The following is a 60,948-nucleotide window of genomic DNA, read 5'->3' as shown; positions in this document are numbered from 1 at the left end:
GAAATCTGACTGGGGTTGACATCTTTTAGTCTGAAAGTATGACACGAACAAGATCTTCATCATGCCAGTTCCAGTTCTGCTTTATGCTCATTCAATTCATTCTCCAAGTCTCAGTTGAAACATTGAAACAATAATGTTCAGGACCATTTCCTTACTCATAATCCAACAAAATCCACACTCAAATGTAGTCTGAGTTCCATTTCCCAAAATATTAAGCGAATTTCCAAAGAATTACCCATTAAATATTATTATTTGAGTGAATATATCAGGTCTGTATTGATCAAATAGCCACGTCTTGGCTTCACGGCTTCTTAACTCAAAACCCCCCAAAAATCCACACTTTTATGGATATACCAGAACAAATTATTACAACGTCCACATTCAGATGGGAAATCTTCATTTGTACTCCTCTCAATATCCAAATCTCTACCAGTTCCTCAAATTAAATGACTTAAAAAACCACATTTGCATATTTTATATATATATAAAATATTAGAGCTGTCAAACGATTAAAAATTTTAATCGCGATTAATCTCAGAATTTCATATAGTTAATCGCGATTAATCGCATAAAAAAAGTCTGTGTAAATTTTTAAGTGAAATGTTACCATTAAAATGGTGAACACATTTTATGCTAAATGTACTGATGTTAAAAACTGCTGGGACAAGAGAAAACTGTAAGGGAGTTTTATTCACTCACATACTAGGCAGTAATACTATCCAGCAGAGACCCTTGACTTCATATATATGTCAGATTGTAGGTTAAAATTTCTCCATCAGCAAACATTGTAGATCAGCGGTGCTTTAGGTGGGATAAGGCATAGTTATTGTAACAGACTTTTCTGCGGTTGTATCGTGACAATGGTTTGATGGACGTTTCTACATGAAGTGAGTGTGTTTTGACCCTTTGGGGCTTCCATAGTTCATGGAATAGCATGCTTGGCTAACGCGATGACTAGCTGTCCGCTATTCGGTACCGTAAGTAATAAAAGTGTTAAATGCCGTGTTAAAAGTGTTAAATAAAAGTGTTAAATACCGTGTATTTATTTCTTTATTAAGCAAGTGCATCACTACGACGCTCGGTTACATTTGAGAAACGCTGTCTTAATGAGAGATGCCGTGCACGGTCAAGTCTCAACATGAACTACGGATGACTCGCAGAGCCAAATAGAATTTGCTTTAACGGCACTTTTTTAAAATCGCGTTAAATTGAGATTGCGTTAATGCGTTATTATCGCGTTAACTTCGACAGCCCTAATATATATATATATATATATATATATATATATATATATATATATATATATATATATATAATATGCAAATATGGATTTTTAAGTCATTTAATTCGATATATATATATATATATAGTTTATGCATTTTCTCCCCCTTTTCTCCCGACTTTTAGCGCATCCAATTCCCCGATTGTGTCACGCTTCCTCTCCACTAATGCCGACCCTGCTCTGATCTGAGGAGAATGAAGCTAACCCACGCCCCCTCCGACACGTGGGCAGCAGCCGTATGCATTTTGTCCCCTACACTAGACGAGATCAGCTGCGGACCAGCTCTGTGTACGGAGAGACACACCCTGATCCGCACTCTCCCCCCGTCTCTGTGCAGGCGCCATCAACCAGCCAGCAGAGCAGAGGTAGTAGTTGCATCAGTTATGAGAGAGTCTCTATCCGGGTAATACCACACCCCTATATGAACAACAGACCAATCGTTGTTCATGTGGCTGCTCAGCACAGCCGATACGATGTATTCGAGATCCCAGCTCTGGTGTGCTAGCGTGTGTGTTTTTACCGCTGCGCCACCTGAGCGGCGTCAAATGTTTTTATTAACGTGACGTTACGTGATTTACGTTACGTTTTTTCATTATATTTAGACTTAAGTACAGTTTGAATCAAATACTTTAATTTGCATGCGTGTCCTAAATAATTTTTGCAAAAATACACAGTCATTGGTTAACCTCCCAATCTAGTCGTGTCACATTTCCCAACTGTACCTTCCTCCGGTGCTGCAGACCCCCACCCTGACCGAGAAGAGCATGCGCTGCTGCAAACCGCTTCTTTTCACCCGCTAGAGATGGTGAAAAACACAGAGTCACAAACTACTACCCGGGAATCAGTAATCCCTCATACAGCTGCTGCTACTGCTACCCACCAGCAGAGAACGCGAATGTGGAACCCGTTCGACCTTTTCTTCCCTCAGACACGGCCAATCCTTTTTGTGTGGACACCCGGACTGTAATTTCATTTTATTGAAATGAAACTGAAATGTTCATGTTTAGGTAAATGACTTACACATCCTCCAGATGTTTCCATGATATAGGATCTTAGGTTGTACCAAGAAAATGGTCAAATTAAATGAATTTTCAAAGTCATAAAACTTTAAAATCCATAAATAAGTATATTTATCAGGTCAAATATCAGATTTAAGGAAACATTGTAGCCATATTACTTAAATATTATCATTTATGGAAAATGCATCCCCCAGCTATCAATAACAACCTAGTTTTACCAAATAATAACCCTCAAACATAAAAGTCTATGCACAGACTCCTCTCCAATGAATCCACCCGGACAGCAGGTCAGACGCTTAGCTCATGCCATATCCTTCATTCTTTTTATTTATGTACTGCTGCACACCTCTCGAGCTAAGCAAAACCATAATCCACTCTTAATCCAGTCAGTCAGTCAGTCAGACTGAGAGACGTAGCCTGGATCTGCATGCTGATTGGCTGTCCTGGGTACACAGAGTGGGAGAGTTTGCAAAGGAAGTGCAGAACCGTGACAGTAGGTGTAGAAAGTCTTTGTAGGGTGCTAGCTGCCCCCCTGAGTCTCTGCTTGGTAAACTGGGGTGACAGTCTGTGTACTGCACATGGTCGACGACACAACCACAGTCTCTACGCCCATTTTGACTCCCATCATGCCACCTGCCTTCCGTGAGCACGCCGAACAGATGTAGTCCTCGTTCTCGGCCATCTCGCACGATACGCCGACACACACCTGATGAAACCACTCGTCACATCCACCGTCACACTGCACCCAGTCCACCTGAGAGAGACAGAGAGAGAGAGAGAGAGAGAGATTTTTAGGATAATCAGGCTGTTAAATTTACAATGACTGGCGCTTGGGTGGTGCAGTGCTGAAACACACTAGCACACCAGAGCTGACATCCGAAACTCATGAGTTAGAATCTCAGCTCTGCTACCGCTAAATTGAGCGCCTATACGGCTATACAATGACTGTCTCAAATGATGGGAATGCTGACGGGAACTCCTCATAACTGCTACAATTACAACCTCAGGGGGATAATGGACAACAGCGCATGACTCTCCATGAGCGATCTGGATCTCCATATGAATTCGCCTCATGCAGGTGAAAAATGAAGTTGTCAGCTACTGCACACATGGCAGAGGTGGTGTGTGTTAGGCATGGCCCTCCTCGGTCAGGAGTAGAGGTCAGCAGCAGGAGAGGAAGCGAAATGCAATCAGGTAATTAGATGCAAACAGATTGTGAGGAAAATTGGGAAATAATATAAAAAAAATACAATGAATGTTCACATACTAAATATAATTCTAACTAAAGGGATTTAGGTACTGCTGGACACCCCTCAAGCTGTGCAAAACCATGATTCACTCTTAATTCATTCAGTCAGTCAAACTAAGAGACAGAGCCTGGATCTGCATGCTGATTGACTGCCCTGGGTACACAGAGTGGGAACATTTGCAAAGAATTTGCAGTGCAGAAAGTCTTTGTGAGGTGCTAGCTGCCCCACTGAGTCTCTGCTTGGTAAACTGGGGTGAGAGTCTATGTGTTGCACATGGTTGACGACACAACCACAGTCTCTACGCCCATTTTAACTCAAACCCGCACAAATCCACCGAAGTATGGGCAAATAAGAGAGGGTTGGTGGACTGTGCATGTCTCAGGCAAATATACCCTCTCTGGACGTGATTGGGGTCCCCAGCAGTGGAAGACTAATTGGCTATGTTAAATTGGGAGAAAGAAGGAAGAAAATTAATGTATTTATTTATTTGGATTTTAATGCTATGTTTAACACATATGTGTCATTTTATGGCAAGATAACTTATGTTTCTGTCTGCTTATTTTATCTTGTCTTTATAATTTGTGCTATTTTCATTTTTATTTGTATGGCTGCAAAATAAGTTAAGAAGAATTTCATTTATGGGTTTAGGCATATGTACTTGTTGTCTTTCCTGGGTGTATTTGGGGCATTCTACTGTATAAGAATGTGTTGTAGGGTTGGGTGATATTGCCGATTTTCTTATCGTCATACCGTCTTCAGAAAATACCGCGGTATAGAGTATTACCGTGCGCGGTATAGAGTATTACCGTGCACTTTACAGTGTAATCACAGTATTCAAATGTTTTATTACAAAACAACGTCAAACATTGCTTATCCTATCTGATCTATAATAAATATTTTACGCATAAGTGTAAATGCGTCTCTGGGAGCCGTTATATATATTTGTATTTTTATTTCTGCGCAGTTCTTATCGGCTGTAATCCACCCGTTCAGCTTCGCATCAGTAGAGGGAATCAATCAGTTGTTATAAGAGCTGTTTATTGTCGAAATTCAAATCCGAAAACACTTTTAGTATCGCGGAGAGAGCGAGCGAGAGACACAGAGAGAGAGAGAGAGAGCGCCATAACCGAGCTACAGAGAGAACATGCAGAAAATGAGCAGTGCTAGTACTATAAGGACACATAATTGAGAAATAAACTTGTTTAATTATGTTAAATATGTTAAAATATGTTTTAAAGCACAAACACACACAGTCAGGCACATCTCTGTACAAGTGAGGATTTTTCTGAAACTTAATGCAATGTAACCACAGTATGTCTCTTCCCTGTAGTTTTTTTTCCTTTTGAAATAAATCTTTTTTTCTCATGTAAGTGTTGTTTGAGTTATGCCTACATTTAAGGCAAAATGTGCATGATTGTTCATCATTGATATTAATATCGGGGCTGTCTTATAGTTTACCCAGTAGCGCCTCCCAAAGAACGAAGAGCCATTTTTTTTGAACGGCTCTTTAAAAGGAACGGAGCCAAAAGATCCGGCTCCCTTCAAGGAGCCATAATTCCCATCACTACAACCAATCAGTGAGCTCCAACCGCCCACCACTCCCACCTAGGGCTGTCGCGCTAACCACAATTTTGAAATACCGCGGTATAGACCAGCCAACCGCAGGGCATGTGAAGCAACCGCAACCGCGATGTTCACGTTTTTTCTTTCTTTTTTCTTCTTTTTGCAGGGTCCATCTTCTTTTTCGCTTACATTCGGGCGTAATAAATGTTAAATAAATTCATAATGAAAATGAGCTAAGAGCGTCATTTTCCTGCCAACTGTTCGCATCCGTCGCTGCTGAGTGTCAGGCTTTGTGTTTTAGGATGGAGGTGCAGGTGCAGTACATGTGTATTAGTGCAACGAGCACCATCAGAGAGAGTTTTAGTGCCGTCGGGAACATCGCTACCCCACTCAGATCCTCTCTCAAACCACATCAGGTGAACATGTTGGTTTTTCTAGCGCGCATGATAACGCAGGTTTAAGGTCTTACAGACTTTATTCTTTATTCTAAACGAAAGCTTTCGTTTTATTTTTATTTTATTTTTTTTTACCATGTTTTGATTAGATGTGCATTTAGAATATTTAGCCTAAACAGTTTGCTTTTTTTTCATTTCACAGTGTATATCTAGCCTAGGCTAGAAAGCTTAATTTAAACCTTTTTTTTAATAGAGAAAAGACGTGCATTCTTATTGCGCATCCCTGCTCTGTTCTGTATTTAACAATAAACACGCATTTGATTTTTCGTAAAGCTGTCTCACAATGACTGGCGCTTGGGTGGTGCAGTGCTGAAACACGCTAGCACACCAGAGCTGACATCCAAAACTCATGAGTTCGAATCTCAGCTCTGCTACCACTAAATTGAGCGCCTATACGGCTATACAATGACTGTCTCAAATGATGGGAATGCTGACGGGAACTCCTCATAACTGCTACAATTACAACCTCAGGGGGATAATGGACAACAGCGCATGACTCTCCATGAGCGATCTGGATCTCCATATGAATTCGCCTCATGCAGGTGAAAAATGAAGTTGTCAGCTACTGCACACATGGCAGAGGTGGTGTGTGTTAGGCATGGCCCTCCTCGGTCAGGAGTAGAGGTCAGCAGCAGCAGAGGAAGCGAAATGCAATCAGGTAATTAGATGCAAACAGATTGTGAGGAAAATTGGGAAATAATATAAAAAAAATACAATGAATGTTCACATACTAAATATAATTCTAACTAAAGGGATTTAGGTACTGCTGGACACCCCTCAAGCTGTGCAAAACCATGATTCACTCTTAATTCATTCAGTCAGTCAAACTAAGAGACGGAGCCTGGATCTGCATGCTGATTGACTGCCCTGGGTACACAGAGTGGGAACATTTGCAAAGAATTTGCAGTGCAGAAAGTCTTTGTGAGGTGCTAGCTGCCCCACTGAGTCTCTGCTTGGTAAACTGGGGTGAGAGTCTATGTGTTGCACATGGTTGACGACACAACCACAGTCTCTACGCCCATTTTAACTCAAACCCGCACAAATCCACCGAAGTATGGGCAAATAAGAGAGGGTTGGTGGACTGTGCATGTCTCAGGCAAATATACCCTCTCTGGACGTGATTGGGGTCCCCAGCAGTGGAAGACTAATTGGCTATGTTAAATTGGGAGAAAGAAGGAAGAAAATTAATGTATTTATTTATTTGGATTTTAATGCTATGTTTAACACATATGTGTCATTTTATGGCAAGATAACTTATGTTTCTGTCTGCTTATTTTATCTTGTCTTTATAATTTGTGCTATTTTCATTTTTATTTGTATGGCTGCAAAATAAGTTAAGAAGAATTTCATTTATGGGTTTAGGCATATGTACTTGTTGTCTTTCCTGGGTGTATTTGGGGCATTCTACTGTATAAGAATGTGTTGTAGGGTTGGGTGATATTGCCGATTTTCTTATCGTCATACCGTCTTCAGAAAATACCGCGGTATAGAGTATTACCGTGCGCGGTATAGAGTATTACCGTGCACTTTACAGTGTAATCACAGTATTCAAATGTTTTATTACAAAACAACGTCAAACATTGCTTATCCTATCTGATCTATAATAAATATTTTACGCATAAGTGTAAATGCGTCTCTGGGAGCCGTTATATATATTTGTATTTTTATTTCTGCGCAGTTCTTATCGGCTGTAATCCACCCGTTCAGCTTCGCATCAGTAGAGGGAATCAATCAGTTGTTATAAGAGCTGTTTATTGTCGAAATTCAAATCCGAAAACACTTTTAGTATCGCGGAGAGAGCGAGCGAGAGACACAGAGAGAGAGAGAGCGCCATAACCGAGCTACAGAGAGAACATGCAGAAAATGAGCAGTGCTAGTACTATAAGGACACATAATTGAGAAATAAACTTGTTTAATTATGTTAAATATGTTAAAATATGTTTTAAAGCACAAACACACACAGTCAGGCACATCTCTGTACAAGTGAGGATTTTTCTGAAACTTAATGCAATGTAACCACAGTATGTCTCTTCCCTGTAGTTTTTTTTCCTTTTGAAATAAATCTTTTTTTCTCATGTAAGTGTTGTTTGAGTTATGCCTACATTTAAGGCAAAATGTGCATGATTGTTCATCATTGATATTAATATCGGGGCTGTCTTATAGTTTACCCAGTAGCGCCTCCCAAAGAACGAAGAGCCATTTTTTTTGAACGGCTCTTTAAAAGGAACCGAGCCAAAAGATCCGGCTCCCTTCAAGGAGCCATAATTCCCATCACTACAACCAATCAGTGAGCTCCAACCGCCCACCACTCCCACCTAGGGCTGTCGCGCTAACCACAATTTTGAAATACCGCGGTATAGACCAGCCAACCGCAGGGCATGTGAAGCAACCGCAACCGCGATGTTCACGTTTTTTCTTTCTTTTTTCTTCTTTTTGCAGGGTCCATCTTCTTTTTCGCTTACATTCGGGCGTAATAAATGTTAAATAAATTCATAATGAAAATGAGCTAAGAGCGTCATTTTCCTGCCAACTGTTCGCATCCGTCGCTGCTGAGTGTCAGGCTTTGTGTTTTAGGATGGAGGTGCAGGTGCAGTACATGTGTATTAGTGCAACGAGCACCATCAGAGAGAGTTTTAGTGCCGTCGGGAACATCGCTACCCCACTCAGATCCTCTCTCAAACCACATCAGGTGAACATGTTGGTTTTTCTAGCGCGCATGATAACGCAGGTTTAAGGTCTTACAGACTTTATTCTTTATTCTAAACGAAAGCTTTCGTTTTATTTTTATTTTATTTTTTTTTACCATGTTTTGATTAGATGTGCATTTAGAATATTTAGCCTAAACAGTTTGCTTTTTTTTCATTTCACAGTGTATATCTAGCCTAGGCTAGAAAGCTTAATTTAAACCTTTTTTTTAATAGAGAAAAGACGTGCATTCTTATTGCGCATCCCTGCTCTGTTCTGTATTTAACAATAAACACGCATTTGATTTTTCGTAAAGCTGTCTCACAATGACTGGCGCTTGGGTGGTGCAGTGCTGAAACACGCTAGCACACCAGAGCTGACATCCAAAACTCATGAGTTCGAATCTCAGCTCTGCTACCACTAAATTGAGCGCCTATACGGCTATACAATGACTGTCTCAAATGATGGGAATGCTGACGGGAACTCCTCATAACTGCTACAATTACAACCTCAGGGGGATAATGGACAACAGCGCATGACTCTCCATGAGCGATCTGGATCTCCATATGAATTCGCCTCATGCAGGTGAAAAATGAAGTTGTCAGCTACTGCACACATGGCAGAGGTGGTGTGTGTTAGGCATGGCCCTCCTCGGTCAGGAGTAGAGGTCAGCAGCAGCAGAGGAAGCGAAATGCAATCAGGTAATTAGATGCAAACAGATTGTGAGGAAAATTGGGAAATAATATAAAAAAAATACAATGAATGTTCACATACTAAATATAATTCTAACTAAAGGGATTTAGGTACTGCTGGACACCCCTCAAGCTGTGCAAAACCATGATTCACTCTTAATTCATTCAGTCAGTCAAACTAAGAGACGGAGCCTGGATCTGCATGCTGATTGACTGCCCTGGGTACACAGAGTGGGAACATTTGCAAAGAATTTGCAGTGCAGAAAGTCTTTGTGAGGTGCTAGCTGCCCCACTGAGTCTCTGCTTGGTAAACTGGGGTGAGAGTCTATGTGTTGCACATGGTTGACGACACAACCACAGTCTCTACGCCCATTTTAACTCAAACCCGCACAAATCCACCGAAGTATGGGCAAATAAGAGAGGGTTGGTGGACTGTGCATGTCTCAGGCAAATATACCCTCTCTGGACGTGATTGGGGTCCCCAGCAGTGGAAGACTAATTGGCTATGTTAAATTGGGAGAAAGAAGGAAGAAAATTAATGTATTTATTTATTTGGATTTTAATGCTATGTTTAACACATATGTGTCATTTTATGGCAAGATAACTTATGTTTCTGTCTGCTTATTTTATCTTGTCTTTATAATTTGTGCTATTTTCATTTTTATTTGTATGGCTGCAAAATAAGTTAAGAAGAATTTCATTTATGGGTTTAGGCATATGTACTTGTTGTCTTTCCTGGGTGTATTTGGGGCATTCTACTGTATAAGAATGTGTTGTAGGGTTGGGTGATATTGCCGATTTTCTTATCGTCATACCGTCTTCAGAAAATACCGCGGTATAGAGTATTACCGTGCACTTTACAGTGTAATCACAGTATTCAAATGTTTTATTACAAAACAACGTCAAACATTGCTTATCCTATCTGATCTATAATAAATATTTTACGCATAAGTGTAAATGCGTCTCTGGGAGCCGTTATATATATTTGTATTTTTATTTCTGCGCAGTTCTTATCGGCTGTAATCCACCCGTTCAGCTTCGCATCAGTAGAGGGAATCAATCAGTTGTTATAAGAGCTGTTTATTGTCGAAATTCAAATCCGAAAACACTTTTAGTATCGCGGAGAGAGCGAGCGAGAGACACAGAGAGAGAGAGAGCGCCATAACCGAGCTACAGAGAGAACATGCAGAAAATGAGCAGTGCTAGTACTATAAGGACACATAATTGAGAAATAAACTTGTTTAATTATGTTAAATATGTTAAAATATGTTTTAAAGCACAAACACACACAGTCAGGCACATCTCTGTACAAGTGAGGATTTTTCTGAAACTTAATGCAATGTAACCACAGTATGTCTCTTCCCTGTAGTTTTTTTTCCTTTTGAAATAAATCTTTTTTTCTCATGTAAGTGTTGTTTGAGTTATGCCTACATTTAAGGCAAAATGTGCATGATTGTTCATCATTGATATTAATATCGGGGCTGTCTTATAGTTTACCCAGTAGCGCCTCCCAAAGAACGAAGAGCCATTTTTTTTGAACGGCTCTTTAAAAGGAACCGAGCCAAAAGATCCGGCTCCCTTCAAGGAGCCATAATTCCCATCACTACAACCAATCAGTGAGCTCCAACCGCCCACCACTCCCACCTAGGGCTGTCGCGCTAACCACAATTTTGAAATACCGCGGTATAGACCAGCCAACCGCAGGGCATGTGAAGCAACCGCAACCGCGATGTTCACGTTTTTTCTTTCTTTTTTCTTCTTTTTGCAGGGTCCATCTTGTTTTTCGCTTACATTCGGGCGTAATAAATGTTAAATAAATTCATAATGAAAATGAGCGTCATTTTCCTGCCAACTGTTCGCATCCGTCGCTGCTGAGTGTCAGGCTTTGTGTTTTAGGATGGAGGTGCAGGTGCAGTACATGTGTATTAGTGCAACGAGCACCATCAGAGAGAGTTTTAGTGCCGTCGGGAACATCGCTACCCCACTCAGATCCTCTCTCAAACCACATCAGGTGAACATGTTGGTTTTTCTAGCGCGCATGATAACGCAGGTTTAAGGTCTTACAGACTTTATTCTTTATTCTAAACGAAAGCTTTCGTTTTATTTATTTATTTATTTATTTTTTACCATGTTTTGATTAGATGTGCATTTAAAATATTTTGCCTAAACAGTTTGCTTTTTTTTCATTTCACAGTGTATATCTAGCCTTGGCTAGAAGCTTAATTTAAACCTTTTTTTTAATAGAGAAAAGACGTGCATTCTTATTGCGCATCCCTGCTCTGTTCTGTATTTAACAATAAACACGCATTTGATTTTTCGTAAAGCTGTCTCATCTTTGTCATTATAAAGCAATAATATACCAAATCATAGCCTAACAATAAAGCTTGTTTATATAGCTCTAAAATCCAGATCAATTAAGTAATTTTCAAAAAAAAAAAAAAAAAAAAGGCGATATTATCGCATACCGCGGTGTTGAACCACACTAAATACCGCAAGGGGAAATTCTTTCACCGCGACAGCCCTACTCCCACCCCTCCCTTACTGTGGATGCGCGAATGTCTTAAAGTCTCAGTTTTCAAGGTAGACCTAAGGCAGAAATTTGGCGCTTCACATTTTTAAAATACCGTCAACATTTTTAAATACTGCGGAATACCGCAATATCGTCATACCGCCCAACCCTAATGTGTTGCATAAATAAAAAAAAATAAAAAAAAGATTGCGGGGCTCTAATGTTGAGTCTAATGTGTGTGGGTTTCCTTAACTGTATGACGTAAGGAATGTCATTAAACATTTGGTCTACCATGGCTTGAGATTTTGGCTATGGCAATCACTTTCCCTGAGCAACAAATAACCAATCTCCAATACTACTACTTGGGATATTGCACTGACCTTATCTTTGCAGGGTCTCTGGCAGTTCTTTGCAGCACAGACTGCATTCTCATCGTTGGAGTCCTCAGCACCAGACCAGTCATATTTGGAGGGAATATCCAGCACCTTCCTTTCCTTCTTCTTCTCCAGTCCTTCCTTGGCGAACTCTGCTTTGGCGGCTGCTTTCTCTTTTCTCTTCCTCTCCTTCTCTTCCTTGGCGAGGCGCTTGGCTAACTGCTTCAGTTCGCGGGATTTCTCCGGGCTGAGCTTGAGCTTCTTCTTTTTGGGCTTGCCACCGACCTCTAGTACCCTCTTCATGCATTTAGGCCGGCCCTCCACACCGGAGGAGGCCAAAAGCAACTGCTGCTCTGCCTTTTCCAGTTTCCTTCTCCTCTTCTTTTCTATGTCCTTCACCTTCAGCTTCATCGGCTTCTCCAGCAGACCATCGTCTGACTGCAGAGAGGGTGAAACAATGAGGTGAATGAGTCATTTTCATCAGTCGGTTTAAGCACAGTTAAATAAGGTACTACTCAAACCCCCACAAATATTAAAACAAGTCATGTTTTACACACTTTGGTTACATTCATGACAGGACAGTAACTACTCGTTACAGAAGATTCATTATTTCAAGTCTTTAATGTCAAAAACAGTCATGGACAATTTTGTATCTCCAATTCACCTCACTTGCATGTCTTTGGACTGTGGGAGGAAACCGGAGCTCCGGGAGGAAACCCCACACAGACATAGGTAGAACATGCAAACTCCACACAGAAAGGACCTGGACCGCTCCACCTGGGAATCGAACTCAGGACCTTCTTGCTGTGAGGCGACAGTGCTACCCACTGAGCCACTCTGCCACCCCCCAAGGCTTCTATGAGACCGAATAATTGTTTGCTTGTCAGATAATCAAACTAGCCAACTATATAAAAAGTGTAAGGGAAACAATGAGGACAGACAACATATGTGCGCTCATGCAGCAATGGTTTCTTACCTCCATGACCTGCAGGAAGCGCTCCTCTGAGGGTGGGTGTGTAGCCTGCAGGATTCTCCAGATGTGCTGAGTCTCATCCAGTGACACCTCGAGCAGGTCACCCTCCATCATTAGGGACTCCAGCTGGCCCTTGGCAGAAGAGGACAGCTCTAGAACAGGAGGTTCTAGACTCCGTGGAACCAGGGGCGTCTTCCTGGGCTGTTTACGAGGAGTAGTTGGGTCTGGAAAAAAAAGAAAGACATGTGACCTGGTTAATCTTCTGCTTCAATTGCCCATCATGCACTTAATCTCTTTGCCAAAACTGAGCAGTGTCACACATAAGACAGTGGGTACTTATGCAACAGCAGCTGCATTCACATTGAAAGTTTAAATTATTTATTAGGATTTTACCATCATGTTTTACACTTTGGTTACATTCATGACAGAAACGGTAGTTACTGGTTACACAAGATTCATCGGTTCAAATCTTTAACGTCAAACACAGTCATGGACAATTTTGAATCTCCGATTAACCTGACTGCATGTCTTTGGACTGTGGACAGAAACCGGAGCTGCCGGAGGAAACCAACACAGACACGGGGAGAACATGCAAACTTTACACAAAAACGACCCAGACCGCTCCACCTGGGAATTAAACCCAGGACCTTCTTGCTGTGAAGTTATTATTAATAACACTAAAGAAATACAGAGAGCTGCCGCTCAGGTGGCGCAGCGGTAAAATACGCTAGCACACCAGAGCTGGGTTTTCGAATATATCGTATCGAATCTCAGCTCGGTCATCCGGCTGGGCTGGGAGGCTTAATGAACAACGTTTGGCTGTTGTTCATACAGGGTTAGGGAGCTGGATAGGGACCAATTATGACCACTGCTGGCTATTTGATAGGGTCTGCACACAGTAGAGGAATAATGCTGATCAGGGTGTGGCTCTCCGTGCACAGGGTTGACTTGCATATGAACTCGGCCGGTGCAGGTGAAAAGATGCAGTCGGCTACTGCACACGTGTCGGAGGGGGCATGATCTCCTCAATCAGGGGCGGGGGTCAGCACCAGTAGAGAGGAAGCATAATGCAATTGGGTAAAAATTGGACGCTTAAAAATCGGGAGAAAAAGGGACAAAATGCAAAAAAAAAAAAAGAAAGAGAAAAAAAGAGAAAGAAATACAGAGTGTAGTCTGTTTGTAGGTGTCGCACTGGCCAGCAGCTCTCATCTGGCATCGTGATTTTCTTTATTAGACATGATTAAATTGTGACATAAGGGCAGCAAGTAATGACATAAAGGTACATACTACAGCATAATGAATAAATAAATGTTACATTTCTGCCGAGTCATGTCGATACAACTGATGCTTACCGCATGCCACAGGTGTGTGATATCTGCAAGACCACAAATTTAATTATGAACAGTTATTTTTCATTCACAAAGTGATCTGAGATGTACTTACTCTGTGGGCAGGACTTGGATGCTGAGGAGTAGGCATGTTCAGCACAGAAAGAGGGCGTGGCCGGCCACATGTGACTGACGATCTCCTCTGACTTCACTGGAATCTCCTCATCACAAAACAAGTAAGGCTTCACTTCACCAGAGTCCTGGAGACGAAGACAGATTACAGATGTACTGTGTGATCTAATGTAGGACTGACTGAACTGACAATAAATAAAGCACATGCATTTGGATCTAAACCATAAACATATTGTAAAGAAGCAGATAGATGATGATAGCTGGGATTTATTGCCACGTCAGCACGATTACGGCTATATACGTGGCATGTCAAGTGTCTGTTTCATATAAAGTTGATCAAGTTTTTAGAGGGCGGGGTGTGGCTTGGTACTCCCATCATTTCTTTTATTACATAAAGTGTACTAATTTAAGAAGTTAGATAGAAGTATGAGCTACTTTTATGTCATGGCTTCGTAAAACTACCTTGGAGTCGTAGCCGTAGGTCTCGCGGATGTCAACGTCTGAATCCGTCTCCTCGTCGTCGTAGTCTAACGCTTGCCGTGGTGAGGTGTTGCGGTTAAATCCAGCCTGCTGGAATGTCTGAATATGTCCCTAAGGATGGAGGAGTTAAAGAATGGGGTGAAATTAGATAAAACAGCAATGATGACAGTTTAACAAGGCTAATCCAAACACAACAAATATTCTGTTAGCACATATCATGACAGACGTCTTGGTCTGAATACTTCTGAAACTAAGGAGATATCAGTTTTGCTTTTTAATAATTAGATAGATAAATAGATACTTTGTTTATCCTAAAGGAAATTATTGGCTTCCAGTAGCTCAACAAGAACAAAGGAAAAAAGAAGAACTAATACAAATGTACAATGTGCATGTATACAACAAACAATATGCAAATAAATGCAAAATATGTGCAATTGTGCGTCTGACACTATGGCTTGAAATACAACCAAAAATAGCAGCAGTAGTATATATAAACATTCTCATTATCAATATATACAAATATATGTAGTATACATACACATTATGATAATCAAGATCTAAGGCTATTTGACTATTAAGGCTGGTCAAATTTATTTGTATAGCACTTTTTTTACAATGGACAGTGTCTCCAATCAGCTTTATAGATTCCAGGACCAAAAAGCTCTGATGAGCACACCAAGGGCAACAGTGCTAATCACCACTAGGTGGGAGCAGCGTCTCGTTGCATCAAAAAAAGCTTAGGATATTCACTGATTTTCCATTCTATAGTTATTCTACTTTAAATCCTACCTCCCCCACTGGGCCATGAAATTATATCTTATATGAAACCGGTCCGTGCTGCAAAAAAGGTTGGGGACCGCTGACCTAGAGGATATTTTTTAAATTTATTATTATTTTTATAAATTTTTACCCCTTTTTCTCCCCTTTTTAGCGCATCCAATTGTTCAATTAGCATCGTGCTTCCTCTCTGTCTATGCCGAACCCTGCCCTGACGGAGGTGATTGAAGCTAACCCGTATCCCCTCCGAAACACGAGCAGCAGCCAGATGCATCTTTGCCACTCACACATTGACGAGTTTGGCGCCACCTAGCGTTGCATGCGGAGAGACACACCCTAAGAGAACGCAATCGCATTCTGACAGAGAGAGACCCACATCCGGTTCTTTGTCCCACCCCCCACATGAGCAACCGGCCAATCGTTGCTCATATAGCCACTCAGCTTCGAACCGGTAAAGCAAGGCTGGATTCGATACCACGCTTCTCAGAATCCAGCCCTGGTTGCAGCGCGTTTCTTTTTACCGCTGCGCCACCTGAGCGGCCCTAGAGGATATTTTAATTCATTAGAATTGAATGAAGTGCAGATTGATGGGTAAAAATGGCAAATATATCAATTTCAAACCAAATTCACAACACACAGTCATGGGTCTGAATACTTTCTGACTCCACTCTAATTATATCTTCTGTTGTCTAAATGATGCATGTAGTAACTTACATTTAGGGGGCGTTTACATGCAAAGCGACGAAACTGCTCTTGCGCCGTCTGTGCCTTTGTTTCTTATGGAGTGTGGCGGTGCTGCTTAGTTTGCCGCTGCACTTCCCTTCCCTGCACTTTTGCCGCGTTGGGCTTGCGACTGTTGTGATTGCCGTAGCACTCAATGTTCACCTGATTGAACTTTGACCTAGTTTGCTGCTGACCTTTTCAAAGTGACTCCAATAAGACGAACTGTTTGATATGACGTGGTAAAAGCGACTCGTACAGTACAAACAACTCTTAACGTGACATTGCATTAAATCAATGACCGCGGAGTATCATTAGTGGAGAGAACTTATGAGCAATAATAATTAAGAGAGGTTTAGTGTTCCTATGTCGTTCTTTTAGTACATTAAGCCACGTTAAGCCTTTTTAATGATAAGCGTTTTAGACTCGCTTGGGAAAAGCTGATTCTCACAATTTCTCAGCACCTCGAGCTATAACACAAGATTAAAAGTGGAACAGGTGAAAAACACAGATACATGTGGGCGCTTTCAGAGTGGATTTGACGGTTATTCCACACAAATGAATATTCGTCTCATATTTGCACTTTGACATTTTACCGCACTGCTCAAGCCAGGCGCTCTGCAAAGCGGCAGTTTGCGTAGAGGCTCGCGGTGAAAGGGAATGTAAATGCGATGAGTGGCTCAGTGTTGAATCAACAAATGAACTACATCTGTTTTGCCATGCCAAGGTCTTTACCTGCAGGTCCGGGTTGGCAGCGGCTTTCTGCAGCTCCGCGTTGATGATCTTTTCTGTCTTCTCACGTGCTGCTAGCTCCACCATGCGCTGGCTGAGCACGGACAGCTTGGCTAGAGCAGAAGAGAGCTCCTCAGTGGCCAGAGACTGTCTGGCCCGGTCCTGCCAGCTCATGGCACGTTCCGTCAGGCACTGCAGCGCCTCACCCTCCGGCAGCTTCACTGGCAGCTTTTGCAGGGACACTAGCAGTGAGAGGATGGTCTCTAACCGGGGTCGCCTCGAGCGCTGGCACAGCGGGCACAGGAACTTGGACTCCTTGGCGGCAGCCTGCCAGCTGGCACCTGTTGCCATCTTCTTTTGAATGCCTGATTTGGGCAAGGGCACACAGGCACTGTGGAACCAGTCCTTGCACAGCTCACACTGAAGCATGACGCCGGCGGCTGTTTTGCGGCAGAGACAGAACCTGACCTCGTCAATGCGTTCTGCCATGGTCATCTTGGCCAAGTTGGCAGCACGCAGCGAGTGCATGGCGTCCGTCTCCTGCTGCTCCTGGGCTTTAAAAGCAGCCACTACAGCCGAGGGGGAGCGTTGCTCCTCCATGCCCTCATCCAATTCGCTTATGTTCTCCAGCTCCACAGCACGCTCCTTCTCAAGAAGCTCCTTGGCTCGTCTGCGCTTGCTTCTGCTGCTGCCGTACACACCGATGTCAGACCGAGGACTCAGCACCTGAACAGTAGAGAGCATAGATAAAGATATCAGAGGAACGATGGTCAGTATGCACAACTCTCTCACAAGATCATGCCGCACTGCACTCTGGGACGGGCCATAAAGAAATTAGTAGATCATGTTTTGCTATACTGACTGGCAACCATATAGAGCTGATGTCAACATTTTATATACCCTTGAAAGGGACATGCACACTTGTCTATATTTTTGCAGCACTTTTTCTGGGCATGTGTCTGTATGAATTTGTCCCAATTAGTCAAAGGAGCATTTGTAAGGCTAAGCTCAGAAACGTCTGGCTCATAATTGATGTTCCAATTCATCTTAAAAGGTTTTTAATGGGAATGGGGTCTGGGCTTTGTGCAGGCCATCGGACTCATCAAAGCATGTCTTTATGAACCTTGTTGTGTACACAGGAGCACAGTCATGCATGAACAGGATAAGGCCTTCCCTAAACTGCCAGCCCATAGTAATAGTATTTCATATACATAATTGATGCTATACACTAGGGTTGGGCGATATTGCCGATTTTCATACCGTCATACCGTCTTCAGGAAATACCGCGGTATACGGTATTACCGCGGGGGTGGGGGGTGTCGCGGACAAACTTTACAGTGTACACACTTGAGTGTAATTACAATATTTCAATGTTTTATTATAAAAAGATTTAACAATCTGAACGTCAAACATTGCTTATCTTATCTGATCTATAATAAATACGCATAAGTATAAATGCACGTGTATCAATTACACTTTAACACAAACATTAACACATAACATTTTGGCATTGTAATCTCTCTCTGCCCACACAAAACAGAATAACAGCAGGCTACACACTTCAATATCTTTCAAAAGTTAACTGCTTAGTTTATAGTTACAGATATTTCTTAAAAGTGTATGAACGTGTACGATTAGTTATGCCTGTAATCCAGAATTAAGTTCTACACCGTAACAAAAAATATGAATGTAAATGTTCAAGTTGCGATGACGGCGATGTAAAATAATGTTAAAATAATTCAAAGTCCAAACATTTGAGTGGTTAACGAGAACGCTACTTTACATGTCACACAAGCTCAGTGCAAAACACGAGCACGGAAACGGTACAAATCCGATCTATTCCCTACACACTCGCTCCCTACGCCCTATAGTGCGCTTAACATTCTCAACACTTGTGCTCGATTTACACTGAATATATATTTAGTAAATAAGTACATGTCCGCGCATGCACGCGCTTGTGTTAATTTCCGGTTGAACTGATAAAAATGTTGATTTTGAAAAATTAAAAGACGAGCCGTTTTTCAGTTTCTGCTTGTTAGCTCACAGCTAACGCTAGCCAGTGTGGCTCTTCACTCGTCTCTCTGTTATCACCAGTGAGCACCCCACAGCCAATCAGCGAGCTCCAACCGCCTACCCCTCCCACCCCTCCCTTACTGTGGATGCGCGCATGTCCTAAAGTCTCAGTTTTCAAGGTAAACCTGAAGCAGAAATTTGGCGCTTCACATTTAAAAAATACCGTCACCATTTTTGAATACCGTCACCATTTTTAAATACCGCGGTATACGGTAATATCGTCATACCGCCCAACCCTAGTATACACTTGTAATACATTTAAAAATATGGTTAAGTAGTTTATGTCCTTTAACTTGGTGGCACCAGCTATAGAAGAAAGAAGATCTCAAACCAGTCAGGACGTTAAATCTTAGAATCCAAAATTAGAATTTTGGATTGGTCTTTTCCACATCCTGAGCCAAACACTGTAGAAATGTTGTGGACTGCACTGTAAAAGTCAGTACAAGAAAACAAACTGGGTTTGATTTCTACAAATTCTACCATGGCAAAGCGATTAAAGATCCCACTGATGTTGTGCCTGATGCTTGCTAATAGTTTAAAAAAAAAAAACATAATTAAGTGTATATGTGCCAATCAATCAGTTACAGAAAAAAAACTGTTAAATAATAAATTAGATTCTTTATTTAGATCAACATTCTCACCAAACTAAAGAGTAGCCATCTATATAACGACCACAGTTTGGTTCATTATTGACTTAAATTAGATGTCAATGATTACCTGATTAATCAATATCTAACAAATAACTCATCGTTTATTTAATGCTGTGGGTTAAAAATGTCAGGTAAATTCATTTCTAACAGCTGACACTTGATTCATCTGAGAACGCAGTTACAGTCTGTACAGATTGAAAATGACAATTTAAACCACATCCTGACCCACTCTTAGTGCACGTGTCAGCACTGGTTTATTACGCACTTGTATCATTTAAGTCATGAATGACGAAACTATATCACATTAAAGTCACAAACGTTAAAGCTGTTTTGCATCACTATGTATAAGGGATGTAACGATACACTCTACTAGGGCTGGGCGATATGGATCAAAAATTATATCTCGATATATTTTAGCTGAATGGCGATATACGACATATATCTCAATATTTTTTTATCCCATAAGGTAATAACAACAAGACACTTCTGAGACAAAGCTACATGTTCCAAATACTAAATACCAAAAATTTTTACAGGCACTTTTATTAATATTCATGCTGGGGAAGCTTCACACAGGAACTATTTTTCCTTTAAAAAAAAAAAGAAAAAAAGAAAAAAAAAAGCTATTCTAAGAAAAAGTTTGTTGTTTTCTAACGTCTCGCCTGTTGTGTAATGTGAAATACAAATATATTGTCTGGCCCTTTAAGAATGTTAAGTGCACTATAGGGCGCAGGGAGCGAGTGTGTAGGGAAGGTGTCAGAATTTATCTGATCACGACCATGTACAACATCCAGTACAGAAGTCACTCCCCATAATGTTTGATTTTTACAGATAGAGCAAATATATGCACATCACATAAACAAACACACAAGTCAGAACAACAGGAGACGCATCGATACGTTATTATTACTTTCTCAACACGTGCATACACTGTTTATATATAAAGTAAACACGTGCATGTCAGCGCGTGCATGCGCTTGTATTGGTTTTTAAAACAAATAACGACTCGTTTTCTTGTTTTTCAACTTGGGGATTTGAAGTGAAAAACGAATGACCAAAGGTACACGGAGCTGGAACCTTTTGTCTGGACTTGTTTTCGGCGTTCTCTACAGAATACATTATTCCGCTGCTCATCTGATACTTTGAATCCGAACCATCTCCAAATAACTGAGCCATTATTATTCTTTTTACTAAGCAGCTCCTCCACCGTCTCCATGCTATCATGGGAGTTTTACTTACAGAAATGTGTTCTGACGGCAGAAAGAATTGGCGGTGGGGGAGGGGCGAGTTGTGTTCAGTGAGGGAGAGAGGCGGGACAGGTGAACATGTGCAGAGACAAACTGGGAGAAGAGAAAGACGAACTGTCGGATCTAATTGGAACGCAACATCTATATCGATATAAGCGATATTGTCTTATCTTATATCGCGTATGAAAATATATCGATATTTTATAAAATCTCGATATATCGCCCAGCCCTACACTCTACCCACGATGTGATGCGATTCACGATACTGGGTTCACGATGCGATTTTTACCCGATTTTTTTAAACTGAAATTGAAGACAAATTATGAAAAGTTTTCCTTTATTATTTCTCTTAAAAAAATAAAATAAAATACTGTATTTGTGCTTATCTTTTATTTATCTAAATAATGAATGCCCTTTTATGACAAACTATAAACAATTTTGAATTAAGCCCAATTTGGCTGAAAAACCCTGAATCTGGCAACAAGGCGTATAGCGCCAGTGCCCTCTGCTGTTTAAAGTGAATTGATTTTACATGTCAAATTGATTTAAATCGTGGAATTTTTGAATCGGTTATTAACCGTCTTCTGGTGCATCGTTACATCCCTACTATGTATATTTACTGGATGTTTTTTTAAAATTATTATTTCTTTAAATGGTGCAGATATTGTGCATCACGTCCCTGTATACAGGTAAAAATAATTTCATGAAAAATCATTTAATCAGAAAGAGGTTTAATATACTGACTCCATCTCTATTTATTTTGAGTAGCATGTTTGATTAGCGTTGTAATGAACTGTTCTGCATTACTGTCATGTTCCATGTTCTATCTTTTGTGCCGTGTGTTTGATAGGATGCTATAAGCTTGACGATTATTGATTAACCATCGACCTAAGCGGTAGTGGTAGTTTAACGATTATGGTACTGGACTTGTAAACAAAAGGTCACTGGTTTGAACCCCAGCACTACCACCACCAAGACCACACCTTTTTCATTTATTCAGTTGTTAGGATTTTAATGTCACTTTTTACACACTTTGGTTACATTCATGACAGAAACGGTAGTTACTGGTTACACAAGATTCATCAGTTCACAAGTTGATGTCATGGACAATTTTCTATCTCCAATTAACCCGACTGCATGTCTTTGGACTATGGGAAGAGCACCCGGAGGAAACCCACGCAGACATGGGGAGAACATGCAAACTTCACACAGAAAGGACCCTGACCTCTCCACTTGGGAATCAAACCCAGGACCTTCTTGCTGTGAGGCGACAGTGCTGACTCTCCCTTAACTCTCAACTACTTGGATTGTATTCAGTCATAATTGTATGTTGCTTTGTATAAAAGCTTCTGCTAAATACCATAAATGTAATTTTAATATAATATAAATGACTAATGCCTTAAAAATGAAGAACTTAAAAATCATCCTTGAGCATGCAGGATAGACCTGACGTTTTATCTTGAAAGAAAACCAATACATCTACGAAGTTCGAGCAACATTATTTTTTTCTATGATTAAGCTCTCACCTGTAGCAATGTATAGGTGGAGTTCTTTTTGAGGAAGGTGCGAGCTGTCCTCTCTCTCCAGGCTCGTGCCGATGCCACCTGTGATTCGACCTGCGGCAGAGCATCCAGACGTACAGGAATGGAACGGCCTCTCGCCAACAAAGCCTCCAGCTGATCCAGGTATACGGAGCTCATGCCATTCTAAGCCAAAGTAAAAAAAGGTTAATTTCTTGTGTCCAGATTTCCACTAGTTCTGATGTTAGTGTTAATGCAAGCACAGTGTTGGTAGAAAGGTACCTGGATGTCATCCACCCGGGCCGTCCACTCTTTGGCTTTCTGGAGTGCTTCTCGTAGGGCCAGAACATTAGGCAGGTAAGCAGGGATGTTCCTGCACTCTACAACAATGCTTTCCAGGGTGGTAATACTGTGGCGAGGTCTGGGAGAAATAAGTCGTATTTTTGAGCATGAAAATTTAGCAGTAAGTCCTAATGAAATTAAGAGCTTTATTTAAATCAGGCTGGTTTATCAAGATAATATTTAGTTTTATTAGCTAGTATAAATATGTGACAAGATTAATTGTTCCCTTTTTTTATTTAATGATTGGAGTTCTAATAAAGGGGACCTTTAACAAACAAAGCCTTCATGTAATGTTAGCCCTGAGGTTTTTGGTGATACCTGGCATGCAGACAGGCGCGGGCCTTGTCCTCCCAGCGCTCGGACACAGTAAGGATCTCCTGCAGCTCAGCCATGGCTTTCTCCACGGCGTGGTGCGGTGCCAGACCCACTCCTGAATCGATGAGACGCTTCATGAGCTCCAGTGTGACTCGCTGAGGCTCGTGCAGGGTGAGGCGCACCTCATCCAGCCAGCGAGCCTGCTGCAGCTCCTGCTTCAATCGCGCCAGCTCGGGAAGCTCCACCTCCAGCCCCGAGCCCAACTCCACCAGGACCTGCAGCTTAGCTGAGTCCGGGGTCTCGTCCGCCATGGCTAACTGCGCCCGTTCATGGAAATCCTCCACGTTCTCTAACAGCTCCTGAGGGGCACAAGGGCAAAAAAGGGAGACGGGTAAGAGAGTCTAAACTGGAAAGGAGGCGTATGACTGTAAAAAGTGTGGATACAACAACATAAAATAAATCAATATTGAGATTAAATAGCTTTAAATAGGATGTTTTAGCTGCAGAGGTAAAAGAATGAAGATCTATTTTAAGTTTTCACAGGTGTCCCCAAGTTTGGCCCATCCACCAGGTCAGACCTCAGACAAACTGCCCCAAGTTGGGCGCCAAATTGTCGTGATTGTTTGTTTGGGTTTATTGCCATATTAGCAACACATTGGCTATTTTATAAATTGTGGTAAAAAAAAACAAACCCTAATGATATACCTCAGAGACTGGATTATGAGTAAAAAAAAAGAGTTTTTATCTTGTCTGCAGAGAAGGACCACACTGGCAAAGTCTCACATGGAGACTCTGTGAATGTGATAACACGAAAATAAAATAATCACCCTTTATTAGGGCTGGGTACAGGGCTCTAGCACATGCGACCTAATTTCTCAATGGTGCGACTAAAAAAAATCTCAGGTCGCACCGGTGCGACCAGGCGTCCGAGGGAAAAAAACAACAACAGATACACATTAGGCCAATATCATGGTCTAAACCAATCAGAGATAGTGAAGGGCGGGACAATATTGTAGCGGCGATATGTGAGCGACATTCAGCTCAGCCAATCAGAATGCAGCACCAGGTTGTGCGTTCGGATGTTCTGCAGTAAGTTTAGTTTTGTATATGAGACTCGCCGGATGTTCCAGAATGGAAGTTCGGGTTCTGGAGCTCGGCGGTGTAAAGTGTTGTAACGCTCACTTAAGTCCTGACTAAACAGTTAAAGTGACTCGACCCTGCCGTGTGCCTTTATTCCCACACCTCCACCACCGCACAACAAAAGACCCGCAGCATCCCCACCGGACAGCGGCTAGGTGAGCCGACCCTCTACAGTAGCAAGGGGCTAATGCTAGCGGTAAAGTGTGGCGATAGTGAAAGTAATAACACGACAATATTTTCGTTAAGTAAAATATAAAAATAACTAAAAGACCAAAATATATTACAATACATGTAGTCAAAATACGCAGTGAGTGCACCGCAAGCGATTTTGGGAATCTGTGTAAAAGATTCAGTAAAGCCGATAATATAATGCCCTGCATTTAAGATTACACTCTAACACACACACAAACATATACATATAATTTTAAATATACACACACATATAAATAGATATACACACATACATACACATTTACTCTATTATTTTTATAATTTTTATAAGTGTGCTATAATTAGTCTGTAATACTATAATTAACTGTAAAGAAGACAGTGGCCGGCAATAGTATATTTGTGACTGGTTCTAATACATTTCGAATTGAAAGGCTGAAAAAGCCCAATGCATCTATAAAACACATTACATGCCTCGATAAATGCACTGCCCAAGTGTCCCCCTCTCCCCACTGCCCTTCATTGTCAGGCAGCAGCAAACATCATCAGACGAGGCCATGTTGACCAGATTGTTAGTTATTTCCAAATCAATATTGCCTGTATGGACAGTGATTTAAAAAAAAAAAAAAAGTGAACCTGTAAAACTGCTGTAAAAATTTGGGTGCACCTAACTTTTGTGCTGGTGCACCTAAGAAAAAAAGTTAGGTGCACCAGTGCAACCAGTGCAAAACATTAGTCTAGAGCCCTGGCTGGGTATCACCACTAATTTCCTGGATCGATTCGATTCCGATTCACAAGGTCCCGATTCGATTCGATCTTCGATTTTCGATTCAATTTCGATTCAACACATTTAGGCATATTTGAGTTACATTAACAGGTTTTGTTTAAATATGTACAGATGTTCAGAGAACGAATGTGATAATTGTACAAAGAACACTCATTATTAAAAATATTTGTGTATTTTGTTTACATAAATAATTAATCCAAAACAGAAACATTAATTTTTTATTATTATTTTATATGTCTGACACGCTACAACATTGTAAATGTAATGTAAACATACACCTGGCTGTTGAACAGCTTATGCCAAGTTTACACTACACGACACTCTGATTAACACCGGGTCGCTGTAATGTTCACACTACACGACTGATCGGCGATGGGGGGTTTTACACTACACCATCCATCACCAGGGGGAATCACAGGCGAGCTTCTCTGGTCTCCAAAACTACGTTTCGTCACGAAAACACACGTGAGAAGTGATGAAAGGTTTAATGATACCACGTCCAAACATGCACATCAACAAGTAGCCAGAGATCAAAGTTTGTGCGCTGATGAAATAAATGAATCTGAGTGGATTTGGCAACACGAGCAGCATGGCTTGTTCTGTAGTGACTTGGAGGTTAATAAATATTTTGTTTTGTAGAGAACGATCAGGTCAGAAATACTGTAAAACTCACGTGTGCTGATGTATTCTGATAGAAACTATATTATCCCCCTGTACCACCTGTTTCCAACCTCTCCCCTGTGTTTCCCCTCGCTGTTTCACACATCGAGTTTTGATCGCAGAGCGAACACCGAGTTCCTCCCGAATCCAGCACCGACCCGTCGCCGAGCGAAAATCAGTGCAGAAAGTTGTGTAGTGGTCATAACTTGAGCTTCTGCCATGCTAAACTGATGTGCAGGTCAGATCTCGTTGCATGAAAAAACAGTGGCTGGTCACGCGAAATTAAAGGGGGTAACAGATTTCCGTGTGCACCGTAAAAAGGGGCGTATTTAAAAGATCGATCTCGCGTTTATATGAATCGATATCGGATCGTTCAAATAAAGATCGATTCGAATCGAAAAATCGATTTTATAAACCCACCCCTACCCTTTACACACCCAAAAATGACCTTGTAGGACAGTGAAAGAGTTCGAAGCTAGAACATAGGAAGTGGTCTAAACCAGCTAGAGCTGGGTTTTGGAGGTCATACAATGCAACTTCTTGTCACATACACCACACACACATCCAGTAACATTCCAGTAGTATTCCTAGAATATTGGAATATGACTGCTGGCAATCATGCCCTAAATATATCAACACATAGTCCAGTCATCCCGACCTAGCATAAAAGTGTCTGCCGGTGGCAATGCCAGGTTTTGAACCATGTAGTTCAGAATCTTGGCGCTGGTGTGCTAGCGGAATATCCCGCTGCGCCACCTGGGCGCATCTACATGTTTTAAGTATCAATAATACTTAAATGGTTGATTTGAGAGTTTCAGAAATGAGCAGGTGTACAGAGGTGGCTGATAAACTGGCCGGTCTAGTATATAAGACAGAAGGAGTTGAAAAGAAAAGCTGCTTACTCACCTGGACCTGCCGTGCCTGGCTGATGATGCAGGGCAGACGGAAGAGATGCTCAGCAAATGCTTTCAGCTCCTCCACCGTCAGCTTTGTGCGCAGACGACTGTTCTCCGTGCGCTCCCTTCTTGAACAATAAAGAATCAATGCATAAGACAAGCATCAAGCGTATCAGACACAACAAATACATCGAATGCTTCTAACTTTGGAACAAGATTATGAAAGGCCTTTTGCTGATCTGGTATGACTGTACCGCTTTGCCTAAAGCAAGGTCCATTACGGTATAATTAAATGTGTTTGGTGTGGAGAATTTCAAGTGGCCCACACCAATTCCTCACCTCAAGCCCTTAACCTAAGGACTGTTAGCTAAGCTTTCTCTTTCTCTCGTGTTGGGTCTTTTGACTAAGGGCATTTATATGTCTATAAAATGTGTGCTCTGGTCTGAATTAATTAATGACTTCATAAGTGTTTACTCTTAAACAGAGAAAAACTGAAGCCACCAAAATGCATCACAACGAACCAGGTAAGAACGTTAACTCTGCTTATCAGTCAGATCTGTCCAAAAGTGAAATACAGATAAAGTAAAATAAGTATCTTAGAATATAAATAAAGGAAAAAGGTCTGGTGTTTGGACTAGTGCATATTTCTGCGCAAATACACATGGAGCAACAGCAGAGGAATGTGGTATTAGTCACAGAGAAAAAACAATTAACACCCTGTTTCTGCCATCACATATGCTACGACAGCCACAGACTATCACACAGCCTGACAGAAAGGCGGGCATTCACCGGGCCACTTCTTTTTACTTGCCAGAGGCTGAGTCTCTCAGAGAGCCATACCACTCCCGTGCAGGCGACTTCAACCGGCCAGCATAGGGCCGCAATCGCAGTGGCAATGAGGAGTCCCATTGACCTCCATCCCTCAAACACAGCCAATTGTACCTGTCAGATGCCTAGCCAGGTCTATACGGCCCATTACAAACTTAATTAAGGTATCATGCTTAACTGTAATAAACAATGCTGTATCTATGGAGAATGTACATTTGTATGTAAACAATAACTATGTCTGTAGCACCGTTTAGCTGTTGGCTGTTAGATTTACACTTAGAAGCTGAGTTTGATGTGTGTGCTAAATTACTTGTGTTTTTGTTTCTGGTTGAGCAGCAGCTGAGCAACAGATGAACACGTCTCTGCCTCCTTCACCATCTCTCTCAGGGTCTGAAAGAGATTGTTCTCAGGATACTTTCTGTCCTCTGCGTCCTCCAGCAGCACTCTCAGCTCAATCATATCTGAGACATAATACAGAAAATAAGGTCATTTTCACACTCAGTTTTAACACTCTGGTCTAATGCTCTTCCTTTTGGACTTTGCAGCATTGTGTTCTTACAGTATCCAAACTTAGCCTTCAATTCACAGATTTGTACATCATGTCTAATATATTGCAAATTTACCTGGTGCTTCTTTACATTGCTTGCATTTTTTACATCCCAGAGGAGACTCAGAGTGAGAGCCTTAAAGACTCAGACCAACCGTCACCTCCCCAGCTTCTTTCCACAGGCCATCACCATACTTTTAACAAGGACTATTCCCACATTCCTCCGCTTTAACAATTGCACATGGACTTCAACAAACATGCTGCACATCACACTGCCAGATTTCAAGTGTAAAAGATTGTGCAGTGTACTGTACTATACATCTGTATTGCACACTTTATCGGATGCTATACTGTTGTTATTGCTGCTATATTTTTTATTCTATGTTTATATATAGTACAACTTTCTATTATTTAATTAGATGTTTATGTTGACACCTGCATCAAAAGAAATTCCTTGTACACCTGGTACTTGCCCTTTGTCAAGAAATTTGCACCCTTAAACTCAACGTTTCCCTTAAACTCAACGTGTTCAGTTTGTTTTTTAAAAATGTATTTATTTAATTTCAAATGAACAATGAACAGTCGCTTTGTTCAGCACTCGATCATCAAAGTGTGCATATGAGACGAAACTGCATTTGTGTGGAATAACTCTGAAAGCTCCACATGTATCTGTGTTTATCTGGATTTTCCTCCTGTTTCACTTTTAAACTTGTGTTACAGATCGGGGTTCTGAGAAATTGTAAGAATCAGCTTCTTATTTCAGTGTTTTTATATTATATTTGTGTTATTTTCAGTGTATAAGTGTCAAAAACAACCTCATTAAAATACCTTGAAACTCAACGCCACTCCCAGGACCAATTGACGTTGAGTGTCAAGGTACCACTGCATGCTTATTTGTTTGTCCATCAGTGTCCTATTCCCCTCTGGTGTAAAAATTAAAACATTACGATGCTCACCTTTCTTGTTCTTCTGATCTGCCGACAGGGCCTCACTGACTCTCTTGGACCATGTTTCATAGGACTGGGCACGAGACTTTACGCCAAACAGCATGGCTGGAAATTCCTCCAGATCATACCGGTACCTGGAACATACACATGCCATTAAATAATGCCATGCAGATTTAAAAACTCTCAAAATTCAAAAAACAAGGTGAAGTGCAGGCTTTTTAGTTGCTGCAAAGGCGATATTAATGATTAACCAATAACCGACAAAGAGATCAAGCGCTTAGTTAAAATGTTATTTACATTCATTTCCAGAGAGCGGAGCTATAAAGCTTTCTTTCTCACAGGATGAGACTCTCTGCGCATGTGCTGTTTTATTGTACAATAGTGGTGTGCAATACTGCAAAATTTGGTATCGATCTGATACCAAGTAAATACAGGGCCAGTATCGCAGATACTTTTTACTTATAAAGCAGCTTATTTACTTTTATGTAGGGGAAGAGCAGTGTGTCATGATTTATGAGGTGAATGTATCATCAATATGCTTTGACGACCAAATGATTGCGTGTTGATTAGTTAATCATGTGCATGTGAAAACCCACTACAGTTTTTAGGCGAATAAAAAGTAATTTTATTAATGTAATAAACTTTAATGAAGTTTGAGGTTTTTGTTCAGAAACAATTATATAATAACAAAACAGAATTCCCCCTCTTATTATACTCTCTGGCTTTTTGTAAAATAAAGTACACAAAAATATTAAAGAACGTCAATTCTTTTTTCAGTGAAAGGTTTTTGTTCATAAACAATAATATAATAAAACTAAATGTATTCCTTTTACTGCACTTCTTCTCTGGCTTAAAACAAAGTACAGTACAACATTATAACTAAAGAACAAATGTTTTAAACTTTAAAACTTTTTTTAAATTTCATTTAAAAACCTCCCCTCCACTTTTTCTCTTTGCCTTTCACTTACTGCTATATGTATTTTCTCTCAGTGTCGCTTAGTCACGTGAAGGCACGACAATAAAACACAGTGGAGCAGGGAGGAGCAAAGTGTGCATGTTAGATGTAAAAGAGCGGTATTTGCACTTTGCACACACGTCTACTTTTTGATAAAACGGGAGGAACGTACTGAATGTAGCGGAAAAAAAACTGAAACTGAAGTATCGATCCCATCACGATATTATCGATCTGATTCCAATACCAACGTTGGTAACAATACTATCGATATTTGGATCGATCCGCCCACCACTAGTCTACAACCGCGAAGGGCACTACTGTTTTAAACCCAACCAAAATCTACATTCTGAAAGCTGAACTGGTTCCGTTTATGTCTTAGGTTCATGTTACTGTTCTACATTGGTTCCACTTTCACAATATTAACACTGGTATTTATTAGCACTGTCGCCTCACAGCAAGAAGGTCCTGGGTTCAATCCCCAGACGGGGCGGTCCGGGTTCTTTCTGTGCGGAGTTTGCGTGTTCTCCCCGTGTCTGCGTGGGTTTCCTCCCACAGTCCAAAAACATGCAGTCAGGTTAACTGGAGACACTGAATTGCCCTGTAGGTGAATGGGCGTGTGTATTGGTTGAGCACATAGCCACTGATGCACCACTGCTTTCACATCATCATCACATGAAAATCTTTCCCTTAAAGCTTATTTGAGCGTTCAAAAAGGTGGAAATCAGATGGTGCTAAATCCGGACTATAAGCTCTCTCTCAGAAACGACCAATTACTCCTCCCACCCTCACTGTTTCCAACCAAAATAAAAAAGTGTGGAAACTTTTTGAAGATCCCTCACATATTTGCTTATTAAAATCCAAACATCGACTTTTTTGACCATGCAGAATACACGGTACTAACAAGCATGTGTACACTCGTGATCAACTGTATTGAAATAAAATATTATATTACTAGATTTTATAAATAAATACTAGGATTCTTCAGCACGTCTGTTCATGTAAAACATGTTATTAATACATAGATGAAGACCCAACCAACAAAAGTGTGATGAATTGTGTGCGCCAACCTGAGACACTTGTTTGCGAGAGGGCAGTTGCAGAGATCGGCGGCATGGTACAAACACACCAGACGCTCTGGGCTGCACGAGCACGTCAACGCAGAAAGAAAGCAGGTGGTTTTACATTTGTAACACTGCCGCTCGTCATCTGGGAGCAGCTCAAACGCCTCCTGCTCTAAGCACTGCACCCCCTGTGGACAGAAAGGAAACATACAATAGAATTTACACTCACTAGCAAAATTATACAAACGCACATATGTAAATAAATTCTACGCAGCACCCCAACATGCATTCATGAGTTCCTAAAACTTATGCAGCGCGGCAGTCTAATACAGCAACTCGAAAGAGCTGCAGCATCGACTCCTGTCTAGCCAAGGTGCTTACGTGAGAAGCTCCACTGAGTTTTACAGAAACCAGAGATAAAGCACTTTGTGTGCAAGAGATGTAGCTGGCAAGAGGTCATCATGAGCCAAAACATTGGAACCACCCACCTAATATCTTTTCAAAACAGCTCTGACCCACAACAACAGGTCTAGGAGACATTTGAAGTCCTTTAAAGTCCTGTGGTATGTGGTACCAGGACATTACGAGCAGGTCCTTTAAACCAGCGTTTCCCAAACTTTTTTGCACCACGGACCGGTTTCATATAAGATACAATTTCACAAACCGGTGGGGAAGCTTTTTTCGCTGCAACAAGATGCTGCTCCCACCTAGGGGTGACAATAATACCCGAAATAGAAGCAGTGAAAACTGGCCCAGTAATAAATAGCCCACGGACCGGTACTGGTCTGCAGACCGGTGGCTGAGGACCACTGCTCTGAATTGATCCACACGATTCTGGAAAAAACTAGATTGTTTGCATCAGTCAACCTTCTTCCATTGCTACTCTAAATCAGCCGACAGAGGTCGTAATCGCATTCTGACAGAGAGAGACCCACATCCGGTTCTTTGTCCCGCCCCCCAACTGAGCAACCAGCCAATCGTTGCTCATACAGCCGCCCAGCTTCGAACCGGGGAAGCAGAGCTGGATTCGATACCACGTATCAGGAATTCAGCTCTGGTTGCATCGTGTGTTTTTACCGCTGCGCCACCTGGGCGGCTTCCATTGATACTTTTTCCAGTTTTTTTTCTTTTTTCCTTTTTTCCCCAATTTTCTCCCCTATTCTAGTCGTGTCCAATTACCCTGAATGCATCCTCTATACTGATTCGACCCTTCACCGCTGAATGAGGATGCCTCTCAACTGACATGCGCCCCCTCCGCCATGCACAGTCAGTACAGATAGTGCATTTTTCACCCGCACGAGTCGAGTTCATATACCTTACATGCACTGTGCACGGAGGGCCACACCCCCATCAGCATTATTCCTCAGCCCTGTGCAGGCACCATCAGTCAGCCAGCACGGGCCACAGTCGCACCAGTTATGAGGACCTGTGATCCGACTTTCTTACCCCTAAGAACAACAGCCAATCGTTGTTCATACAGCCGCCCAGCCTAGTCGGAGAGGCAGAGCTGAGGTTCGATACGATGTATTTGAAACCCCAACCCTGGTGAGCTAGCGTACTTTACCGCTGTGCCACCTGAGCGGCATCTACTTTTTCCAGTTTTGATGCCTGCGTGCCCATTGTAGGTGCTTTAAAATGTGGACAGGAGTTATCATGGGCACTCTAAAACACCAGTATTAAAATCAGCTGCAATCTGAGGCAGAGCGGCTCTTATTTTGGTCCGTACTAGACGCAACAGCCTTTGTGTCCTCTGGCATCAGCGAGTCTTGGGCGCCCAACAGTGGTTTTTGGCTGGCCCTTTCTTGAACCACTGTCAGTGGGTGCTCACCATGACTGCCTCTTAACAACACTTGCTGATTCTGAGACACTTCAACTTAGTATTGGCTCTTATTAAAGTCACTTATGTCTTACCTGCTGCATTCAACACACAAGTAACAAGAATCCTCCTGACAGCTAAACATGTTAAGAGAAATGCAGCTGTACTAGTATAATGGAAAGCAAAATACAGACTGTAATTTAATTAAAAAATATGAAATTAATTAAGAGTAAGATACATTGAAAGATGAAAAAAGGACAAACACACAGGAAAACAACATAATCCAATCCAAACATAAAACGACTCTGTAAACTTACCATGTCTTGTACGGCCTGTCGCAGTTGACTCTCCTCCTGTACCACATCTGCCAGCTGTTTGCACACACCAGCTGCAAGCTCCACGTTCAGACTCTCTGGATCTGCTGCCATCTTACACAGCAGCTCTTCATGAGAGAAAACGCAGTAGCGCTGCAGTCGGCGGTAATGCGCTACACACTGACGGCCCACTGGCAGCTACATAACGTAACACAGACGAGCAAAGTTATTCCACTAAGTGAAAGGACGGTGGTATTTCTAATTAATGCTTCAAAATCTGATTATAATGTTTATAAATCAATCACATGTACAGTAAATTTAATAGGCATGGAACTAAAATAGGACACTCGAGTATTGAGACATCCCTTCTAATTTTTGAATTCATGTGTTTTTGCCACAACAACCGCCAACAAGTGTAATACATCAATTATATAAATAATCCAAATAATCCAAAACAATTATATACACCCATCAGCCATAACATTAAAACCACCTCCTTGTTTCTACACACACTGTCCATTTTATCAGCTCTACTTACCATATAGGAGCACTTTGTAGTTCTACAATTACTGACTGTAGTCCATCTGTTTCTCTACATACTTTTTTAGCCTGCTTTCACCCTGTTCTTCAATGGTCAGGACCCCCCACAGAGTAGGTATTATTTAGGTGGTGGATGATACTCAGCACTGCAGTGACACTGACATGGTGGTGGTGTGTTAGCGTGTGTTGTGCTGGTATGAGTGGAGTGAGTTTTTAAAACACCTCACTGTCACTGCTGGACTGAGAATATTCCACCAACCAAAAATATATCCAGCCAACAGCGCCCCGTGGGCAGCACCTGTGACCACTGATGAAGGTCTAGAAGATGACCAACTCAAACAGCAGCAACAGATGAGCGATCGTCTCTGACTTTACATCTACAAGGTGGACCGACTAGGTAGGAGTGTCTAATAGAGTGCACAGTGAGTGGAGACAGTATTTAAAAACTCCAGCAGCACTGCTGTGTCTGATCCACTCATACCAGCACAACACACACGAACACACCACCACCATGTCAGTGTCACTGCAGTGCTGAGAATGATTCACCACCTAAATAATACCTGCTCTGTGGTGGTCTTGTGGGGGTCCTGACCATTGAAGAACAGGGTGAAAGCAGCTAAAAAGGTATGTAAAGAAACAGATGGACTACAGTCAGTAATTGTAGAACTTTAAAGTGCTTCTATATGATCTATCGGTTGCCATGGTGATGGTGACGCTGGCGCATTTGGCTGCCGCTACCGTTACCGTATTTTACCGTATTTTATTGTATTTTTATCGTTTTTCGTTTTCATCTTTTTACACACCTTGTGGATCTATTTCTTTTATGTTACTTTTGATACTTTTATTTGTTTTTTTGATACTTTTTGTTCTTTCTACTGTACATCGCGTCTGCGGCCGGTGGTGAACGGTGGATGAGTTTTCCTGGGATCGGCACGATGTTGAACTATTCCGTTGACCAGCTGAGGAAGTTCAACAATTACACTACTCCATCGTGTATTTCAGTCATCAAACAGCTTGGACTCTTTCGCCGGCCTCGTTATATTCACAGGGGCTCCCGGAGAAAGCTTGTTTATTTTCGAACTGTCGCTCCGCAAACACGTCATCAGAGCGCTGCTGCCTTGCACACCAGTAGCGGTGTAGTCCACGACATGACAACGCTGTCCACGGAGTGGGATGGAAAACGCGGAGTGGACTTTGCAAATCTCCGTTCTCTTCCTCGTTCCTCACAGCCAACTACACAACAATACCACTTGAAAATGGCATTGCTTAATGTTCGTTCACTCAACACAAAAAGTACTGTACTCAGTGAATTTATATCTGACAGTGAACTAGACTTTTTCTGTCTCACTGAAACTTGGCATAAACCCTTGGATTATTTTACGTTAAATCAGACCACGCCAATGGGATACTCGTATATTGATGAACCTCGTATGGAAGGGCGAGGTGGTGGTGTTGCTGCAGTCTATAGGGATGATATTAAAATAACCACTTTGTCTTTTTCTGCTGCTCTTTCTTTTGAACACCTGGCTTTCAAGTTGTCAGGGCCTACTCCTCTGGTCACTGCTGTAGTTTATCGTCCGCCAAAGCCAAACGCTTCCTTTCTCTCTGATTTTTCAGATTTTTTAACCCAGCTTAGTGCCCTTTCATCCTCTGTACTGCTTATGGGTGATTTTAACATCCATATTGATGACAACAACTGTAAATTTGCCAGGGAATTTTTGGAATTGTTACAGTGTTTTAATTTCACACAACATATAAATTTTCCAACTCATAAAAAAGGTCATACTCTTGACCTTGTCTGCTCTACTGGTGTCCTAGTTCATCAGCCGTCCAGCCATGACCTTACTGTCTCTGATCATTTGACAATCATCATGGACATTGAGGTCACTAAGCCCATCACTAGAGCTAAACGTAAAATATCCTTCAGGAATCTTCAATATATCTCTCCCTCTGCTTTCTCAGATTCTCTTGTTAAAAAGATGTCTGTCTGTCCTGTACTGTCTAGTAATTCATCTGACCTTGTCGATTACTATAATGACATACTCGCCTCATGTCTTGATGAGCTGGCTCCTTTGAGAACCAAATTTGTTTCATTTAGTCATTCTGCACCATGGTACACAATTGAGCTTCACCAAATGAAATCCCGTAAACGCCAGCTTGAAAGACTTTATAAGAAAACCGGTCTAACAGTACATTATCAGATTTATTCTGATTATCTTCAACATTACAAAGACGCTCTTACGGCAGCCCGATCCACTTACTATTCCGAACTCATACATGCTGGATCAACAAATCCTAAGACTCTCTTTTCCACAATAAATAAACTTCTCAAACCAGTTGACAATACTACCAATTCCTTTACAGTTGACAAGTGTAACTCTTACCTCTCATTTTTTCAAACAAAAGTTGAGAATATCCACAATTTTCCCTGTCATCTCTGTTTCTCCGCCTATCTCACCTCAATTTATTACCCAGCCTCTGTCTCAGTTCTCACCTGTGTCTCATTTGGACCTATCTGAGATCTTAACAGGGATGCGAAGCTCCACTTGTGTTTTGGATCCTGCTCCATCAAAACTTGTTAAGGGTTGTTTTCCAGTTATCTCATCACTTATCACAGAGATAATCAATTCCTCTCTTAGTTCTGGCTCAGTCCCTCAATCACTCAAATTGGCTGCTGTTACTCCCATACTTAAAAAACCTGGACTTGACTCTAACATTATGAGTAACTTTCGGCCCATTTCCAATCTTCCATTTCTGTCGAAAATACTGGAACGTGTTGTTGCCTCACAGCTCAAAGATCACCTAAATTCCAATAATCTATTTGAATCATTTCAGTCTGGTTTCCGCCCCCAGCACAGCACTGAGTCAGCCCTCCTCAAAGTCACAAATGACCTTCTTCTTTCCTCAGACTCTGGACAAATTAATATTCTCGTCCTCCTTGATCTTACTGCAGCTTTTGACACCATTAATCACTCCATTCTTCTGTCCCGCCTTGAATCCTCTGTCAACATCACTGGTACTGCCCTTTTGTGGTTAAGGTCATATCTCGTAAACAGACAACAGTTTGTTAATATCAACAATTGTAGTTCTGCCATTGCTCCACTGTCCCAAGGCGTTCCCCAAGGCTCAGTGTTAGGTCCCCTTTTGTTTATTCTTTATATGCTCCCCCTTGGTGACATCATACGTCGGCATGGTTTACATTTCCACTGCTATGCTGATGATATTCAGCTTTACATCTCCTCCAAATCCATTAATACTGAACTTCACTCCACTCTGACAAATTGCATCACTGAAATGAAATTGTGGATGAAAGCTAATTTCCTCAAATTAAACTGTGAAAAATCTGATATGATCATCGTAGGTCCTACAACCCTGGCAAAAACCACAAAAAATTTTCTAATTACCATTGATAATGACACTTTGTCTCCGTCTTCTAACATCCGAAATCTTGGTGTAATTTTTGATAGCAACCTCTCTTTTGACCGCCATGTAAATCACATCACCAAAACTGCTTTCTTTCATCTAAAAAACATAGCACGTCTACGTCCATCACTCTCCTTTTCTGCCGCCGAAATCTTGATTCATGCTTTTATTACATCCAGAATTGATTATTGCAATAGCATCCTTTATGGTACATCTAACAAAATCCTAAAAAAACTTCAGTATATCCAGAATTCAGCTGCTCGCCTCCTTACTCATACTCACTCCCGTGATCATATTACACCTGTTCTCCAAAAACTTCATTGGCTTCCCGTTGCTCAACGCATTCAATTCAAAATTCTTCTATTCACTCACAAAGCTCTCCATAATCAGGCCCCATCCTACCTCACCGACCTGCTCCATCAGCACATTCCCTCCCGTAGCCTTCGCTCTTCTGAGGCTAACCTACTGTCCATACCCTCTAGGACCAAGCACCGGACCTGGGGTGACAGGGCCTTTTCCATAGCTGCTCCATCTTTATGGAATGCTCTCCCCAAACACCTACGAGATTGTCCTGACCTGTCCAAATTCAAGTCACTTCTCAAAACTCATCTATTCAAAATGGCATTTAACTTGTAACAACACGAATTAAATGCTTTTATTTTTGCTATTCTTTTTAATAGTTTTTATACTAGATCCTAAAACTTGTAAAGTTTTCAGTTTCCTGATTGCATGTGAATCTGTCCTGTTTCTGTCTAATTTTAAGAAATTGTTCTATATTTGTTGTTCTCTCTCATAATTTAGCTAATTTTTTATGAACTGTCTTATGCTGCTCTCTTTGTTTTTATCTTAATTATTCTTGATGTTGATGTACTATTTTGATTTTGTACTATGATTTGTATGGTGTATGTACGTATTTGTTTTGATTATTTGTCTTATGTAAAGCGTCTTTGAGTATCTTGAAAAGCGCTATATAAATAAAATGTATTATTATTATTATTATTATTATATGGTAAGTGGAGCTGATAAAGTGGACAGTGAGTGTAGAAATAAGAAGGTGGTTTTAATGTTAGTGTATTAAACCTCAGCCCCATTGAACAGCTTTGGAATTAATCCGGAACATCAAAAGGACCAACCATACAAATGCTCTTTTTACTGAATGGGCACAAATTCCCACAGACATGCTTCCTATTCTTGCGAGAAGACTTCTCAGAAGAGTTGCTTTTGTTATAGCTGAAAGGATCACATAAATGACACTCTTAATTTAGATAAGTTATAGTTACCCAGTCTGCAGTACAGAAGTTGACCGCTTCAGCAAAATTGTACCCCTGGTTAAAGCCGCTGTGATAGGCTCTTGGGAACGTAATCACAAACTCTCCGGCACACTGATTGGTCCGATACACCTATAAGAAAACGAAATCAAGTAAACACCACTAAAAAGGCTTTTTTTCTATTTTATTTATGCATTTTCTCCCAATTTAGTGTAGTCAATTTGTCTTCCGCTGCTGGGGGGATACCCGATTGCAGTCGAGGTGTATATATAGCTGCTCACGCCTCCTCCGACCTGTGTGCAGCCCTTTGCGGAACCCTTTTTCATCTATGCATTCTGCACAGGCCCCTCTCTATCTGCCAATCAGAGTCCTTCCACAGCGTTTTAAGACCCCACCCACATAGTCCGGTATCCCGCCCTAGCAGAACCATGTCTGCTGCAGGCATTGCCAATTATGCCCGCTAGATGGCCCCCGCTAGATGGCAACGGTGAGTTTCAAGCCGAGGAGTTCAGAATCTTGGCGCTGGTGAGCTAGCAGAATATCCCGCTGCGCCACCTGGGCGCCTACTAAAAGGGCTTTTGGGTGGGACATTAGTCGAACATGTTCACTCATGAGTCATTTTATGAAGACACAATCATATGAGGTACACAGGACACAGTATGAGGTACTAATACCGTATACTGAACTCTTCTTTTACAGGCTAGGGAATTAATGAATTATTTATGTTCTTCTACCAGCAGATCATTCGTCTCTATGTTTCCCTGTCCTGAACATCTTCCTCTGTCTCACCAACCACCTGCATGTCCTCCCTCCTCCTTAGCACCCTTCTCTCATCCCTCCACTGCACATGTCCAAACCATCTTAATCCCTCCTCCCTAACTCTATCTCAAAATCATCCTACAATAAATTGCTGATTAAATTTACAGATTAGAACCTGAGAGATCTCAGCAGTGGTGGGCTAGCATGTTTAACCACTGCACCACCCGAGCACCTACTCATCCTAGTTTCAGACCACAGTGCGCCATCTAGGAGAAGTTTGCCAGTCAAATTTTTTTGCAAACGAGTAGTGCTACCAACTAGCATCTCAGTGACACCATTGTGCTCAGCTCAGTGTTAGTCCTATGCTTTAGTTCAGTTTCACATTTTGCTTTAGTTCAGTTTCACATTTTGTCCATGATTTTTACTGCATCAAAACAAAACACATATTCCACTAGCACACCTGCGTCGAGATTCTGAACACCCCGTTTCAAATCTCGGCTCTGCTACCGGTCGGCTGGGCATCATCCAGCGGGCATAATTGGCAGACACAAAGGCCACCATGTCTGCTAGGTAGAGGAAATGACCGGACTAAGTGGGTGGGGTCTTTAAACACTGTGCAAGGACCCTGGTTAGCGGATAGAGGCGTCTGTGCAGTAGTACAGGCGTAAAGAAGGAGTCCACTAGGACTGCGCATGCAACGGAGGGCACGTGAGCAGCAAATATACCCTCCTCAGGAGCAATCAGGGATCCACAGCAGCAGAAGACAAATTGACTACACTAAATCGGGGGGAGAAAAAAAAAAAAAAAACAACAACACACATTAATACGAAATATACTTCATTAAACAAATTGTGGCAATCTGGTCCTACTGTGGTTTACAAAATGTAAAGTAAAGCACTCACAAGGGGTGCAAGTTCTTTTCAAGTTTGTGTGCTGTTAAAATTTTAAAAGTTATTATTTTTCTCTGCGGCCCTCTTTTTGGCTCGCGACCCTTAGCTTTAGTAAGTTCCATTGATGTACTGATGAGGGTGCTAGTGTCTTAACATAGTAAGATTCTATATGGTATATATGCCCATGAATGTGGGCACAAATTGGCATCTCAGTTTAGTGCTTGTAAGTAGCCAGACATACACAGATACAGACACAGAGAACGTAAACCCACCGGAACCCCGTGCTCCATGAGGACGTTTGGGTTCATGATGGTGACCAGCTGGTGTAACAGATCGGGCTGAGAATCGAACAGTTCCGGAGCCAGTTTTTTCATCACCGATTCCAGCTGCTCTGCTGCGTGAGCCGGGACTCCGTACCAGGTCTTAGGTTCACCCCTAAATCAACACAGTATTAAAAAAAGCTTTTAGCACTATAAAAGTCTCTGTAATACAAATGATTTACAGTTAAAAGTGTAAAGCAGAGTAACGATTACAATGTACAGATTAGATCTAACTGGGGCTGGCTCGATACCACTTTTTTATGTCCGATACAGATACTGCAAGTTGAGTATCTGCCGATACCGATACCAATCCGATACCATCATTTCTCCTCTCAAACAACTAAGCAGTAATAATACATGTCTCAATGCACCATGGTTAATCTAGCTATCTAAATAACAATGCTCAGAGTGTGAAACTAATATTCTAAAGGAATAAATACAGAACCTACAACATCACACTTCTGCAAAACTGCTGTTTTTATTTTCACTTTTACACACAGAACATTTAGCAGCATTTTTGGCTTGTTTAACAAAAGTGTCTACAACTGGAAGATGTGGATGTCAATCAAACACGATGGACCAATTAGAATTGACGCGGAGTTGAGATTTTCCGTTAAAGTTCTGTCACGTTTTTAGATGATTAAATCCTGCTGGATTTTGAAGAGGAAAATGGGAAACAGTGTAGTTTGTTTTATTTCATAACACTAATGGATTAATCATTGAGGATGTGAGAGATCTCCAAGCCGGGAGATCATTATCATTTATAAAGCGATTTTTATTGTGTTTAAAAAGTGTTTTTAGATGCGGCAGTAGTAGATGATTTTTTTAAATGCTAAAAGTTGAGGTAGATCAGTGTGTTTTAATTTTTGAATAGATGTTGTGGATGAGTTGTAGATCAATGGCACATGTTAATGATGTCATCAAGAGTGAGTGGCGATAAACAGCACTCTGGTGGAACGTATCTGTGTGTTATTTGCTTTACACACAAACAATGGCCTTATTTACATTAAGTGTTATTTACATTAAGCAACAGTATCGGATTACACGGTTTGTTTTTTTCTTCCGAAAATTTTATATCAAACCAATACCAATACAGAGTATCTGATCGCTGCCAGCCCTAGATGTAACATCAGAAAAGTTTATACTAAAACCTGTTTGCATAACTGTTTTATTTCCAGGGTTTTCCAACTGTGTCATGATCAATATAACCAATAAATTTTTATAAGCAGTAAAAAAGAAAATACATGCGCTCCAATGCACACCAGTGCAAAGCGTTTGAACTTGTGAGTTTGTATCTTAGCACAGCTATCGACCTGGCTGGGCATCCACACAACCACAACTTGCCGTGTTTAAGGGAGGGAAGGTCATACAGGGTCTGTTCCCACTGCCCCTGTTCTATGCAATCTCTGGGATTGGTTCGGGCTCCAGCGCTAATGGGCGGGGAGTCAAATAGATGACTCCCGTGGCTCTAGGTGTATGTGATACAGCTCTGTGTGGGAACATGTCACTGGAAGGTGACAAGAAGTGGCCTCTGATTGGATGTACACATGTTGGAGGAGGTGTGTGGTGATCCACCTCTCCTTCATCAGACTGGGGGTTGTGCAAGCAGCAGTGGATTCACAGTTGGGAATTGGAAATGACCAAATCTGGAGATAAAAAAAAGTCATTGTGAAGTCTTTGAGACGTCTTTGGTAGGAATAATTTACTTTTTGCAGCACTGTGGTTCAATTTTGACCCACATCTATTAGCAAATTATATTTAAGTTTTCTCTAAATGACCTCTCCATTCATTTTTATTTAATTTAGGTCCTCAGATTGGCTAAGCCATGCAAATACCGCTCCACAGGTGACATCACCTCTACCAGTTCGGTCATGTGAGCTATTGGTTAATCACTGAATAACACCAGGATGATAAAACCCATTGATATTAAAGGTAACTCATTATTAACTTAGTTTTGTGCGTGTGAACGGCTTTCACATCTCTAATGACTCAATGTTTAAAGACTATTACCAGTGCAGATAGTTAATAGAGTAGCTCCAGTGGTCCTCAATGTGCCAGCAAAAAGACGAGAAGCACATGCCCACATATAGCCAGGGCACCTTCATGCCCGAGATGTCTGCATTAATGTGGGACAGTACGGACTGCTCCAGCACTGGCAGATTATTCAGGTTCCAGCCGGAGTTGGCGTAGTCCTGTTGAAGAGGGAAACATGGTTTAAAAGATGCTCCAGTAGTGTAAAGTAGCATCATTATGATTTAGAGATTAGACTACATTTACATGTCATTGTGACATGATTGAACAGCATTAGTTTACATTTACTGCATTTAGAGGATGCTTTGAATTGCAATTCCAGTTACATGATCTCTTGTGTTGCACTACTTAACTGCCCGCTGCTGGTGCATTTAAATCATCCCTGCACATCACAAGCAGCAGCAGTTATGTCAGGTCTTTACATTTACATTTATGCCAAATAGCAAATGCTTCTATCCAACTTACAACTGTGACCATATATAATACAAGCAATTGAGTCTTAAGAGCCTAACAGTGGCAACATGGCAGTTGTGTGCATAACATTATGACCACCTTCCTAATATTGTCTTGGTCCCCCTTTTGCTGCCCCACAACAAACTGTGATGCACTGTGTATTCTGACACCTTTCTATCAGAACCAGCATTAACTTCTTCAGTAATCTGAGCTACAGTAGCTCGTCTGTTGGATTAGACCACACGGGCCAGCCTTCCTCACGTGCATCAATGAGCCTTGGCCGCCCATGACCCTGTCGCTGGTTTACCACTGTTCCTTCCTTGGACCACTTTTGATAGATACTGACCACTGCAGACGGGGAACACCCCACACCCACAAGAGCTGCAGTTTTGGAGATGCTTTGACCCAGTCGTCTAGCCATCTTGTCCCTCGTCAAACTCACTCAAGTCCTTACGCTTGCCCATTTTTCCTGCTTCTAACATCAACTTTGAGGATAAAATGTTCACTTGCTGCCCAATATATCCCACCCACTAAGAGGTGCCGTGATAAAGAGATAATCAGTGCTATTCACGTCACCTGTCCGTGGTCATAATGTCATGCCTGGTCGGTGTATACTGACCTCTTCATCACCCAAAAATCTTCTTTTTCCGTCTCGGACAGGAAATCCACTGCCCACGTCTTTTGAGCTGATATCTGCTCCATACTCGACTATTACGTCCTCCTCTATGCTGCTCACAAGCCTCCAGAACTCTTTCTCAACCAACTCTGTGGGGACCATCTGAGAACAGTGTATGTGGCCGTGTATGTTATTTTTAAATTAAACTGCTATGAGCGTACAGATGTACGTATTATTTATGATTATTTTGGGAGATTCGATGATGCTTTAATCCTAGCTCTATGTTTCTTCAACAGAATCAACAGTTTGTAGTGGGAAAGCATGGCTCTTACGTGAACAGGCATGTTAAAGTAGTCTGATTTGAAGTTGTCGGCCATCTCCCCAAAACTCTGGAGAGTGTATTCCCGCACGCCCTGCTCGAACCCAAACGCCTCTCGAGGCTTACTGCATTCCTAGAGGAAAAAGAAAATGATGATCAATGGTGTAACTTTGCTGCCTTCAAGTCATCAGTAAACCTTCTTATCTGGCAGAAATAAAGTCAATAATTAGGACAGGTATACTCTATATCAGTGTTTCTCAACGTTTTTTCAGTCAAGGCACCCTTTAAAAGTATTCAAAATCTCAAGTCACCCCAGTCTAACATGTATTAAAAAACTTACACTCTGCATCCCTCGGACTGCTAACGCACAAAAACACTACAGGGATGAGACGTACTGTGGTTGCATTGCATTAAGTTTCAGAAAAATCCTCTCGTGCAGAGATGTGCCTGTGTTTGTTTCTGCTTTAAAACATACGCGCCATGAACCAATCAGATTTAACATCATTAAAGAAGTTTATAGTTTATTTCTCAATTATTTGTCATTATACCACTAGCACTGCTCATTGTCTGCATGGTTTTTCTGTAGCTCGGTTACGGCTATCAAACTTAAACTCAAAAGAAACTTTATTGGCATGACAAATAAGGACATTCGTATTGCCAAAGCAAGTTAGAAAGAAATAATAAAAATAACAATAGAAAACAACAAATATATACAAAACAGTTACATGTGCAAAAATATAAAATAGAATAAAATATTAATAAAAAAAATGCAAAATAATTACAATAAAAATTATAATATTTACATTAATGAGGTAATGACCGCTCTCTCTCTCTCTCTCTCTCTCTCTCTGTGTGTGTGTGTGTCGCTTGCTCTCTCCGTGATACTGAAAGTGATTTGAATATCGATAATAAACAGCTCTTATTATGACTGATTAATTCCCTCTACTGGTGGAAGCGGAATGGTTGAATTACAGCCGATAGGAACTGCACAGAAATATAAATATATATTATAACGGCTCCCAGAGGCCCGACTCGGTTCCTTTTGTTCATTTTAAAGAGCCGTTCAATAGAATCAGATCGTTCGCGAACGACTCATCACTATAGGCAACGCACGCAACCCGCGTTGACATTGTAGCATGGGGAAAGGGGCGTGTGAGACCAATTTTGATGTTTGAGGCGGCTAATGGTCTACATTTTCATGATAAGTTGACTTTTTTGTATTTTAAATTTATTTCATTTTCAATATCAGTAACGTCAGAATATTTTTGACGGCACCCCTGACGAAGCCAGACGGCACCCCGGTTGAGAAAGGCTGCTCTATATGGCCAAAGTTTGTAAACATCTAACCATAAGATAGTTAGACACCCCGGTGCAAAACTATTTGGATCAAGACACAGGGAAAACATGCAAACTCCACACAGAAGGGACCCGGACCGCTTCACCTGGGGATTGAAGCCAGAACCTTCTTGCTGTGAGGCGACAGTGCTAGCCACCAGCCGGAAATCACCAGCTCCAAATCAAACCAAATAACATCCGGCTGCTTTGTTACATCACATTGCTACATACCTCTGCCACACACTTAGGACAGCGCCAGTCACCCTTGGGCACATCTTGAAGGGGAGGGATCAGGCAAAAAGTGTGGTAGCTATCATCACAGCCATCACACAAGAGAAGGCGATCCTCCTCGTCTCCACGTCCACATGCCATGCACATGTACATCTCGATCTGATAGGTGGGAATAAAATGTGTTAAGTGTGAGTGTTTCTTACTTTTGTCTGGCATTAGACAGGAAAAATCTGAGCAAAATCAGATACGAATATAGAAAGTACTTACAAAATTGACCTCTAGAGTCTCTTTGCGTGGATGCATCTGAATGGCGAATGCTTGAGCCTTTAGATGTTTCTGTTTCTTCGCAAACGTGTCATCTGTTTTACATAAAGCCAGAAATCACTAAGCTTTATTTCTAAAATCTCATTTTTTCCCAACTTTTATATTTTCCAACCATGTTGATGTTTTCACATACCTATGAGTCTGCTCATGCAAAGACTAAAGTCAATTCACTTTTAAATTCTATTTAATTTAATTATTTATTAGGATTTTAATGTCATATTTTACACACTTCGGTTACATTCATGACAGGTAGTTACTGGTTACACAAGATTCATTAGTTCAGGTTTTAATGTCAAACACAGTCATGGACAAATTTGTATCTCCAATTCACCTCACTTGCACATCTTTGGACTGTGGGAGGAAACGGGAGCTCCCAGAGGAAACCCACACAAACCTGGGGAGAACATGCCATTTTTTACACAGAAAGGACCCCAACCACCCCACCTGAGAATCAACCTTGCTGTGAGGCGACAGTGCCACCCACTGAGCCACCGTGCCTGTCAGTATAGGAATGTAAATGCATCTTACCAGCTGGAACGATCTCCATTTCCACCACTTTGGGACTGCTGCTGAAGAGCTGAAGGGCTTTCGGCTCTTTGTTTTCTCTCTGGAGGGACACAAATCAAATGAAGTTCAATCTAATTGAACTAAAATATAGTTTTGAGTGCAGTGATGAGCGTTAAATGTGTGTAATGGCAACCACGACGCAACCAGTGCAAAAGCGGTTTTGCAGTCTATAGTGGGAACAGTGCGCCACCTAGCTTGGATGCAAGTCCTAGTTTTTATTTCTTCATGAGCAATTACTTCTGCAACCACAATCCTGCCAACATGAAGTGCAGATGAATGAAAGAATGTATGCGGTTATGTGTTCTACCACTAATGCTTCTACATGGTCACAGTCATAACATAAATAAAATGCGGACAAAGGCCGCTGTGATCCAGGGTTTAGCATCACCAGTGGTGCTTTCGGACAGTCGGGCGCCTACATACAGACATGATTGGCTATATCGGTTGGTTAGCCTAGGCCCTGCGCTGAATCAGCATCCTGTCCCGGGTGTGTAACTGCATTGCGGCTACTGATTCCAGGGAAAATGGACTCACCATTAGCCACATGTTTTGAGTTTTTGTAGCAATGAATGTCTCTAGCCTCGAGTTTAGCATGTTTTATACTGCACCCAACACGTATTGATTAGTACACAACACTTATGGCAGGGAAAAACTGTCTAATTATTATAAATAAAAATTTTACACCAAGAGATTAATTTATGTTCCTGTTGCATTTGAACAAATGCAATACATACACTGATCAGCCATAACATTAAAACCACCTCCTTGTTTCTACACTCACTGTCCATTTTATCACTTACCATATAGAAGCACTTTGTAGTTCTACAATTACTGACTGTAGTCCATCAGTTCTCTGCTAAACATAGCCTGCTTTTACCCTGTTCTTCAATGGTCAGGACCACCACAGGACCACCACAGAGCAGGTATTATTTGCGTGGTGGATCATTCTCAGCACTGCAGTGACACTGACATGGTGGTGGTGTGTTAGTGTGTGTTGTGCTGGTATGAGTGGATCAGACACAGCAGCGCTGCTTGAGTTTTTAAACACCGTGTTCACTCACTGTCCACTATTAGACACTCCTACCTAGTTGGTCCACCTTGTAGATGTAAAGTCAGAGACGATCGCTCATCTATTGCTGCTGTTTGAGTTGGTCATCTTCTAGACCTTCATCAGTGGTCACAGGACGCTGCCCACGGGCGCTGTTGGCTGGATATTTTTGGTTGGTGGACTATTCTCAGTCCAGCAGTGACATTGAGGGGTTTAAAAACTCCATCAGCGCTGCTGTGTCTGATCCACTCATACCAGCACAACACACACTAACACACCACCACCATGTCAGTGTCACTGCAGTGCCGAGAATGATCCACCACCCAAATAATACCTGCTCTGTAGTGGTCCTGGGAGAGTCCTGACCATTGAAGAACAGCATGAAAGGGTGCTAACAAAGCATGCAGAGTAACAGATGGACTACAGTCAGTAATTGTGGAACCCCAAAGTGCTGCTATATGGTAAGTGGAGCTGATAAAATGGACAGTGAGTGTAGAAACAAGTAGCTGGCTGATCAGTGTATTTACACTATATGGCAAAAAGTATGTGAGCACCCCTACTAATGACATTCTACAGCCATTGCTAACAGGTGTTTACAAAATTATATAAGGTAAAATATATGCTTCTAACACTGTGGCAACAGCTTTGAGAATCCTCTTACATAATGATTATGCCCCTGAGCACAAACACATAGTTTGACTAGTTATGTGCAATAGCTGCCTACACAGAACCCTGGTCTCAACCCATCTTTGGATGCTCTGAACCTGGTCTGTGAGCCAGGACTTTTCTTTCAACATCAGTGTCTGACCTCACTGACTCAATATCACCACAGCTAAAAAACCAAATCTAGAACTAACCTCAGACTTTAGACGGCGTGAGCGTCTCTCTGGAAGAGAATGCTCCTTATTCTGGGATTTGTCGCTCTGGCATTCCTGTTGGTTTTCCTTCAGTTTCTGCTTTTCTTCTTTTTCCTCCTCTTCCTCCTCAAAGCCATGCTCAATTCCTTCATCCATTTCTTCAGCTTCATCTTCATCTTCTTGGCACAGCCGATGAATGCCCTGTAACACAGCGGTGCTGTTGTGTTAAAACTGAATCTTAAAAAGTGTAGAACTCCAGCTTCTGTTGGGACAGTGTGTTGAGTTTCAAATCAACAAGTAGCATTTTACTAATAACATTACTGTGTAACATAGTGAATGTGGCAGTAATGTTAAACAGTAAGATGAACATCGTGAGTAGAACAGTTTAGTTGGTAGTGAACAGTTTATTAAAATAGCTAACTGAACATTGTTGTCAAAATTAAAAAAGAGATGCAGTAGGTACTTTAAAGCTTTTCCTGACAACAATGGGTGACATTATAATAGTTACATGATTTTTATTAAAAAACAGAATCATAATTTCAATGTTTCTTTTTTTATTATTATCTATTTTTTCCCACTTTTTTCCCCCAACTTTTATCCCCATTCTAATCGTGTCCAATTACCCTGAATGCGTGCCCTATACTGATTCGACTCTTTGCCGCTGACTGAGGACGCCTCTCAACTGACTTGCGCCCCCCTCCGGTACGCAATCAGTACAGCTTGCATTTTTCACCTGCACGAGCCGAGTTCATACACCGAGAGACACTGCGCACGGAGGGTCACACCCCCCTCAATTTTATTCCTCAGCCCTGTGCAGGTGACCAGCAGGGACCGCAGTTGTACCAGTTATGAGGACCTATGCTCTGACTTCTACCCCTAAGCCCCTGAACAACAGCCAAACGTTGTTCATACTGCCGCCCAACCCAGTCGGAAAGGTAGAGCTGAGTTTCGATACGATGCATCTAGAAATCCAACTCTGGTGAGCTAGCGTACTTTACCGCTGCGCCACCTGAGCGGCAAAATTTAAAAATTTTAAAAGCTACACACGAGTCCACATGTGCAGAGATCAACATGCAGTCCAACTCGGACAAAAGGTTCTGTGAATTTAAAGCATAATTGTTCCATCCTTTACTATTTTATTTACATAAATACATAAGAAAATTATCTTGTTTGAGTTCGAATGGCTGAATGTGTGAGGACACAGAGCTGACACATGCACACTGAGGATGGGTCATGATGTGTTTCAAATCACCATTCTTAGAGCTGTGCTCTTAGTTAGAATCAGCTGTTGGAAATAAATGTAAATTCCATTTTAAACCAGCAAAATTGAAACAAACCCTTTCATGCTGTTCTTCAATGGTCAGGACCCCCACAGGACCACCACAGAGCAGGTATTATTTAGGGGGTTGATCATTCTCAGCACTGCAGTGACACTGACATGGTGGTGGTGTGTTAGTGTGTGTTGTGCTGGTATGAGTGGATCAGACACCGCAGCGCTGATGGAGTTTTTAAACTCCTCACTGTCACTGCTGGACTGAGAATAGTCCACCAACCAAAAATATCCAGCCAACAACGCCCTGTGGGCAGCATCCTGTGACCACTGATGAAGGTCTAGAAGATTACCAACTCAAACAGCAGCAATAGATGAGCGATCGTCTCTGACTTTACATCTACAAGGTGGACCGACTAGGTAGGAGTGTCTAATAGAGTGCACAGTGAGTGTACACGGTATTTAAAAACTCCAGCAGTGCTGCTGTGTCTGATCCACTCATACCAGCACAACACACACTAACACACCACCACCACCATGTCAGTGTCACTGCAATGCTGAGAATGATCCACCACCCAAATAATACCTGCTCTGTGGTGGTCCTGTGGCTAACAAAGCATGCAGAGAAATAGATGGACTACAGTCAGTAATTGTAGAACTACAAAGTGCTTCTATATGGTGGGTGGAGCTGATAAAATAGAAAATAAGTGTAGAAACAAGGAAGTGGTTCTAATGTTATGGTTGATCAGTGTATGTGGTCAAAAGAGCATTTATAAGGTCAGGCAGTGATGTTGGACAAGAATGCCTGGCTTGCAATCTACATTCCAATAGTATCCAATTACCTGGTTGTATTTCTCCTCTATCTGCTGATCAGATCGGGGGTTGTGCCAATGGCAGATTTGGAATCAGAATAGGAAATGACCAGATAGAGGCGCAAAGGGGGAGACGCAGAAAAAAGTGTTTTAGGGTAGAAGCTAGAACTCACCGAGAGTGAAGCTCCAGACTGGAAGAGCTCGTATGGGTAAAGAATCCTTTCATAGTGGGAGCGCAGCAGTGAACCGGTACCCTTCCCAGATGGGAAACCCATACGAGCGGCTACTTTAGACCAACGCTTTTCCTTACAGACGGCCTCGAACCCTCCTTCTGCAGACACAATCTACAGGGAAAAGATCCATAAAACACATTGTTTTACTTTGTAATGATACAAAAGAGCAAATATATTTCCAAAGGTCACCGAAAGTTTTACCTTGCTAAGAAGATACAAGTCCAAGATCTTTTTCTCCACATGTGGGAATCGTAGTTTGGAGCCCTGGAGTTCCCAAAACTTAGCGATTTGATCCAGGAAGTTGAGTTTTACTCTGGTGAGAGCCTGAAAGACCAAACAATAAAAATATTAACAATACACTCATACACTGATCAGCCATAACATTAAAACCACCTCCTTGTTTCTACACTCACTGTCCATTTTATCAGCTCCACTTACCATATAGGAGCACTTTGTAGTTCTACAATTACTGACTGTAGTCCATCTGTTTCTCTACATATCTTTTTAGCCTGCTTTCACCCTGTTTTTTAATGGTCAGGACCACCACAGAGTAGGTATTATTTAGGTGGTGGATCATTCTCATCACTGCAGTGACACTGACATGGTGGTGGTGTGTTAGTGTGTGTTGTGCTGGTATGAGTGGATCAGACACAGCAGCGCTGCTGGAGTTTTTAAATACCGTGTCCACTCACTGTCCACTCTATTACACACTCCTACCTAGTCGGTCCACCTTGTAGATGTAAAGTCAGAGACGATCGCTCATCTATTGCTGCTGTTTGAGTCGGTCATCTTCTAGACCTTCATCAGTGGTCACAGGACGCTGGCCCACGGGGCGCTGTTGGCTTGATATTTTTGGTTGGTGGACTATTCTCAGTCCAGCAGTGACAGTGAGGGGTTTAAAAACTCACACCAGCACAACACACACTAACACACCACCACTATGTCACTGCAGTGCTGAGAATCATCCACCACCTAAATAATACCTGCTCTGTAGTGTTCCTGGGAGAGTCCTGACCATTGAAGAACAGCATGAAAGGGGGCTAACAAAGCATGCAGAGAAACGGATTGACTACAGTCAGTAATTGTAGAACTACAAAGTGCTTCTGATAAAATAGACAGTGAGTGTAGAAACAAGGAGGTGGTTTTAATGTTATGGCTGATCGGTGAACATGCAGGTATAACTGTTGTTTCTGCTGCTTTCAAATTTGCCTGAAACTTGGTTTCACTTGGTTGGAGTGATGGATTCTGTTACATTTATAATTAGCCTGAGAACTTATTGAAAAGGGCACATGGCTTGTCTGTACAAAGTAAAAATTAACCGATTTGAAACACACGCTTACCCAAACTCAGTGTGCATGTGCCAGCTCTGTGTACAGATGCATTCAGAGTCTTTAATCTGAATTTTTTATGCACTAATATTGGATTATTATATGATGGAACTGTTACGCACTAAAATCACTGGCTGTTCTGCGTCAGTATTTATTAGGATTTTAACGTTTTACACTTTGGTTACATTCATGACGGATCAGGTAGTTAACATTCATCATGTCATGGACAATTTTGTAACCCCAATTCACCTCACTACCACATCTTTGGACTGTGGGAGGAAACCGGAGCTCCCGAAGGAAACCCACATAGACACGGGGAGAACATGCAAACTCCAAACAGAAAGGACCTGGACCACTCCACCTGGGGATCGAACCCAGGAACTTCTTGCTGTGAGGCGACAGTGCTACCCACCGAGCCACCGTGCCGCCCTCTGTGTCAGTCTGACTGGTCACAATCATTACACGTGAATCATTACATATTAAAACAAGCATTCTATTTAAACAAAAAAATCTACACCTAAACTGTGAGAAAAAATGAAACTTACCTCAAGTTCATTGAGTCGCTGGATTCGGGGTGTGAAGCGAAAGTTCCGTACATCGCAAGCAAAAGGAGGTTGCCAGTCCTTCAAAAGTAAAAGATCAAAAGGAGCAAACAAGTGAATTCTGCAACTTTTACCGTGCAACAGAATTGCTGAAGCAATCTAAATCAATCTGAAATACAATGGTACCTTGAAACTCAACGTCAACTGGTTCTGGGACTGGCGTTGAGTTTCAAGGTATTTTTTCCTATAAGGCTTATATACCCTAAAATAATAGGGTTGTTTTTGACATTTATACACTGAAAAAAAGCTGATTCTTACAATTTCTCAGAACCTCGAGCTGTAACACAAGTTTAAAAGTAAAACAGTGAGGAAAATCCAGATAAACACAGATACACGTGGAGCTTTCAGAGTGAATCTGTCGGTTATTACACACAAATGCAGGTTTGTCTCATATACAAACTTTGATGACGTCTTACCACACCATTTAAGCCGAGCGCTGAACAAAGTAACTGTTCATTGTTAAGTTGAGTTTAGGGGACATTGAATTACAAGGTACCACTGTATAAACAAAAGTCAGACTGGCTTGTTTAGACTCCTGCTGCTAGTCATGTTTTGACAAAGCCTTCACACCAAGAAAAATGCAGACTTTGTGGCTAAATGGCTAGCACCTACGCCATTAGCATCTCGCTATTAATCATGTGTATACCATACATTTTTATTTGAGAGGTGGGCATGTTTACTACCTCAACACATACACAATTTTGTGGACAAGAGCACTGGGACACCCTTTCTAATATCGGAATTCATGTGTTTCAGCCACAACAATTGTTAATGGTAAATAAAACAATTATATAAATGGAATTTTATGTTTTTAACTTTGCAGCAAGTTACTGTACCTCTGTACATAAGGCAAGGCCTATAAAGACATGAAGAAAAGCTCCATTTAAAGGAATGCCTCAATGCACAGCTTAGGAATAAACTGAAACATCAACTTAGGCTTTCTTGACCAACATCAGTGCCCAGCCATACAAATGCTCTTTTGACTAAATGGGCATGGACATATTTCTAAATCTTGTGAGGTCACTCAGGCCATACAGTGTACAACCTAAAAACCCTAAGTGCACGACTCAAATAGACACATGCTTGTGTAATATAAACAATATGATAATTTAACTGGCAGATGCAGTAATGGTGTAAACATGAATGAAGAAAAAAAAAAAAAAAAAATCATCCCTTGACAATTGACGTGTCCTGATAAAAGGTTACACCCTTCCTAATTTCGACGTTCAGCCACACCCATTTATAACCAGAATATAAAATGTATTATGCAAGGCCCATGAAAACATGGTTTAGGTGTGATTAGTCTGGTGCAGAGAAATTTCAGTAGTGTCTAATACAATGGACAGTAAGTGGACACGGTATGCAAAAACTCCAGCAGCGCTGCTGTGTCTGATCCACTCATACCAGCACAACACACTCTAACACACCACCACCATGTCATTGTCACTGCAGTACTGAGAATGATCCACCACCCAAATAATACCTGCTCTGTGGTGGTCCTGTGGGGGTCCTGACCATTGAAGAACAGGGTGAAAGCAGGCTAAAAAAAGTATGTAGAGAAATAGATGGACTACAGTCAGTAATTGTAGAACTACAAAGTGCTTCTATATGGTAAGTGGAGCTGATAAAATGGAAAGTGAGTGTAGAAACAAGGAGGTGGTTTTAATGTTATGGCTGATCGGTGTACAAGTACAGTACAATGAAATTCTTATATCCCAGCTTGTTTGGAAGCTGAGGTCAGAGCGCAGGGTCAGCCATTGTACAGCGCCCCATGGAGCAGACAGGATTAAAGGCCTTGCTCAGGCCCAACAGTGGCAACTTGGTGGTGGTGGAGGTGCTTGAACCAGCAACCTTCTAATTCTATGAGTGGGATTCACGGAGCTACTTTTGTTTTCTCCCACCTTCCAAAACCATGTAGTGGGTCAAAGGGACTGATCCAAATTGCCCCCAGCTGTGAGTGTGTTGTACTATGATGGACTGGCGCCTGACCACTGTGTATTCCTGCCTTGTGCCTAATGTTTTCAGGTGGGACCAGACCCATAGGACCTTAATCAAGATAAAGTTGTTAAGTTTAACTGTATAACCGACTTAAGCAAATGTATTTCTTGATCTGTATTATTAATATGAAATTAAATAAGGTCACCTTTATTGTGCATGAAACACATTTGCATTTTTGGCATTTAGCAGATGTTTTTATCCAAAGCAACTTACAGTATTGTGACAGTATACTGTCCAAGCAATTGAAGGTTAAGGGCCTTGCTCAAGGGCCCAACAGTGGCAACCTGGCAGAGGTGGGGCTTGAACCAGTGACCTTTTGATTACTAGTCCAGTACCTTAATCACTAGGCTGCCACTGCCTGTTTATTGTAAAACACAGTCATGGACAATTTAGTATCTCCAATTCACCTCATTTGCACGTCTTTGGACTGTGGGAGGAAACCAGAGCGCCGGAGGAATTCCACGCAGACACGGGGAGAACATGCAAACTCCACACAGAAAGGACCCGGATCGCACAAATCTGATGGGGTTGGATACAAAACGTTAAGATCTGAGTTTACCTGAGGTGGTCTGATCTTGCAGATGCCACTTTTCTCTGCGATGGGTCTGATTTTGTTGATGAATCCTAAAGGATCAGAGAAATCCTCCCAGCTGGGCTCAAACACAGGACACTCCGGAGGAGCAACAAACTCCGTGTACACAGACATCATTCTGCATAAAGCTCGATTCTTTTCCTTCACACAGGTCCAGTTCTTATGCATTTAAAAGTGCGGATGGTCTTTGATCCCTGGCATAAACATTCCACACATGATTAGGTAGTAAAATTAAAAACATCACTGATTCAAATGAACTCTCTCATTCTCTCGATTCGCCATGATTGTGGCCTTCAGGTCTAATCCAAGTGAAAACACTCCACTCTTCATCCATTTAGCCCCGCTTACCAAATGTAAAACATTATAAACACTGTAAATCTCCTGCCTTTCGCGACTTTCGTCTGATAAATTAAAATCTGCTGTTAAATGCTACATAAATGCAGTCCTGGGAAGATATTTCCTCCATCACTATGAAAACAGTCCTTCATCCGCACCACCCGTTTTGTATTCCACACCTGTTTTCTTCAAATCCCACCTTTGAACCGCCCATTGGCTAGATTTTTGTGAGTACGCATCACCAACCAATTACGGCACGGGACCGATGTTGCTTTAGCCAATCCTAATCAATAACACGAGACATGCCGAAATATGGGTGGAATAAGAAAACAAGCTTCCTTTTAGCATTGAGCTATGATTCTGGTTACGTTAAAAGTGATGATTGTTTTTCATGGTTTATTATTGGCACTGAAGGATTGTTTATTAACAAATAGTAAATAAAATGATGGTTGGTAATTAGTTAAACGTTGTAGCTACGTCTCACACGATGAATTATAAAGCGCGCTTTTGTGTAAAATGTTCAGTGTAGGTAGCCGAGCTAACTGACGCAGATCCTGCTACAGAAACGCGATGACGTCACATCAGAGGGACTGAAAGCTGTATAACCGCTAGTCGTGGTAAATTCGGTTCATTTTATGGACTCGGGTTAATCACACAGTAGTGAGTCACACAGTAATGTGATCCGGTTCACTTGAGTCACTTGTACTGACATCTTGATTGTGATTGATTTACTGTATAAAAATGCATCCAAATACCACTTGTCTAACATGCACTCATCTTCTGTAAATAAATCTTTCTCTCTTAATTCTCTTGGCACCTCACACGTCTCTTATCGGTGACAAGTTGACACTTTCTTCTAAGTGGAAGCGACAAGGAGAGGGGAGAGGGGGGTGGACCCACTTACCAATCAGATGGGTATATTAATGGCTCAAGGGTTCAAGGGGGATGGTCAACAACAAATAGCCATGGTAACTTGACCCAGTCAGGCAGCCACAGTGGCACCAAAAAAAACAGTCATTAAATTACCATGGGGAAGGGCTATGATACTCCTTAAGTGGTAGCCTGTAAGCATTTGCATGTTATTAATAATATAACTATATTTTGTTGTTGTTTTGCTTACAAGAAAATATAATGCATTACTAAACTATACCACTACTACTGATAATAATAATCAGCCACATAACGAACACCAGTGTGTTTAACTGCTTGTTTATTGGAATATTTAACTTATTACTTAGATTCACGGACTGGAGTGAAGCCGGTTCAGTCAAATTATCTGAGTCTGCGGTGTTTGTGGTGAGTCTGCTCACTCGCCTTGTGTACTTAACAGCAGCCAGTCAGAGGACTCAAAGGATCCGGGTTAACTGAGACCTCGGACTCGTGATTCCTGATTCAGTACAAAGACTCGAATCATTAACCTGGGTGATTCAGGAACCGACCAGCTCTAATAACACAACTACATTGTCACAACCCCATAATTTTAACGTTTGCAATGTTATGTAGTTAAAAAGTCGAAATGAAACACTTAATGGGTGATTACGGTACTGGACTAGTAATCATAAGGTCACTGGTTCAAGCCCCACCACCTCCAGGTTGCTGCTGTTGGGACCTTAAGCAAGGCTCTTAACCCTCAGTTGCTTGGACTGTATGGTGTCACAGTATTGTAAGTCGCTTTGGATTAAAGCGTCCGCTAAATGCCGTAAATTTTAATGTAAATGATAAAACTTGCAACAATAAAGGTGCTTATTCAATTGCATATTAATTATGCAAACCAGCAACACAAAGAAATACATTGCTAAGTTGGTTATTTATTTAAACTCAACAACTTTATCTTGATAAAGGTCATATGGGTCCGGTTCCACCTGAAAACATTAAGCACAAGGCAAGTAACCATCCAAATCGTGTTCCTCAAAGTCCCAACCTGCTTCTTTAGCACAACACACTCATATAAATGGAAAAGTGAGTGTGTTGTGCTAAAGAAAACTAGAACATTTAAAAGTAGAGAGAACTAAAGAGCATTTCCTAAAGAATATGCGAGTGTAATATCAGTTAAATAGTAATAGAGTACCTTGGGGGTGTTGAATAGTTTTAATGAGATGTGTGAATGTTAGTATGTATAGGGTGAATACTTTTGCTCAGATGTGATAGCGTGTATACAATTATTTACTTCATGGGGTGAATACTTTTGTTCAGATATGTTATTGTATGTATGCAAGTATGTATTTTGTGGGGGTGAATACTGTTGCTCAGATATATTTTTGTATGTATGCAAGTATGTATTTTGTGTGTGGGGGTGAATACTTTTGCTCAGAAATAGAGGAGTTCAGCTGAGCGCATCATCCGGACTGAGCTTCCTGACCTGCAGTACATATACAGGAAACGGTGCTGAACAAGGGCCAGGAGGATAGTAAAGGACCCCAGTCATCCCAGTAATGGACTGTTCTCTTTATTATGGTCTGGGAAGCGTTTTCGTTTCTTAAAAGCCAAAACGGAGAGGATGAGGAGGAGCTTTTTTCCACAAGCTATTCGAGTCCTCAACAAAAATAGCATTCAGGACTACACAACTTGCACAATCTAATTTATATATATATATATATATATATATATATATATATACTGTATATATATATATATATATATATATATATATATATATATATATATACAGTGGTGTTCAAAAAAATAGCAGTCCAACACCATTAACCTGATAAATCACTGTTTTTAGTAGAAATGCTATTTCTACATAGCAAATAATTTACTTGAAAGTGTAGTAGAGTAATGAAAACAAAACAAACCCAACAATTAGGACATGCATGCCGCTCATTCTGAGTAATTGAAGCATTGATTGAAAGGGGCTTGTTCAAAATAATAGCAGTGAGGATTTCAATTGGTGAAGTCATTCATTCTGCAGAAGAACCTGTGTCAAATTTGGCCCTTATTTAATTTAGGAGGGTGGCAAATGTTGCACAGCTTGGTCATAGCGCATTCCCTTCTGAAATACTGGGTAAAATGGGTTGTTCCAGACATTGTTCTGATGAACAGCATACTTTGATTAAAAAGTTGATTGTAGAGGGAAAAACATACAGAGAAGTGCAGCAAATTATCGGCTGCTCAGCTAAAATGATCTCAAATGCCTTGAAGTGACAACCAACACCTGAAAGACGCAGAAGGAAGCGTGGAACTACTGTTCAAATGGATCGAAGAATAGCCAAAATGGCAAATACTCAGCCAATGATCACCTCCAGAAAGATCAAGGAACATCTGAAGTTACCAGTGAGTACAGAAGATGATTAAGTGAAGCCAATTTACCAGCAAGAACTCCTTGCAAAGTCCCGTTGTTAAGAAACAGACGTGTCCTGAATGGGTTGAAATTTGCCAAGAACACATTGACTGGTCCAAAGAGAAATGGCTCAACATTTTGTGGACTGTTGAAAGCAAAATTGTTCTTTTTGGGCCTAGTGGCTGTAGACAGTATGTCAGATGACCCTCGAGCACTGAATTCAAGCCAAAGTTCACTGTGAAGACAGTAAAGCTTGGTGGTACAAAATGATGATATGGGATGTTTTTCATACCATGGTGTTACGCCTATTTATCACATACGAGGGATCATGGATCAGTTTAAATATATCAGAATACTTGAGATCATGTTGCCCTATGTTGAAGAAGAAATGTCCTTAAAATGGGTGTTTCAACATGACAATGACCCAAAACATCTTGGTTACAGACAAACAAGATTGAGGTAATAGAGTGACCAGCACAATCCCCTGACCTCAATCCCATAGAGAACTGGTGGGCTGAAATCTGAAACACGTTTTTTTGAGACAAAACCCAAAATTGCAGAAGAACTGTGGAATGTAGTGTAATCATCCTGGACTGGAATACCTGTTCAGAGGTGCCAGAAGTTGGTCGACTCCATGCAACACAGATCTCGGAAACAATTGTTTTGCCACTAAATATTAGTTCAGTAATTTAAAGTAAAGTAAAACCTCAAACATTTTTTCATGTTATAGATAATTTTTTTGAGTTTTTAATGAAAAATCCTGGCACTGGCACAAACTGGCAAAATTTTGTTAATGTTTTGATTTAGAATTGAATGTGTAGTATTTTCAGTGCATTTGCATTTATGAAAATAAAAGTTATTATAATGATTTTGTGCTTTATTCACTTTTTTAAAATCACTGCTATTTTTTTGAACACTACTGTATAGGCATATGTACAGTGTATCACAAAAGTGAGTACACCCCTCACATTTCTGCAAATATTTCATTATATCTTTTCATGGGACAACACTATAGACATGAAACTTGGATATAACTTAGAGTAGTCAGTGTACAGCTTGTATAGCAGTGTAGATTTACTGTCTTCTGAAAATAACTCAACACACAGCCAATAATGTCTAAATAGCTGGCAACATAAGTGAGTACACCCCACAGTGAACATGTCCAAATTGTGCCCAAATGTGTCATTGTCCCTCCCTGGTGTCATGTGTCAAGGTCCCAGGTGTAAATGGGGAGCAGGGCTGTTAAATTTGGTGTTTTGGGTACAATTCTCTCATACTGGCCACTGGATATTCAACATGGCACCTCATGGCAAAGAACTCTCTGAGGATGTGAGAAATAGAATTGTTGCTCTCCACAAAGATGGCCTGGGCTATAAGAAGATTGCTAACACCCTGAAACTGAGCTACAGCATGGTGGCCAAGGTCATACAGCGGTTTTTCAGGACAGGTTCCACTCGGAACAGACTTCGCCACGGTCGACCAAAGAAGTTGAGTCCACGTGTTCGGCGTCATATCCAGAGGTTGGCTTTAAAAAATAGACACATGAGTGCTGCCAGCATTGCTGCAGAGGTTGAAGACGTGGGAGGTCAGCCTGTCAGTGCTCAGACCATACGCCGCACACTGCATCAACTCAGTCTGCATGGTCGTCATCCCAGAAGGAAGCTGACACACAAGAAAGCCCGCAAACAGTTTGCTGAAGACAAGCAGTCCAAGAACATGGATTACTGGAATGCCCTGTGGTCTGACGAGACCAAGATAAACTTGTTTGGCTCAGATGGTGTCCAGCATGTGTCGCGGCGCCCTGGTGAGAAGTACCAAGACAACTGTATCTTGCCTACAGTCAAGCATGGTGGTGGTAGCATCATGGTCTTGGGCTGCATGAGTGTTGCCGGCACTGGGGAGCTGCAGTTCATTGAGGGAAACATGAATTCCAGCATGTACTGTGACATTCTGAAACAGAGCATGATCCCCTCTCTTCGAAAACTGGGCCTCATGGCAGTTTTCCAACAGGATAACGACCCCAAACACAACCTCCAAGATGACAACTGCCTTGCTGAGGAAGCTGAAGGTAAAGGTGATGGACTAAACCCAATTGAGCACCTGTGGCGCATCCTCAAGTGGAAGGTGGAGGAGTTCAAGGTGTCTAACATCCACCAGCTCCGTGATGTCATCATGGAGGAGTGGAAGAGGATTCCAGTAGCAACCTGTGCAGCTCTGGTGAATTCCATGCCCAGGAGGGTTAAGGCAGTGCTGGATAATAATGGTGGTCACACAAAATA

At 41.5% G+C, this 60,948-nt stretch overlaps 1 protein-coding gene and 1 long non-coding RNA gene across 3 annotated transcripts; one reads left to right on the top strand and one right to left on the bottom strand.

The window, feature by feature from the left end:
• Positions 1 to 1,390: 1,390 nt before the first annotated feature.
• On the bottom strand, positions 1,391 to 55,509 carry kdm5a (lysine demethylase 5A). Its single transcript, XM_062996449.1, has 27 exons — positions 55,021 to 55,509; positions 52,407 to 52,484; positions 50,735 to 50,857; positions 50,474 to 50,644; positions 48,219 to 48,419; positions 46,275 to 46,353; positions 45,690 to 45,781; positions 45,423 to 45,581; positions 43,870 to 43,989; positions 43,541 to 43,699; positions 42,448 to 42,629; positions 40,390 to 40,552; positions 38,481 to 38,600; positions 33,241 to 33,435; positions 31,114 to 31,295; positions 29,101 to 29,225; positions 27,908 to 28,058; positions 26,780 to 26,897; positions 23,122 to 23,477; positions 22,744 to 22,882; positions 22,468 to 22,647; positions 16,975 to 17,697; positions 14,725 to 14,853; positions 14,246 to 14,390; positions 12,806 to 13,026; positions 11,836 to 12,267; positions 1,391 to 3,055 (listed from the first exon to the last, which is right to left on the bottom strand). The coding sequence occupies exons 1-27, from the start codon at positions 55,219 to 55,221 to the stop codon at positions 2,822 to 2,824; spliced, it is 5,178 nt and encodes a 1,725-aa protein (XP_062852519.1). The 5' UTR covers positions 55,222 to 55,509; the 3' UTR covers positions 1,391 to 2,821.
• LOC134315725 (uncharacterized) lies at positions 27,832 to 44,059 on the top strand. 2 transcript variants are annotated; one of them, XR_010012797.1, is made up of 4 exons: positions 27,832 to 28,082; positions 29,129 to 29,221; positions 43,582 to 43,710; positions 43,834 to 44,059. It is a non-coding gene; the product is annotated as an uncharacterized LOC134315725 (long non-coding RNA). The 2 variants fall into 2 exon arrangements; XR_010012791.1 differs by lacking the exons at positions 43,582 to 43,710; positions 43,834 to 44,059 and adding an exon at positions 31,069 to 31,157.
• Positions 55,510 to 60,948: the final 5,439 nt, after the last annotated feature.

Source organism: Trichomycterus rosablanca, chromosome 1 (genome assembly GCF_030014385.1).
Source record: "Trichomycterus rosablanca isolate fTriRos1 chromosome 1, fTriRos1.hap1, whole genome shotgun sequence".
Classification (NCBI taxonomy): Eukaryota; Metazoa; Chordata; class Actinopteri; order Siluriformes; family Trichomycteridae; genus Trichomycterus; species Trichomycterus rosablanca.
This window is presented reverse-complemented; position numbering and strand designations above follow the sequence as displayed.

What these genes read in the sequence shown, in the direction of transcription:
- kdm5a (XM_062996449.1), bottom strand. Translation starts at nt 55,221, where the DNA reads ATGCATAAGAACTGGACCTGTGTGAAGGAAAAGAATCGAGCTTTATGC. An exon ending in TCATGGAGCACGGGGTTCCG is followed by an intron (nt 38,601 to 40,389) that starts GTGGGTTTACGT and finishes GTTTTCTTATAG; the next exon opens with GTGTATCGGACCAATCAGTG. An exon ending in CTGCCAACCCGGACCTGCAG is followed by an intron (nt 14,854 to 16,974) that starts GTAAAGACCTTG and finishes CTCCATCCTTAG; the next exon opens with GGACATATTCAGACATTCCA.